This window comes from Lates calcarifer, linkage group LG6, assembly GCF_001640805.2.
Source record: "Lates calcarifer isolate ASB-BC8 linkage group LG6, TLL_Latcal_v3, whole genome shotgun sequence".
In the NCBI taxonomy this organism is placed as follows: domain Eukaryota; kingdom Metazoa; phylum Chordata; class Actinopteri; family Centropomidae; genus Lates; species Lates calcarifer.
Genome location: NC_066838.1, coordinates 4,834 through 68,577, shown reverse-complemented (window position 1 = coordinate 68,577; position 63,744 = coordinate 4,834). Strand labels below are relative to the sequence as shown.

The following is a 63,744-nucleotide window of genomic DNA, read 5'->3' as shown; positions in this document are numbered from 1 at the left end:
GACATAAACAGACTATATTGGAAGCAACGTAACCAAAAGGAAATTAGATGAGATGAAGAGAATAGACTATTAGAAACAATTTAATACATATAGTATTAATGGGGAAAAAAAGTAATTCAGTGATTGTGACAGTGTTTGGCCAACAGAGAAGGCCTTGCTAGCCCTGACAGCCCACCAATGGATATTCCTATGTGCAGGAGGGGTGCATTTGAAATCATGTAGTCTTTAAATTATTCATGGCCAATGATCCTACAGCAGCATCCACAGAATTACATCTGATAGACTGTACAGCTTCATTCAAATCAACAGTGTTGAATGTCTGCAATTAAGTTCTCAAAATGTGTTTTCACATAAGTCATATATCCACAACCCTAATCTTTTTTTAAAAATAATATTTAGTGCTGATTTAGCTTATAACCAGCTCAAAAAGCTTTTACATTTGTTGTTTGAAAAAATCTCTTAAGTCTTGAAGGTCAGAGTCTCAACGCTCTTTCATGAGGGAAGTCCTCTTGTGCAGAAGAAGTGATGCATTTTATATGTCTGGTTTGTTTTGGCAATTAAAAATAATTAGAGGCTTCGTTAAGTTAACATATAAGCAGCTTAGCAGAGTGGTGACACAATCAAACTGACAGAAAGGATGATAAAGTATCTAAAATGAAGAATGACTCTACACTGTCTGTAGTGAACTATTGTCAAGCAACAAAAATGAAAACACAAGGACTCAAATGATCGCCTCTTGGTATGTGAAATGGTAATGATGATGATTCTGTTCTATTCATGTGTCCCAGTAAGTCATGACAGTGAAATAGTGAGCCAGTATGTACAATACTGAAACTGAGGCAGCTAAAGGAAATCCATGCTTACTCATGCTTTTATGTACATTTCATTATGTTATATCAGCATGTGATAACTTCATATTATAAGTACACATTGTAACATTGTGACCCTGTTGCATCATGACCAATTTATATTAGGAAGGCCTATGAAGACCCGGATGTTAGAGGACATAACAAATGAAATATTGTTTATGCAAATGATGTTCTGCATTGCAATGGGACAGTAGTGAACAGGCAGCAATGTGGGGATGAAGTTTATCTATCATCTGCCTCCATCTAGTGTTGAACAGTAGAGTAGACAGTATAGTATAGGGGAACAACAACAACACATGAGGAGGAGAAGGCCTGTTTGCAGGTGCAAATATAATAAGGATCAAAACATTTGCTAGACTAGAAGTAATTTTATTTTGAGAGGCAATGTGGAACAGCAAACAGGAAGTAAACGCTTCAAATTATTCTAGCACAAAGACTGATGTTGAGTGACAGTGTGTGATAAAGTTGAGTGTTACCCAGCAGCTCTTACGCAATGAAGCTGTTTAGGCCATTTTTACATTTGACATGAATTCCACATTAAAATAGGGAATGTTTATTTTTTCTGTTTTGTTCACTTCAGGAATCTTTATATAAATGAATGTTAAATGTTGAATGTTGTAATATGAATGTTTGTTAAATTCTAATGTTTATTAACAATCGGGAGATATGGAAAATCTTTCAAACATTAAAAGATGTGAAAGAGTGTCATTTACATCCTTCTCTGACTCAAAAAGAATATGTGCACCCACAATGGTGATTTGCATGTAAGTGCATTATGTACGCCGGTCTGTGCATCTGTATGTACATTTATGTACATGGCATTTGTTGTCTTTGTGTGTGTGTGTGTGTGGTTGTGTAAAAGTAGTTACTCTGTGTTCCATTGTGAGCCTGAATAGAGACCATTTTATCTTCTTGTCCACTTTACTCTGTCTGACCCCTCCTCCTCTCCTGCTCTTTCATCCTACCCTTGGTTCCCTTTTCATTTCATCACACCATCATGGTTATTATGTAATGGTGGGAAGGGAAGTACACTGGTTGTCTGTCTGCTGTAGCCTACAACAGCAAATAATTATTGACGATTACATTTGTCTGTGAGCAGTCATGTGTAAATTTAAGTTTTAACGGAAAGGAAACATCTTGTTTTTCTTCATTAAGATCAACTCTCAAACAGTGGAAGCTATTTCATTCATCATATGCAAATCTAATTTGGTCTCTCACAAACACAAGGACAGAATGCCTGAGAGTGTTTTGGAGATGCTGTTGATGTAGACCATATGTCTAATTCTTTGGTATGCCTGTGTTACTCTTTAAGCAGGTAGGCAGCTTTATGAAACATAGCAATGACTGACAGGCTGCATTATTGATGAGAGAGATAATATACTCCAGCCTAGTTGATGTCTCATAAACTGTGCTTGACATGAACACCAGCTATCCTAAGGCCAAATAGCCGTGATGCTAAAGAAAGTAAAGTTTTCTGTCTTACAGTTAATGACTATGTAAGTTTTGTCAAGCGCATGCATTTTTCAAAAGTGCTACTTAATTAGAATTACTTGATTATTAATGATCAACCTCAGGAATTTTTGTTTTCAGAAATAAAAAACACAATTAAACATTAGTTCTTGATGTGTGCAGATGCCCTGAAAAGGACCTGATTAGGACATAAAGATGTGATCATCATCAACTGCTGACATGAAACATCCACAAAGCCAACCAGTGCAGAGACATAAATTCCAGGAATTCTCATCATTCTCACTTAATCTGTAGAGATAAATCTTAAAGAGATAATGAGAGCATGTCTGGAATATGACCATCAGGGTGTGGTGTTAAGAGGCCACCTATGTCACACAATCCATCAAACTTTATGTTGGCTCCACAAACGTGCAAGATCATCATTAAAACAGAATAGCTTCAAAATACTATTGAGGGCAAATAATAACTGAGCTAAGTAATGGTATGTTTTGAGTCAGGGCTTATATTAACATGTAAGCTTAATATAAATCTGTAGTTTTTGAATCAGTAATTAATAAAAATCTGGCAAAACAATTATGTAATCTAATATATAGGGGCTGCGATGGCAAAGCTGTATTGTATAATATTAGACAAGAAAACCAAAACATTTCAAACAAGAGTGTCATCGCATATTGGTTGATATCATATTGTCTTTACAACTGCTTCTCAACCTGTATTATTATTGGTCAAACATTCTGCGTTTGACACCTGATTGGCTGTGGACCATGTCTATCATTAATCTAATCACGCCCCCACTGCCAGCGACTTCCGCTTCTGTGTCAACCCAAGACTACACCGTAAATTCCTGCTCATCTCCCTGGACCTGTCAAAGCATTTACCCGTCGCACACCGCCGAGGTAAGACGATAGACATTTTGCTGCTCTGTTATGGTCCCCTGTTGTATTTTCACAGCCGCAAATTTAGCTCTGCCTGTTGTGTAAAGGGAAGGTTGCTAGCTATGCTAGTTAGCCACCTTTTTTTTTTTTTTTAACGCGCCTGCTAGTTTTCATGCTAGCTGTCAAAAGGCTCCCTGACATCCTCTCAGAGTTGGAACTGTCAGCTTGGTATGTGTTGTGAAGAATAAACAGTATTATTTGATTAGCTTGCTCTCATTTAAAGTTGTCGCCGAGGAAATTAAGTTTTGATTTGGCAAGCTATATCAACTGGTAGACTGTATGCGCTGATGTTAGTAAGCAAACAGTTCACGGTAGCATATTTGGGATGGGTTCTCCTTGGCACTTACCTTGCAGTTATGTAGTGAATTGTTGCCAGCAAGGATTTCATTAACAACACACAGCTCGACCTTTAGTGGTACATTAATTTTTAACTATTGTGTGCCCTTGGGCTATTTAAGCGCATTTAGCAAGCAATACTAGTGAATAATCTGGTATGACAATAGTACAGGTACCAGGTAGTGACTGTTAGTTCAAATCTGTCTAAGGTGGAATATTAAGGAGACACCTAAAGCTAAAAGCGGAACTTAGATATGCGGGTCAGAATCAGAGTACTGTGTGAAACCCGTCAGATTTGTACAGGAACACCTGGATCACCAGCTGCACCACTGAACCTCGGCAAGGTGCATCTCATATTGCGTTTGATTGCCTCAGCAAACATAAGGAATGTTCCTCTGCCTGTTTGGCTTCTCACTGCCTCCATCTACATCTGACTCTCAGGACAGACCACACAAAGCTTTGTCTTTTAATGCTGGTGTACTGGAGGTCATTGACACCAAGGTTTGGACTGACACAGCAGGCTATTAATCTGCTCTGACTGACATCCCTCAGAAGCAGACATTTTTACTGCTGCATCAACTGGCCTCAAATGATGGTGTTACCAGAAAAAAATGCTTACACTATGATTGTGACTGTGTAGACATATACCATTATGCCATTGTTTATGTAGTATTTAGAAATGTTTTGACTACCACTTGGGAACATTGCATTACAGATAGATAAATTATTGATTCGTGTCGAAGGAACTGATATGGAGATACTGAGAGAACCCTTATCCCCATAATACAGTAAATGCTTCAAGTATGTAAAGTACTGCATTTTACTGAAGTTAAACTTTAGACTTTATATTTTGTCACATTTATGAAAATTATTGTACCTAAACAAATTATTATGTAAGCACTTGATTAACTGAAACATTATTGTTGGCAATTTATGAAAGCAATTTAACACTAATACTTTTTTTTGTTTACTTTGTTTGTTGTTATTGTTATATCTTGCAAGCAAAACAGTTAACTGATTAATTGAATAAAAGTGAAAAATATGTTAGAAGCAGACCTAGATAGTGTACATGAAAATGTGTAGGATGCAGTATTCTACTTAAAAAATACTTATTACTTTCTGAAAACGATTTTATATACAATATTTAAAACACATAATTTCAACAAAATTTAAATAATGGATTTAGTTTTTTCCAGTCCTAAAGAAATTAGTTACAATTCACATTTTTCTCTTTAAATGATAATTTAATATTATTAGGCGTCCACAGGATCTTGAAGGAAGACACCTGCTCATTTTATCGCTGCATTACATGAGAAATCAGTCCATTCCCTCTAGTATTACAGCTCCAGAGAGAATGGATTGCTCCATGTCATTTTGTTATTTGTCTTCCTCCCCAAGGTGCTTTAATTACCCCCTCAGTTAGTTGTTATGGTGATGGTCTCCTTTTGAAAGGGAGGCATCACACTGTACTATCCGACTGCCTTCCTTCCAGTAGCGTAGCAGAGACAGCTGTGTGTTGATGAGAGATTTCTATGTTTGTTGATTTAGTGGTTGCCTAATTAATTCTTTGAACACCTTAAAAGATATTTCAGTTCTGCAACATATATTTTGAATTTTGTGGTTAAGTTTAAGGGAACAGGAAGGAGATTTTGCAAGGCATGTCCTAAAAGCCAGGTTTCAACACAGCTGAGAGGCATGTCGCAGTAATGGCAGAACCAACACACACCAGAATTTCCTAGGCAACCATCCAGACAGAGAAACATGTATGTAGAATTTCTAAGTAGGTAGGTAAGAGTAGGTAGCCAATCCAGGGCTCTTCAGTGTAGCATTGAATATTGATTTAAGCTGTGCTTCTAACTTTTGGGCTGGTTTTCCTAAAATTTTCAGTAAGGAGCACCAGTGCTGCTAGAGGAAAAGTTAGTTTGGAGCCCTGCAATCAGAAGCCTGTCTGATGCACAACCATTTTTTTGCTCTTTGTGCAGAGTAATTTCGGACCCCAAATTAGATGCTGTCCCTCTTTTGTTTTTGTACATAAAACTATTAAAGGTTCATAGCATAGCACAACAAATGTTGGGAGATGCTGTGAATTTGTTTTCACTTGTCAGAGATTTATTTCTTCTGTGGCAGCAGAACATGTTACAGCAGCTTCAGAAACTCCTCCAGTTTAAACTGAACTAACCAAACACTAAAGGCTGATTAAAATCACTATACAGGGACTGCCAAAATTTGCTAGCCTAGAAGCCACCCAGCCTAACACTTTGTAAGAGACCGTAGTTACACTAATACTTACTCCATTTAAACAGAACATCTGTTATAATGAAGGGAAACATATTTGTACAAGACAATCCCTAAACCTAAGTTTCAGGGGAAAAAATTGCCTTATATTAAGGCCTATATGGATCCTTCAGGGGTGGGGGAAAAATGTATTCTTAGATGCAACGTGATGTGGATGTGGACGATTCTGAATCGATTCATAAATGTCAAAAATTGATTTTGTAAGTGTTAATTGATAACATAATTAGGCATGGGACAATATATGTTTTTATTGGCTATCGCGATAAAAAAAAAACACAATAAGTTGATCGTTGTGAATTTCCATCATCGGAATAATCATCAATATCCTCACGAGTGACTTACATAAACTTGTCCACGTACAGTCCTGTATTGATTCATACTGAATTGCCACAATGGGGAGCCTCCAAAATACTATGCCCGTCAGCATGGCTGAAGGCTTGGTAAATGGTAAATGGACTGTACTTATATAGACCACTCAAAGTGCTTCACACTACAGATCACATTCACCCCATTCACACACACATTCATACAACACTTGTTCTATACATTAGTGCTTTCTAACACATACGCACACATTCACACACCGATGACACATCGGAGGCAATTTGGAATCGAACCACCGCCCTACTGATTGGTGGGCGCTACCTCCTGAGCCACAGCTGCCCCATTGTATCCCCCACACAACAATGTTAAATTGGATATGTGGAAATGCTATGAATTCCAAAACAAAGGACTCAAGGTTAAAATTAACTAACGTTACTGTCAGTTATTTAACATAACAAGTGTTACTTGCAGTTACTTGTTACTAGATAACGCTTATGTTTATCTAAATGCTTGTTACGTTGTGATGCTGTTTTGGTCACTGGTGAATTAAGCTAGTGTTAGCCAGGTAACGCTAGCTATGTAGTTAAACAGCAAATAGCTCTGGTGTCTCAGACTGGAGCAGAGTTGTGTTAAAAAAATGTGTCCTGTGTATCTGTGATGCAGTGATGTTGTGGTGATTTCAGTGTGTTTTGGAGCCATTTGAAGAGTTAAAAGCATATTTTCCTGATTATCATGATAATATTGTTTATCGCAGTTATTTTGGCCAGAATAATCATGACATGAATTTCATATCGTCCCGTGCTTAAATGTAATGTCTGAATCATAATCAAATTGAATCCTGAGGTGCCTAGAGATTCCCACCTCTAGTATCCTTTCTCTTGCACTGTGGTCTACAGAATAAGAGAATAGCTGCAAGAAAGATTTTATTTTTACATTTTTAACTGGAATTTATTATAATTATATATAATTATATTTATTTATAATTTTTTACAGTTTACACCAAGAACAAATAAAGCGAGCACTAGGTGACAGTGGCAAAGAAAACCTTCCTTTTAATAGGCAGAAACCTTGAGCAGAACCAGACTCAGGGTGGGTGGCCATCTACCTCGACCAGTTGAACTCTAAGATATTAGTTTGTTTTCATTCTTTCTTCAATAAATATTAGGGTTGTGAAATTCTGGGAATTTTCAAACTTGGAAACTTTCCATGGGAATTAACGGCAATATATGTGAATAAACTGGAAAAACAGCGAACTTAAATGTAGTTGGAAAAAAAAACATCTGGCAGCATAATCTTGGTTAAAAAAAATTTAGGTGAATTTCTACCCTGCATTTATAAAATCCTGCACACTATAGCAGGATATTTGAGCCCACTGACTACATCTAGTTAATTCAGTTTTGATTATATTACTGAGATAAATATATTTGATCTGTGGTATTAAGTTTAACTAGCAAAAATAAATCAAAATGTGTATATGCAGTCGCTAGCTAGCTGGTAAATCAGATATGCTAACTATAAGCTAGCTAACACCATGTTTATGTGTTTACTTTATTCAGCATTCATCTTTCTTTGTTGTTCAATGAAAGAATCAAAGTTCTACTCACAAATAAATCAGAGTTGATTTTCATAATTTGTATTTGCACGTCTGCTTATGGCAAAACAAACATTTTTATATTCATGTTTGTATGTAATACAGTTTGTATAAATTACTCCAAATTTCTAGTTTCTAATTAAATTCTAATTTATGATTCAGTATTTCCAAAATTCCCCAGCTTAATTTCCCATGGAAAGTTTCTGTAAATTTGCCAGAAATTTTCCATGTGATTGGTCAGCTTGGTTTGCTTCTTGTTTTGTCTTGTCAGTGTTTACTGATCGTAAAGACAGTGTCAGCAAACACTAGTCAGTCAGCAAGCTGAAGAGGTGCTCGGTATTCTCCTTTTCAGTAACACTTGACTATGTGTTGTCATCTGGCAAAGTTGTACTGCTGCACAAACTGACTGAAAGAATGTAAACACAGTTTGTTTTAATACATACCTTTTATAATTAAAGTGTCATGTCCCGATGATGTACAGTCATTGACAGAAGTCTTGTCGCATAAGGACATAGTAACTTAAATGGCATATAACTGGTTAAAATGGCATATAACTTTATTTCTAATCATTCAATTGTTAAAATAAATGGTTAATTTTAATGCCAGGGGCTTTAACATTAATAACTGGGTGCAAAATGAAACTGTCAAAAATTTTTCTGATGTTCACAGCTTGGTAATGCCCATAAGTTGTTTTTGCAAGGACAGTCTTGTCTTGTAGACACCAGACCTTTATGTGAAGTGCAACCTGATTCAACCACAGACCAAAGTGCTGATCATCAAAAGCCTGAAGACCAAGTCTGCTGCTGAGGTGGCAGACATCTTCAATGTATCCAAACATCAAGTGAAGAGGATAAGAAAAATATTTGAAGAAACTGGTGACATTCATGACAAGCCCAGGTCAGGCAGACCCCGTAAGATAACTGTTCAAGAGGACCGTTTGTTGCTTTGGCAGTTCAGGGCCAGCCCTTTTTCAACTGGTCACCAGAAACCCCTGTATCTACAAGAACAGTTTGTTGAATTCTTTCATGCAGTGGTCTCCATGGCCGAATTAGTGCTCACAAACCAGCATTAAACAGAAGACAACAAAAAAATCTTGTTGCATTTGCCAAGGCCCACAGCTTGCAGAAAGAATGGACATTGGAAAAGTGGGAGAAGGTTGATTTTTCTGATGAATCATCCATTGAACTGCATTCCAATCTCTGCAAATATTGCAGAAGACCTCTTGGAACCCGCATGGACCCAAGATTCACAGAGAAAACAGTCACGTTTGGTGGAGGAAAAATCATGGTTTAGGTTTACATCCAGTATGGGGATGTGCGTGAGATCTGCAGAGTGGATAGCAACATCAACAGCCTGAAGCATCAAGAAATTCTAGCTGCCCATTACATTCCAAACCACAAGAGTGGGCAAATTCTTCAGCAGGATGGTGCTCCTTCTCATACTTCAGCCTCCACATCAAAGTTCCTGAAAGCAAAGAAGGTCAAGGTGCTCCAGGATTGGGCAGCCCAGTCACCAGACATGAACATTATTGAGCATGTCTGGGGTAAGATGGAGGAGGAGGCTTGGAAGATGAAACCAAAGAATCTTGATGAACTCTGGGAGTCCAGCAAGACTGCTTTCTTTGCCCTTCCAGATGACTTCATCAATAAGTTATTTGAGTCATTGCAGAGACGTATGCATGCAGTCCTCCAAGCTCATGGGAGTCATACACGATATTAATTCTTTTTCCCAAGGCCATGACTTTATGTTCTGATGTTATTGTAGCATGTTTGTGTATTCAAAATAAAATATAATTTCTACCGTACATTATTTTTGTATGCGACAAGACTTTTGTCCAAACAAAATCTGACCTTTCTGTCCTAATTAAATGATAAAACTCAAAGAATGATACAAGACTTTATTTTGGTATAATAAGTATAATCTAGAGGCCTTTGCCTTTCATATAAGCCATTTCTGATTCCAACTGATCAACAACAAGTCAAGTTATTATTTGTTGTTCCTACAACTTGGATAAGCAACAAGACTTTTGTCAGGGACTGTACAACTTACTAATTTAGTGTCAGGTGTCAGGTAAGATCCCAAAATAAATTAAAGCTGCAAGCAACGTTGATTGGGCCCTCGCAAACTTGTGCCCATCGGGGATGCTGGCAGGACGCCGATCGTGGCAGCCGTGCACCCTTTTGCGACCACTGGACACTGCACATGCCCTGACCCAGATCTAAATTGTCAACCTTACCTTGCCTTTCCATGTCTGGGCATGTGGGGATGGTGTCTCAGGGGATGTCAAGATCTGGGTCAGGGCATCAGTTAGCTCCTGGGCAGTCTGTGGCGGTTCTGGTAGTGCTCCTCCTGCTCATCCTTGCATAAAAGAGCAGGTACTGCTCCTGCTGCTGGGTTGATGCCCTTCTATGGCCTTATCCAGCTCCCCTCATGTAATGGCCAGTCTCCTGGTATCTCCTCTATGTTCTTGAGACTGTGCTGGGAGACACAGCAAATCATTGTGTGGATGTGCCATCCTGACTACCTGGGCTACCTGTGTAACCTGATTGGGCTGCAGGTACCACCTCATGCTGCCAGTAGTGACAAGGACACTAGCAGAACACAAAACACAAAACAAAAAGAATCAGTCAGTCAGTAGGCTACAGTAAGCAGCCCTCTTTTTCTACAAGTATAATCACATATTTTATTACTTTTTGTTTTCAATGAAATTGGGGGGATGGGGATGGAAATGCATAGGCCTGTCACCAACTGCTCTAAATCACCCCTCATCTCAGAAAAAGATGTATTCATATAATATACTGTAGACTGAATGAATGAATAAATGAATGAACAAATAGATAAATAAAATAATGGAGTCACTGGTCAAAATGCAGTGTAGCATTTAAAAGTTCATTTTTATGAAATAACCTAAATAAAAGTGATGACTGCAGGGATTAAATGAGGGACATGAATAGTGTCACCCCGTCTTTGTGCCGTTTATGCGGCCATGTTACTAGATTTGCTGCAAATTAGTGTAAAGGCAGGTAGGTCGGGGTTCGGAATGGCCACTGTGTTGTGGGTAGACGTGGTGTGCTCCATATCCCTTTGGGTTGTCCGCCGTTGATGGGCTACATTCCATTTTGAATTGCCCCCGGTCTGCCGCAGTCCAAAAACTACTGTCTCTGTTAGAAAATGGCATTTGATAGCTGTGACCGTAACATGAGAAATGGCTAATCAGATGTATATTTTCAAGAGTTTGGTGGCATGCTATTAAATAAGCAGATGTGCTTCTCTGATAAAAAGCACAGAAACGTAAGATTGAGAACAGCAATAGAATCTACAAACATACACTTAAACTTAAAAGATAGTAAACATAAAAGAAAAACCGTTTCCGTGCCACAGAGTCTCGAGTGACAGAAAAAAATATGTGGCGAGGATACAAAAGTTATTTCCACTTGAAATACATTAGTCTGAAAGTTGTGCTGAGAGGGATGAAAAAAAATGGAAGATTTGTGTTCCTGGGCATGAGTTAGGAGCATGTTAAATCAACATTCAATGCAACATATTTATATTTTATATTTTGTTGATAAATGCTTTAGTAATAAACAATTTACAGGAAAACCGATGTGTTGTTTTATTTTAGTATTAGTAGTATAAGTATTATAAAAATCTACATGGCCCTTTAATGTGGGAGAAAATAATCCACATTTTTGACACAGACAAAATCACTGGTTAAACAAGGCTCACAGTGAAGTGATTTGAACAGTGATTTGCTCATCTCCCTAAAGTCAAGGTGAAACCACTAACCAGCTGTAGGGATGACTAACATTAGGATTTTATCTTTATCCTTCCAGACCCCTATCATTCCAGCTAAGACCGTTACTGATTCTTTTTCACTATTAAATAACTGGGTTTTTTAATTTATCATTTTGTAAAAGAAATTCAGGACATGAGAAGATTTGAGTCATATATTAAACCCACTAAATACAGTTTGTAGAACTACAACAGTAAAATCAGTGAACTCAATATGTCACTGGATAGAAATCTAAAATGTTGAGGGGCTTGTTTGTCTTAGAGAGTAAAATTTACAGGAGTTTCCCAAATTTTAAGATTAGCAGCAAGCTTTCAGACAGCTTTCATTTTAGCTTTTTAGTTACAATTCACTATTAGCTTAACCAGTGTGCTGCGGTTCCTGTTAAAAATGATGAGGGAGACTGTGGAAAACGCTGAAAATAGTACTTTAGCTACTTCAGTTCAGCTGGTTCATCTCAGCTGCTCTGTGTGTGTGTGGCGCACGCAGAGAGGGTGCAGCCCAGCCCTGGATGGAGAGGTCAGAGAAGCCGCATGAACATAAATGATAAATGGGTCACCACAAATAAAGCAATGTTTTACAATGGACCCAACCCTAGAATAGGATTGGGGGCATATTTGCAAGTCGCACTGGTGCTCACTGTCTCCAAAAATGGTTGCAAAATGCAACTAATTGGTCACCAGTCTAGAGCCCTGCTCTTTCCTCTTGTCCTCAGACTTGACAAGCATGCTCTTAGCTCCTTGTAACTTTGATTTGTGATTTCTGACCTCATGTGAAATGGATCTTGATGTATTCCTCAACTTAGTTGTATAATACATGTAATTTCCTGTTGCCAATAGGTGGTGCTATGAGTATGGCTGAATGTTGGGCGCCACTCCCTCACGGGCACACCGTTCAATGAAACCCCAAAAAGCTTCACAATTTAACACCACAAAGGTCTTTAGAAGTCACATGCCAAGTTTGAAGTCAATCGGATCAAATTTCTAGGAGGAGTATGTTAAAGTACAACGTCTGTAAATGGCTAAATTTGGTGCCAAAATTGCATACTAAATTCAAAATGGCCGACTTCCTGTTGGATTTAGGGTATGGCTCCAAGAGGCTTTTTGGTACGTCTTGGGGTGTTACATGTGCTTGCTAAATTTTGTACACCTGCGTAAAACGGTATGCAGGGGCTGCTTCATTGAAAATTTGTAGGGGGTGCCCTTGAGCCCAAGACCTACATCAAAAATTTTCTGTGACTTATGACATAAATGGCAAGTTTTGAAAGCATCTGAGCATGACTGCCACCTGAAAAGTGCTGAAAGTAATTAGGGGACACTGGAGAGCTGCTATAGCACGCCCGTGGCCAATTGTCCAGCAGCAGACGGTTATAGATTTTTTAAAAATAGTATTATTAATAATAACATGAACTAGAAAATGCATTTCCTGTGGAAAATGCGTGTGAATGCTGAGAGCTGAATGGATCGCTGAAGCAATGCTTAAAATGGCTGAAATTATGGTTGAAATGCAGAAGAAAAAGTTAAATTTTTAAAGGCAGAAGTAATTGTTGAAGTTTAAAATGGCTGAAATCAGCAGAGAGAAAGGTCAGATGCAGAAGGTGAAAGTTAAAACCAATAGCTTAATCATTTGTTTGAATAGCAAAAGTGCAGACAAAGTTGAACATTTTAAAAAGCATAAACAGTTGAAGAAAGTTGAATAAGCATAAATGTAAAAAGGTTTAAATCTTTTGATAGTTGAATGGTTTCTGTAGCAGAGAGGATGCAGGAGTAGTTACAACTCAAGCAGGTGTGGAAGCAGAAAGGAAAAACAGCTGAATGCAGAATCAAAAGTTGGAAGTTAAAATGTAAAAGAGGTAGAAACAGTTGAAAGGTAAAATCAGCTGCTGAGGGTTTGACTCAAACAGTTAAAATAGAGAGAAAGAGGTATGAAGTGTTTCTGGGTGTGTTTTCTATCACTAACTGAAATTAACTGCCAAGTTACTCCTGATTAAAACTGCTCTAAAACCTATTTGAAGTGAAAACTCTTGAACTGTGTGTGAATCCATGTCTTCTATGTGCTGTGGAAACAGTTTGTAGCAGGATTTTGACAGAAAAGTAAGTCAAGAGTTTGATAAACAGCACAGACATCAGAGATCAGCTGATCACAGTCACCTGTTTGAGTCCAACTGCACTCACAGGTTGCCATAGCAATATCAAGGTCTCAGCCTCTACTGTGTCAGATTTTGCTCTGCGCACCTCTTGAACTCCTCCTAATAATTCAAAAACCGTAAGTCCTATTGATAAAATCTGGTGACTACCAGCACCAGGAGACTTTACTTATTTGTGTAGATAAAGTGAAAAATGACTACAGTATGGCAGTTTAAAAACTGGCCTGGTTTGGGTCATGTCTTTAGAGAGCTATATGGAGATGAATGGGGCAGTTGAGGGCTCCTCTTGGTGATTAGAGGCTGCTACCTCAAAAACCGTAAATCGTATGGTTTAGAGAGTCACACTGTGTGACAGGGCACAAAATTATCTACAATTTGAGGTATAAATGAGTGAAAGGTGTGGGCAGGAGAAGAGTTGAAGCACAAAAATTTGAGAAAAAGTTGAAGGGCTGAAAGCCAGAGTGGGTGATGTCACGCAGTTGCAGGACAACCAGGACAGCACAACACAGAAGCAAAAATCCAGCTGAACCAGATTTTCCCAGCTAAACCACTCACAATGTTTATTACGTGTATGTGTTTTAAATGCACTTAGGCAGGACTGTCATTGTAAGGAAGAGCACACTGAATATGAGATGCTGTGCAGGCTCCCTATCTATAAACCTGTACTAGCAGGTATCGCTGGCTCCAGCCCACAATGGCCCTAGGGTAGAAACTGTTTTTCAACTTGATGGTATTTGACCCAATGGTCCTGAAATGCCTCCCCGAGGATAACAGTTCGTGTCCTGGATGGGATGAGTCCCTGAGGATGCTGTGGACTCTCCTGAGGCAGTGTGTAAATGTCCTCAAGGGAGAGAAGAGGGCATACAATAATTTTTGAGCAGTACCGATGACCCTCTGGAGTTCTTTCTTTCCTGTTGCAGAGCAGCCTGCAAACCACAGCAAAATGCCATGGCTCAGGACAGCTTCTATGGAGTGGTGACAGAAGGACACCAACTTTTTCTTTGCCAGGTTGTTCTTCCTGAGAATTAGGAGAATTAGGCACAACAGAGAATTGACGCTTACTTTTTTCCCAGGGAGCACATGTGCTCCTACGTTGAAAATTTTAGGAGCGCATAAAGAACTTCAGGGGCACAATGCAATGTATTAAATAATGTGTTTTCCTTAATAAAGGGATATGAAAATGATTTAATTCAATTAAATACAAAAAGTACACTAAGTTTTTAATTGTATTTATTTAATAATTATGCAATTATTTATACTTATGATATAACGGGTATATCATTGCGTGCTGGGGTGGACTAGAAGGCGCATAGTTTCCCAGCATGCTTTGCGGGTTGGTGTCCTGGGCTGTAAATTACTGTAGAAAATTAAGAAATGTGTTAGAAAGGTTGTGCATGGTTTGTTTAGTTAGACATCTGTGTTCTTTTTATTTTATGTTTAGTTTATTGTTCTATTGTCATGTACAGGTCACAATGAAATATCATTACCAGTAATGAAATTCTTGGACTCAGAGCCCCCTCAAAAATTGCACATTAAACGAACAAATATTGCACACAAGAAAAAAACTGTATTGCACACAAAATAACACTAGATAAAATCTTAAAGTAAAATTTGAATATAGAATTAAAAATTTAAATAAAAGCGAAGAGATAGAGAATATATATAATAAATACATAATTATCAAGAATGTTGAGAATAAAGTGCAGGAGGGTTGGATATACATATCCATGTACGTGTATAGAAGTACAAGAGTGGTGAGTTCAGCAGTTCATTAGCCTGTTGGCTTGCGGGTAGAAACTGTCCCTGAATCTGCTGGTGTGGGTCTGGATACTCCTGTACCGCCTGCCAGATGGCAAGAGCGTGAGTGTGAGCAAGAGTAAATGGCTGGGGTCAGAGAGGATGCGCTAGGCCTTCCTCCTACAGCGCTGACTGTAGGTCCTGAATGGCTGGCAGTTCAGACCTGGTCACATGTTGTGCAGATCGGACCACCCTCTGTAGAACTTTGCATTCCAGAGCGTTACAACTGCTGTACCAAGTCGTGATACAGCCAGACAGAATACTCTCAATGGTGCATCGGTAGAAGCTGGTGAGTATTCTAGAGTCCATGCCGAACCTCCTCAGCCGCCGTAGAAAAAAGAGCCACTGTCTCGCAGCTTTCGTGATCACATCTACATGATGTGACCAGCTCACATCCTTGCTGATGTTGACCCCCAGGAATCTGAAGCAGCTGACTCTCGCCCTCTACTCCTTCAATGTGAATGAGGTGTGCCCTGCACCCTGCAGTCTCCTGTAGTCCATGATGAGCTCCTTGGGTCTTGCTGACATTGAGCAGCAGGTTGTTGTCCCGGGCTCTCACCTCTGCTCTGTAGGCAGACTCGTCTCCATCTGATATGCAGCCGATGATGGTGGTGTCGACTGCAAATTTGATGATGGTGTTGGAGCTGTATGTGGCTGTACAGTCGTGGGTAAACAGGGAGTACAGCAAGGGGCTGAGCTCACATCCCTGGGGGCACCGGTGCTGAGCATCAGAGTGGTTGAGGTGACACTGCCGATCCGAACCACCTGTGGTCTGCCCGACAGGAAGTCCAGAATCCAGTTGGACAAGGAGGCACTGATGCGCAGATCCCGGAGCTTTATGACAAGCCTGGATGGAATTATGGTGTTGAAAGCAGAGCTGTAGTCGATAAACATCCGCATGTATGTGTTCTTCTGATCCAGGTGGGAGAGGGTGGAGTGCAGAGCAAGTGCTGTTGCATCGTCTGTGGATCTGTTTGGCCTGTAGGAAAACTGGAATGGGTCAAGTGTATGTTACCGGTGCCAAACCTAGGGGAAGTCTGAACCAGTAGCAAGGGTTACACAGGCTAGGTAACACTGTGTAACCTGTGGAAAATAAACAGCTGTGGATCAATGGAAGAGGACAAAAGTTAGTCTTTCTCCTGCTGGGGCTGGTTTATTGCTGAGCTGCCTGTAACACATCACACTCTATGAAACATTGCACTTCCAGTTAAGGAATACGTTAGACTCTTCAGTTAAAGTCCATATTCAAAACATGACACATTTTTGACCAAGTTTCATCGGTTCATCTTACTGACAATGAATGACATTAGACATTCTTCTCTCACTGAAATAAATGTAAATAAAACAAATGCATATGCATAAATGTACATGTTGCCCACTTGAAATGCACAGAAACAAGTAGCGATGCACAAGTGTATGCGCTGCTCCCACAAAATGCAAGCAAATGTACATAAAACAAAAGATAAAATGTAAATAAATGCGCATAAATAAAGAATTTCTATGCACAATTTAGCACAAGATCCAAAATAATGCACCCAATGTACAACATAAGGTTAGATGAACTCATTTTCTGCCTATCACGCCTGTTCACAGACATGCATGAACATATACACATACACTTGAACAGCGGTCACAAAATGGCGTGAGGTATATGTGAGGAGAAATGGAGGCTGAATAGTGCCTTTTACCAAGCCGTTCATAGACTACTGGCAAACTAAAACTCTTAGAAACCTTCTCAACACGTTAGTTCTGCCAAATACTGAAAGCTGATACAATTGTACAAGTGTACAAAATACACTTACAGAAACTTTAGAGTTACTAATTAGTGTAAGCAGAAACTGGCAAAATTACCGGGACTCACCAAGCTCATTAACCCGTATGCATGTCTTAAACACATCTTAAACACGTTTCAAAATCATCTTACACGCTTCACAACATTTTATCTTACACGTACATGCAATACTTGACCAAATAAGTAAATTTTGCATTACCCGTGGATCAATGGAAGAGGACAAAAGTTAGTCTTTCTCCTGCTGGCGCTGGTTTATTGCAGAGCTGCCTCCCCAATAGACCCACTGCTGCACCACAACACCATCTACTGGCGACATAGTGTAACTGCTTTAAGGCAAAGACACTGACATATGTCAAATCACTGTTAAAGTAGTTCAGTTATTTAACAAAAAATTAGAGAGGTGTCTGTTAAATGGACCTACTACATGTAGCAGGCATGTGAGCTTTAACTATACGCTCAAAGCACTTCATGACGATGGCGGTGAGTGTGACGATAGTCATTAAAGCAGCTCACATTAGGTTTCTTTGGCACAGGGATGATGGTGGTCCTCTGAAGCATGTGGGGACTACAGACATGAGCAGGGAAAGGTGGAAGATTTAAGATGGCAGTGCGCATAGATGCAGCGGCTCTTTCAAACTGTCTTACTGTGATAGAATGCACTTTTTGCAGTTTTTAAATTAAATTTTGCTATGTCACTTTCGAGATGCTGAACAGAATCTTCTTGTTATTGACGATGACAACAAAGAACTGAATTGAAATGAGGAAGTCTGCGAAGACATCTGCCAGTTCGTGTGCGCAAGCCTTGAGAGCACGACCTGGGATGTTGTCCAGTCCAGTCCTTCGTACTCAGTGTAGTCGTTCACGTTATTGTCGGTGGCAGTTCAGAAAACTTCCTAGTCACCATTGCGGAAGCAGTGACACTGAAGGTATCACTGGCTGCTCGCGCTTCAGCCTCTGCCTATAGGCTGGTAGCAGCAGGACTGAGGAGTGATCTGATTTCCCGAAGAATGGTTGGGGGGTGGGCTTTGTAGGGCCATGCGAATGGGGTGTAAACATGGTCCTGGGTGTTATGGCTACGTGTTGTAAAGTCTATGTGCTGGTGATACTTTGGCAGAGCTTTCTTCAAGTTGGCTTTGTTGGAAGTCACCAGCCACGATGAAAGCAGCCTCCAGGTGTAACGCTTCCTGCGGGGCGATAGCATCGTACAGTTCGTCCAGCGCCTGCGTGGTGTTGGCATGGAGGAGAGATATAAACAGCAGTACAGAACACAGCTGTAAACTCTCTGGGCAGATAAAAAGGTCTGCATTTGATCATGAGGTGTTCAAGATCAGGACAGCACCCCGACGAAACTGTTTGTGCATCCACACACCACCACTTGTTAGCCATTATGCACACACCACCTCCCCAGCGCTTCCCTTGACTCCTTTGTATTTATATGTATTATATATTTTGCACACATCAAAGTTTAGTGGCAAATGTGAGTGAAATACTCGCACTGTTGAGCCCTGCTACCATTGCCTTGGCAGGGCGGCCTGCCCCGTCAATGGGAGCCCTGCCCTCCCAAGAACGGCAAAGGAAAAAATGTAAGGATTAAGATTAAGATTGTTAGCTCTGATAACAGGTTGTAGTCAAGTAGCATATAGTGTGTTAAATGAATTATGTGCAGAAGACTCCAACCAGAAAAGCAGTGGAGCAGAATCGGTTGAATGTGGTAACTGTGATGTCCTCTGGTTGGGCGCTGTACTGCGTGACTTGTACTGCCATATTTCCGTACTGTATTCTTGTGGGATTTTCACTCCCGTCCCATCAAACATAATCCCGCCCCCTCCCAATTCCCACTCCAATTAGAAAAAAAAATCATGTCCCGTCCCAATTCCAGAAGAATCACTCCTTTCCCATCCCGTTCCCATGTTTTGTGTTTTGGGTACAGTCTCTCAGTTCTCTAAGGCCCTGAATCCTGAATCCCTGAATCCTCCAACCCTATTATTGCAGGGTTACCGACTTTGGGTACCTGGCTGGAGTGAGTTTTTGATGCCATGGGCTTAATCACACATAATGCACACTAAATCAATTCACCATCGTGTTTTAAAAAAGTATGCAGGCTAACACTTGTTGGGAGCAGGACTTTAGGTCTAATATTTAAGGATATAGCCTGACTATGCCACCCCGGGACTTCTGCCTAGGTAATTACTCACAATTTCACAATGTTAGACATACACTGACCCAATAAAGGACACAAAGTTCCATTCACACACTGTACGGTCTATGAGGAAGAGATATAGATATTTAATTAGCTAATTGAATACAAGTGTAGACATTGACTTAACATATTAAATACAAATCATAACAAATTACAAGCCCTCATTCTTATTCCTGCTTCCTTTGTCTCTGTGTTCCTCTGAAAATCTGATCGCTAATGCCAGGCCCTCGTCTCTCTCTCTTTTGCCTCCTTAAAGTATCTCAATAAACTCGTCATTTGGAATAGCAAAGTCTATTAAGTCATTCTTGAAAACATTCGTAGTCGCTAGAAAAACCAAATACCATTGCAGCACATTACTTTCATTCTTCTCTCTGCTGTGTACTTAACGTTAGCTAGCTAACCTAAGCTAGCAAGCTGTTTACATAGCTTAAGTAACTTTAAGCTTACTCTGTACCTTAAAGAGTATTTATTCATACAAATATCATAAAATGTTCAAATCGCGATTGCGCTTCAATTTCGATAAATTGTTCAGTCCTAGTTGTTAGGCTAGGTCATGTTTTGAAACACAAGCTACCAACTAACCCTTTAGAAGCAGGCAGTAGTTTGGGAAAGATGTCTTTGTATCCTCAGACTAGATTTTTATTTTTTACTTGAAAAATTGAATTGTCATTTCCTCCAGTCTGGATTTACAAATGCACTGCTTTGTCCTGTGGCTGGATATCCTTTGTCAATAAGCAGTAAAATCCCTTTTTAAATTAGTATAAGAGCTTGTGACATAGACATGCAGGGTTTTTATCTATATTTTATTTGTCTACAAAGCACTGAAAAAGACTGAAAAGAAACACAAAAAAATTTAAAGCTGAATATTGAATTAGGTGTTGGAACAATTTAATACCAGCTCGTCATCCATTCTGTGCACCTTATCAGTCATGGAAGCTGAGGACAAAGTTCATTTGTGTGCTAAAGGCGTTACCTACTGTATCTCTTGTAAAGGTAAAAACCCTACTGTGTAGGCAGAGGGAGAGGAAGGAAGAGTGAGCATTGCTTCCCCTCAGATTCAGCAATTCACTTTCAGAAATGAGTAGCTGTATAAAATTAGTTGTGTCTTTTTGGATTTAATCACCCTACAGGTATGTAAAGATATGTACCGCTTATCACCATAGAAAATAGTTTATTATCACTCAGTATTTTCCCAGGACTGCACTGCTCTATTACTGTGTGTTGCTCACAAAGCAGCAGCCTTTTGTTAAGGACTAAAACCATTTTCAGTAGACGAGCAGATGATGATCAACAATGTTGTTTAATGAGCAGTTAGTCCACGTTGCTTTTCCTTGGAAAATGGTAAATGGACTGCACTTATATAGCACTTTTCTAGTCACTTTGTGAATACAGAGAGAATCTTCTGATGATTGGTTTTGACTAGTGGTAGAAAAACATAAGGTGCCAGAAGACAATAAAACTGTTGAAGAAGGAATATAGACTCTAAAGATGGTCAGTAACACTTTTTACCTGACATCTGTTGCTATCTTAGATTTGCAAAAATATGCAAAAATGTAACTATGTAAAGCATTTTACTGCCTAGAATAAAAACAGCAGAAGCTATGATGAAGAGAGACTATTGAAAATTAATCTCTAATTTTGCATTGAGGTGGTAATTAAAAGTGTAATTAGACAGAAAAAGATCTATATAGGCTAAACTGACTGCTCAATGCATCAGCTATAAAGAAAGCAAATTTCCAAAATAAAATATTGTGTTCTACAGCTGGATATAATAGTCTGAAAATAAGTTTAAAACCCTGAGAATTGACTTCATTTGAATCATTTTTTAAAATGCCAAACATTGACAACTTTCTTTGATAGACATTTAAGACATGGTCAATAACAACATCAATAGAAATGTTGGATACAAGTAGGAGTTATTGGCTATCAAAAATTACTAAAAATGTTAAAATTAAAAATAGAAATAATAAGTAACTAATTATTGCATAAATTGATAGGATTTATTTATTTACATTAAATCCACCTCGGGGCACCAGATAGCCAAATAGTTAAATTAGTCTCATAAAATATACTAATTATCAATTTGGAACCTTAATTAATAATGAATTGTAGTAATTAAGCTACAATCAAATTACCATATCAATACTTAGTAGAAGTTGAAGGATTTGGAGTTCTGCAGTGAGAGGTTGGCAATACTCACTTTTGTACACCATTAAAAAAGACCAGCAAAATATTCAGTGTTCAAAAGTATTTGAACAAATACCAAATGAAATGACAAAACACAAACTCTAACCTAATCTACCAACACTATGTACGTGTGTGAAACAATGCCAAGATGGCTGACTTAAGATACTTTAGTTCCTTGGTCTTAAGCCACATGGCTTAAAATAAAGAAACTAACAAAGATAGCGGAATCAAAGATGGTCTCCAGGACCGACCGCATGTCATGTGGGGGAGGTTAACAATGAAGCATTCCTTTATCTGAGGCAAAGTCAGAAGGTGTCTGATAAAGGGGGAGGTTAGCAAGTTGCATGCAAGTCAGTGAAATGTACCTACATGCGTGAACATGGTAATAACCACTTATCTGACTATAAACACACAGAACAACAGCACTCAAATGATACGTTTAATTTAATCTGATTAAATTAAACGCTTAGCCAAGCTGCAAGATGCAAGGTAATGTAAACTACGCCCAATTACATTACCAAGTCCAAGGGAAAAAAAAGAAGATGGCTTTGGTGTTCTGCTCATAAAGTCCTGTTGTTGTTATTAAGTTCCAGTAAATAGCAGTTGTCAGGGCTATGTAGTTTCAGTGTCGTTGAAGAGATCAGTTCCTTTGTTCTCCTTGCAGAGTTAGCTGGTTGATGCTAACTCTGTGCTATGGTTCCTTTTGTTGGTGAACCCAGCTGGCAGACCTTGTGTCATACCTGCTGGTGCTTGATCTTAAATACTTTGGTAGGCTCTCGTGTCGCTACCAAAGTTCAGTCCAGTGCAGGCCTGTGCTTCAGGAAGGCCTTATGGAGGTCAGATAACTGAACTGAGAAAAGCTGAGCTCAACTCCTTGAGTGAGGAGTTGGCTGAGAAGAGAAGACTGCTTTCTTTGGGAGTTCTGAGAAGACTGAATACTGAGACTGAAGACTCTCTCTCTCTGAGTGAGAGAGAGAGAGAGAGTAAGAGAGCTTGAGGTCAAGAGAAGTGTGCTTCTTTTGTATGGCCAGGTGACATTGCAGATTTTGGTCATGCAGTGACTAGTTGCAGCTGGAGTTGGAGATTTCACACTTAGGTGTGAAAAGGTGAGGTACGCTGGGAGACTGAGTTCAATGGCTCTCCTTTGTCAGAAAAACAGTAGCCAGTTGGTCTTGTCCTTCATTTTGAATGGGCTGAGCCCCAACATGAGTAATTCCTCCTATGTTGAAAAGCCAATGATAATGAGAACAGTGCCGCACCGACCTAATAATGTGGCTGGAACAGAGTAAGAAGCTCATCAGGTTAGGTTGACACACACAGCACAGAGTGCAGGAGTAGCACAGGTGTAGCACAGACTGCGGCTGACTGCTCCTGACTTGATGGTCAAACGTGAACTGCCGTTGACTGCTGAGAAACGACTGCAGTCAAGTCAGACACACTTCCCGCAGCATGACTGAGAGACAGCGTTGGACTTTTAGCAATTCATCAAATATATCAATGTCATTGAGGAAAACCTGCACAGCTGTTCTGTTATGTAGAAATATGACTGTTCCCCTCAATGTGTCAGACAAAAATATGATTTATAAGAGCTTTACTTCTCCAATAACAAACTCCTAAACTAAACTGATGAACAGCTTCTATCTGGAAATTATAACTATAGTGTTGATGAACAGATGTAAAACACAAGCTGTCAGGAAGAGGAGATCAAGTGACTGAAATCAACTTTGGAAGAGATAACCACAGCAGATAACTGATCTGAAGTGCTTAGAATAAAAACATACTACACGTCATGATGTCAGTGAAGGTTTGAGCCAATCAGGACAAAGTGCTGTCGTCACAGAGGTGACTCCAAGTCGGTGCAGCCGGAGAAAAGCAACTGCTGAAAATGAGCAAAAAACTGCAGGCACCTTACTCCAGTGAGGTTTTAAATACATGTGACATGGTGACGTTGTACAGTGCCGGCATAAGACAAAATTTCTAACAAGCATGCATTGTTTTAAACCCAGCATGCATCACGTCAAGTCAGCGCTGCGTATTGCTGCATGAAGTTTGGTATTTGTCCCAGTAGAATACAAATACAAATCTGACCTGAATGTTAGCTAGTTCACCCTACCATTTGCTCTCTTTGTCTCCTTTCTTTCTTTCTCTCCCTTTTGGCCCAACTGGGTATTTTGCAAATTTAAAATGTTGCAGCAGCGTCTATAACTGTCCCACGGTGGGCTGCTATAAAATATGCAGTACTGTGCAAAAGTTTTGGGTAGCAAAGGTAAGGTGAAGTCAAAAATAATTCCACGATTGATTTTTATTTATCTTGTAACCTCATGCAAAGTGCAATAAACAGAAAAAACCTAAATCTGATCAATATTTCCTATGACCCCCTTCCACTACCCCCTTTGCCTTTAAAACAGCTCCAGTTCTCCTCATGGAGTGGATTTGTTCCACCATCTTTGAGAAGTTGTCTCAGTTCTTCTGTGGATTCAGGCTGTTTCAGTGCCAAGACCATCTTAAGTAAACATTTGGCACAGTACTGTGTTTGTGTTTCGCTTTAGCTGGGTCCATTCTCATGACTAGCATACAGCTCTCACCTGACACCAAAGTGGAGAGAATTGGAGTGATTCACACTGCCTGCCTCACGCTGTGGCTCTGCCCTCTGTTTTCATCAAGTATCTAACTCCACAGTTAGTTTTGTGGTTTGGTCATTTTAAGACAAGATCTGGTTGTAAAGTTTACAGACTGTTGCTCTGTTGCTACTGCAGTGCTCTATATGTGAACTGTGAGGCAACTGAAAGAACTTTGACAATTCGTCCATTGACTTTCTGTGAGTTGAATCAGGGTCTTCCTGACTGATGCGTTAAATAGTCGACATTTAGGGGGCTACCCTAAAATTGACCTTATATATCTCACTTAGGAGTAAAAAAGGAACATTTAAATTTGACAGAAATAGTGATTTGATTTGTATCGTGATATATATCAATATTGAGTAATATGAAAAACTTGTTGCACACAAGAGCTGAGCCCATGTGTAACTTAAGATAAAGTACTGTGTTGTTAAGGAGCAAACCCCAGCTAGTACTAAACTTTTGCTCAAATGATAACTCCGTATGCAAGTCAAGATTTGTTGTATTTGCCATGTGGGCCGTGTCTGTGATAAAATGTTTCAAGCCCATTTGGGTTCCTTGTAATGTCAGGCATGCTGGTGACAATGGGGAGAGAAACAAATGGATAAATTATATGTCATCATAGAAATTATGGTTTAAGTTTTTAAAGCTAATTAAACCACTTGCACTTGCTCATTTGCTGTAACACAACACATTTTTCAAGTGTTTGTTGCCCAATAGTAATTTGGTTGAGATTCAGACTGATGGTTCATTATGGTGATTGGTTTTGTAAAGAAATAGATATAACTATGTTGAATTTTAACTTGTTACTTTGGGATTTGAAGAATCAGAAGTGAATCGGGGTCATGAGTTTAAAAGTATGAAGAGCCAATGTACTAAACAGAAGACCCAGAATGCCTTTGACAGTGATGTCCCGATTATGTAACTACTGGACTAGAAAACTCTCTGTTTGCATTCAGTGGGCCATGATAGACAAGCTTGTTGCTCAGTCAGACTAAGTAGTTTTTTTTAGCTGGTAGCCTAGATGGCTTGGAAAGAGCACTACTGCCTATGGAGGGCCAGTATCAAGAGCACTGCAGTAGTTTAGGTGTCTGTTATGAAGACATACACAGCATGTTGTTTTCTTATAAGGGATTCTCACTTCAGCAGTGTTGCACGTTAAACTATAGAATGTTTTTGTCAACAAATTAAAATTAGTTGAGAATTTATGATCAGAATGTAAAATAACACTCAGGCTTATGACTAGAAGTTGTAGCTAAGTCCAAGTCTAATTTCTTTTTAGCTCAGATATACAGTATCATTGCTCAAATGTGAATTAATGAATAATAGAATGTTTTTCCATTATGTAACTTCCGCAGACTTCATTCTCAAAAGGAGAAGACTTTCTGACGTTGTGTGAAAAATAACAGTGTGGGTGGTCTTAAGTGCTGAAGTTGAAGGCAACTGGACTTCTTTTAGGTTTCTTGAAGACGTTTCACCTCTCATCCGAAAGGCTTCTTCAGTTCTGAAAAATCTTATTGAATATCGTAACCGCGAATTACCTCAAAATATTTTAAGGCTATATGTCCACCCTTACACCCAGACGAGACTGATGTTTTCTGCAGGTCTTAGTCTAGAGTTAGATTTATTTTTAATCCCGACTTTGCCTGTTATAAACACTTTGGTGAAAACATCATTCTTCATTAATTTTCTTTAAGGTAGAGGAAATTACAACTCATGATGTACATGCTTTATTTTTTCTACAGGTCACTAATTTACTTCACTCAACAAAGCCAGTCAGCTCTCTATTAACTAGGCAGCTGAGTTGCCCTGACTGATATTCCCCTGGTGCCATTCTTCTGCGGTCACACTGTCCAACATAACCAGCATCAGATTGTGTGGGACATTCCCTGGACATTGACCAAATCTTGTGCTGCTGCCATCTTGACACTCCAGAGGGACTTTGATCAACAGGTCTCCTCTCCATAGGAACTGTGAGGGGCCGCCATTAAAAGGAACATGTGCTAGAAGTTGAACATCTTTCCTTAAACGTCTGGTTGGCTTTGACTGTAGAAGATGAGCAATGAGGATGAGTTCTTCGATGCCGTCACAGGTGGGTGCTCAGTGGGAGAGTGTGTGTGTTTGTGTTCTGGAAATTGCAGTTTTGTTAATTTTTATGACAGATTTTTCTATGCAATTCATGTCAGAGATGATTATTTTCACTATGTGTTATTCCTGTCAGTAATTTGGACTATAAAACTAGAAAACAGTGCAACATGTCCATGACAGCCAAGCCCAACCAAACCTAAGAGCTTTAAAATGAATGTCAGCAGATTCTGTTTTATCTGAGTGTATCCGGTCCAAAATATAAAAGATATTAAAAATTACTGTAAAGCAGCAGAAGCTGGAATGAAGAAACCTTAATCAGAATAGTTTACAATTCAACTCATTATTGCCATTCTAAAATCAGCAATGCTGTTTGTAGACGAAATAGCCCACATGATGCCAGGTACCCAGTTCTTGGAGTTCTCTGGATTTTAATACAACTGTTGATGTTGGTGTCTACCTAAATATTTATTTTATAGCTTCTGTCCATAAGGAGAATTCTTGACAGATTTGTGAAATGTAATTTTATTGGGTATTAGGGCTGTCACCTTTTAATCCAAAATTTGAGCATTTGTTCCAATTTGGGTGAAAAGTTCTGATTTGAACTGCAACAAACTGTTAGAAGTAGTTGGAATAAAATTGCAGGTTATTTCAAATTTGTTCAGTCTTGATTTTTTTGAAAAAGTGACAGCCCTATTGAATGGTGATGTTTATGAGGATCTTATTCTCTCATCAGGAGTGCGTGGCACTGTTCCAAATCAGATGGCCTGTTTTGCCATCATATTGAGAGAGTGGAATGGGAGTTAAACGAATTCCCCCCGTCTTTTGCTTTATTTATGATTTTATTTTATGTGGTATCAGATTTCTGGAGGGATTAGATAAATAGTCTTCCATGTCAACACCTGTGTGGTGTCATGCAGCTAATATTACAGTTGAGAAATAAGAGCATATAAAGAAGTTAGTTTGGTGATGTGATGAACATTTTACTGTAACAGAAACCCTGCAGTTACCAGCCTCAGTCCATTTAAAAGGTTGTGTATACAGGGCACAGCAAAGCAGGGTGGGGCTGTCACAACAATAATTAGCAACATTATTGTTGTTCCTTTACAGTCAGTTGTGTCCTTGTGTGATATTGATGCTGATATGCAGTCATTGTTGTGTTACTATAATTATGTCTTTTGCTGGCTGTTGTGTCCATGTAAATATGAATAAATGAGTCAAAGTGTGTGTGTGTGTGTGTGTGTGTATGTCCTTGTGTGTCTGTCCACCTATCTCTGTGTTATTGTTATGAACGTCTTACTAATCAGATACAGACCATGACAAATGTTATATTCATTAGTAGACGTGCACAGGGTTAGCTGTGATCATCATCAAGTGGCATCCAACTTGCCTGAGCAACCTTTCTCATCACTATCAGTTTGACAGTTTCACTAATAACAATCGCCAATCCTCCAAAACAGTTAGGTGGGATGAAGTAAAATCAAATCAAATGTTATACTAGTAAGCTATACTTGTAGCAATAGATATTGATGAGTGTAACAGAAATATCTTTTATGACTCACCCGATATGGTAAGAACACATACCTGGTACCCTTTGACGTCATACTGACAGCTGAGAATGTGTTTGCTGAATGATAATGAGCCATTTAGTCTATTTTAAGCTGCTGTTAAGGCCCCACCTTGAGTTCACCAAAGCCCCACCCTGCAGCACTAAGTGCTCACTTGCCACTTTCTCACTACCACCCATTTGTAGGTATACAGTGTATTTTATTTTTTATATTAACCGCATTTTATTCCAGCTGTTGCAAATATTTAAACGAGATACCATGGTTTATTTGGTTGCACCATGATCATTTTCATGCATTTTACCATTATTCAACCCAGAATCATAACCATAAATTTAAAAGTTAATTGAGTTTTTAAAGACACCTGCTGCTGTGTCAGTGAAGAGGTTGGTTAGTGTATACAGTTTCAGGCAATCAATAAAATTTGCTAGTCAAACCCAGGCAAGAAGATCCTGATGCAAAATGGTATGCAAATTTATAACATTGTCTATGACTGTCACATGTCACAAACAGAACACTAATATTTGACCCAAAAACAACCGCCAGCAAAATCATAGAGCCCCTTATATCTCTTTCATTAGAGTACTAGTTTTTAACATTACTCCCTTCATCTCTTAGCTGTTCAACACACTGACAAATAAACAGGTATTACTGCACAGATCATTGGCTGTTGTGAGATCTAATGGAACTATAACCTGATATCACATTTTGTTTCCCATAGGCCTCGATTCAGACGAGTCGTATGAAGGGGTGTCAGAGGCCAGTTTCAAAGATGCACTGGTGTTTGACAGCAGCAGTCAAAAGAACAATGGATCAGTGCCTCAGGAGAATGGCATCAAGAAACACAGGTACTTCTGCATTCCTGCTCCACATTCCATTTGCAGTGTGTGTACTTCTATGTTTGTAACTGCATTATGTCTTGTGGGCAGGGCCACAACTTTTACTGGCAAGGATTCAATGCCATTTCATTAATAGCTCTGTATTTGATCTTGTTTTTAGAAAGTCACATAACTGAAATGCACGCTGCCATTTTACCATGAAAAATAACATGGTTGCAAGCCCACCCTGGCACACTATGCAAAAATGGTTGGGTTCTCAGAGAGTAGGAGTGAATTTCAGCAAGAAATATTAGGATATTAATTCACAAGCTTTAAGACTGGTGTGACTTGCTCTAGATGTGAAATATTAACATCTCTTTTTAAAAGTGTGTGTGAGAGAGTAAAAAGTAGGAGCCTTTTTCATGACTGACAATGAGGGACTCTTGCCTGGCTAACAGACCAGATAGACCACATGCTCAGTTTATCTGCAACCTTGGTTTTCCCTCTAGCCAGTTTGTTAGATGAGATACTGCTTATACTCATCCACATGACTGAGCTGACAGCAGGCATGAGAGAACAGAATGGCCTTCTTCTCTCTCTGTGTCTGTGTTTCTATATCACTCTCATCTGTGGAAATATGTTTGGATGCCAAAGACTTAAGGTCTTTTATTAAGTAAGTAAAGTTTATTTGTATAGCACTTTTCAAGACAGAGCAGTCACAAAGTACTTTACAGTAGAAACATTTAAAAACCACACCATAAAAACATAAAAGGAGACATAAATAGGCAAACATAACAAACATACACACAAGGCACTACTCAAATTCAACAAATATATTTTTAGCTGCCTTTTAAAAGATGCCACCAAGTCAACAGTACGAGGTGTGGGTGGCAGGTTGTTCCACAGCTTAGGAGCTAAAATTTGGAAGGCATGTAATTCTGCGCCTCACCCCATAAGGCCATAAAAGTGAAAACCAAAATTTTAAAATGAAATCTAAACTTGACAGGAAGCCACTGCAAACGCTTTAAAGGTGGGGTGATGTTGGATGATTTGTGGTCGCGAGTTAGAAGCCTCACAGCAGTGTTTTGTACAGGTTGGAGGCGATTAATTGACTTTTTGTTCAGACAAGAAAACACTGCATTACAATAAACCAAATGTGGATTTGAGATGAAGGCATGGGCGAGCATCTCTTACTTTTTGAGACAACAGTCCTGAGTTTAGCAGTATTTCGTAAATTGAAGAAACAAGATCGGGTCAGGGACTTGACATGAGAATCAGACATCATGGATTGGTCCAGACACATGTTGAGTAAAGTTGAAGGATTCTATCAGATTAAGAAAGTCAAAGGCAACAGTGCATGAATCATCATCGATGTGAAGTTTGAAATCTCCATGCAGTAAAATTCTTTCCAGCTTAATAGTTGATGATAGTCACAAAAGTCAAATAAAAAATTGCCTGCTGATCCTGGTGGTTTGTAAATTAAAATAGAGAAGATTGATCCGACCAGTCTTCATCATCTGCACTTCAAAAGAGTTAAAAGAGTTAAAAGTGAAAGCCTGCTTTCCCACCCTCTGCCCTTTGATGACAGACATTATTAATACTTCACTCCAAACTGGGACAGTACCAGCCATTCTCAAAACCGCCTTAGTCACTCCTATCTTTAAGAAGCCTGGTCTGACAATATCAGCAACTACCAGCTGATCTCCAACCTCCCTTTCCTGAGCAAAATCCTGGAAAGAGCAGTTTCCACTCAACTACAACAATAAATGTCTGACCATGAGTTCTATGAGCCCCTTCAATCTGGCTTTAGGGCCCATCACAACACAGAGACTGCCTTAGTGAAGATCACAAATGATCTTCTTTTCACTGCTGATTCTGGCCACATCAGCATCCTAGTACTCTTGGACCTTTCTGCTGCATTTGACACAGTTTCCCACACCATCCTCCTCAATCGCTTCTCCACACACCTTGGCCTCACTGGTACAGCTCTCCTGGTTTCAGTCCTACCTATCCAGCCGGCAACAGTTTATCACCATTGATGGCTCTGTCCTTGGTCCCCTTCTCTTCACTTTCTATATGCTCCCCCTTGGTAAAATCATCCGCTGCCACGGTCTGCAGTTCCACTGCTATGCAGACGACAACCAGTTGTACCCCAGTACATCACCATCCACTCAGCTCCCTCCACAGTCCCTCGTCAGCTGCATCCTCGAAATAAAAACCTGGATGACCACTAACCTTCTCAAACAGCAATAAAACTGAGCTCATGGTCATGGCTCCCACAGTGCTGCTCCAGAGGGTTGGAGATTTTCTCCTCCATGTGGACAGCTGCTCCATTTCTCCTTCCTCAGAGGCTTGTAGCGTCATCCTTGACTCCACCCTGTCTTTTGAGTCACACATTAAATCCTGTAAATAAATTAAATACTGTAATGGAGTCCTGTTTGGGGTCCTCAAGAAAGCCCTCAACAGACTCCAGTACATGCAAAACTCTGCTGCCAGGGTACTAACCTGCACTAAGCTTTGGCAGCACATCACCCCCACCTTCACTCACCACTCACACTCACACTGACTTCCGGTTTAGTACTGCATCATTTACAAACTCATCCTGCTTGTCTATAAATCACTCCACAACCTCGGTCCACAGTACCTTTTGGACCTCCTCCGCCAGTATATCCCTTTACAGAACCAGCGGTGCTCTGACTCAGGCCTTCTATCTATTCCCTGCACCAAAACATGGTCCTTTGGTGATAGAGCCCTCAGTGTGGCAGCCTTCACCCTTTGGAACTCTCTCCCAATGGAGATTTGCCATGCTATATTGTTGGTCACTTTTAAGTCTGCTCTAAAAAGTCACTTATTCAACCAGGCCCTTGGCACTTAGTCTTATTTTGTTTGGACATCGCCTTTGTAAAGTGTCCTTGGGTCTTGTGAAAGGCGCTATATAAATTATGATAAGAATTATTATTATTATTATTGTTATTGTTATTATTAAAAGAAGAGGCATTCACCAACTTACAAGGTAAGGGTATACTTAAAAATGACAGCAAGTCCACCTCCACGTCCTGACATCCGTGGAATGGTCAAAAAAGCACAGTCTGGAAGGCATAGTTCAATGAAATTAGAGAAATCCATATTTCACTGCCATGTTTCGGTTAAGAACATAAAATCCAATTTTCCCCTGAGGAATAGATCATTAAGAACAAAAGCCTTATTTGATTTGATCTGTCATGCTGATCGGCAAGGGCACAACAGCGCCAGGTAATGTAGGAGGGACACGGCCTAGATGAGCAGTACACACTCCACGGGATTTCCAAATGTCACTCACCCTAAACTGGGGGACGATACTGTAATCTCTCACATTCTCACGAAACACAGACCTTAGATGAGAAGCCCTAATGTGGCCAGCGAAGGGAACACGCAAGTCCGACATGGAAGAGTCCAACTCAGGACACGCCAGGAGGAGGAGACGAGGAGTTAACTTAACACAACTTAGACCTTTTGAAGCTTTTAGTGCTTAAACAAACATTAAAGATGGTGAAAAACTGGGTGGCCAGTGAAAACAACTAAGCTGTTGAGTTTTGTAGCTGAGAATTACTTTTAGGCAGTCAGTTCATCTTGAGATGTCAAATCTGATCCTTAAAGAAAATACTAAGTACGAAGTGTCAGAAATTGGGGAAGCTGTTTTTGTGCATGCCCTTCATTCATGCCCAGTGATTCTTTCTTAATTTCATTTCAGGACATCATTACCTGCAGCCATGTTTTCCAGAAATGCTGTCAGTGTGTGGAGTATCCTGAAAAAATGCATCGGACTGGTAAAGACCCACAGATTAATTGTTACTTTTCTTTACACAGTGTGTAGGTGACAGAATATATTAGACCACAACCAGGCTAGAGAATGCTAGTGAGGCCCGCCACACATATCTAAAACAAAATGAAATTTTTTATACCTGGTACATGTCAAAAGTTTATTGATGCAGTAACAGGCCAGCAGTTGTTTCAACTTTGTATATATTATTACATTATCTTGCTTTAGACTCCAGTAGTCTTTTTTATTTTGCATTGACCAGATTCAGTAGAACAAAAACAGAGAGCATTTAAGAAATTCAGCTGATTTTAAACAAAATATTCTGATAGTTGAGCTTGAAATCTTAAATCCATACTTCATGTTTTGTGCTTTTCATAGGAGCTGTCCAAGATCACGATGCCTATTGTCTTCAACGAGCCTCTAAGCTTCCTTCAGAGAATCACAGAATACATGGAACACACTTACCTCATCAACAGAGCCTGCTCGCTGTCTGACTCCATCGAGCGCATGCAGGTCAGAGCACAACTGACACACACACACACACACACACACACACAAAAAAAAGAAAAATAAGACAGAAAAATCATGTTCACTGTATAGTGCATTAAGTAATGTAAGCATATTGAGTCTCATGAATAAATCCTAAAGTGTAATAATAACTTACTAATAATAATAATAAAGTGTCAGGTGAGGAAGGTTAAACCAGTACTTGGTATGCAAATCTGACACAGTCACACGCACTCATGGACTCAGACAACCTCCAGAAAATTAATGTGAGAAGATGCAGCATGGAAATAAAAACACACACATAAAAACATTGTAATGTCACAAATACACACACATACACACACTAACATGTTCTGTTTAAAGAGTACGGACTAGATCTGTTCTATATCTACAGTGCCTCAAGATAACGTCTGTCGTGAATTGGCGCTATATAGATAAAATTGACTCGACTGTGATTGCTTGTCTTCAGGCAGTAGCTGCTTTTGCTGTGTCAGCAGTTGCATCTCAATGGGATAGAACTGGAAAACCCTTCAACCCTCTGCTGGGGGAGACCTATGAACTCACCAGGTGCACACACACTGACCAACACATGCACACACACCTACATATACACAGAGAGAGAGAGAGAGAGAGAGAGAGAGAGAGAGAGAGAGAGAGAGAGAGAGACCTCTTTTTAAGGTCACCTATTGAAATAGTGCATTTATCCTTTTTTTCACTGCTTCTTCATACAGAGAGGAGCAGGGTTTCCGGCTGGTATCAGAGCAGGTATCCCATCATCCCCCAGTCAGTGCCTTCCATGCAGAGAGCCTGGCCGGGGACTTCATCTTCCACGGCTCCATCTACCCCAAACTCAAGTTCTGGGGCAAGAGTGTTGAGGCTGAACCTAAAGGGACCATCACATTAGAACTACTCAAGTGAGTCTGAAAAGGAGGGTGGTGAAAATGAGAGTGTTGAATGAGAGTGACACACTACTTTAAAATATACTATATTGTACATATGTACATATGTGTATATATATATATATATATATTCACATTTCTCCGCCTATATATATATATAATTAATAAAATGAAATGTGCAATGGATCTTAGCAGCAGAGGAATGTACTAAACATATGCTTTCTCTTTTGTTTTCCTCTCTTTGTTTGGTCTTATTCTACTTTATTCTGTTATCCTGCTTTCTGCATTATCCTGTCATTCCTTAATGCTGTTTTATTTTCCTCTCCTCTTCCCTGTCCTTCATTCCCTTTGCTTCTTCCATTCCTGCTCCTCTTCCCCAGGCACAACGAGGCATACACTTGGACTAACCCTTACTGCTGTGTACACAACATCATCCTAGGCAAACTGTGGATAGAACAGTATGGCACAGTGGAAATAGTGAACCACAGGTATGTAAATGACACTTGAATGATGTCTGCAAGTTGTATTTCTAATAATGAGCACATAGAATAATTTAACACACTATGGGAGCTGAGTGCATTATAATTACATAATTTGTAGGCTGTAGCGACATCGGCATTAGCCTGATGTCATCTTGGCACCTATTATCAAACTATCACACTTCACTTAATAGAAAAAGACATGAACTGAACTGCACCAAGGTTAAAGTACGGTCACTGAGAATTATTCAGTTCAATTCAATATATTTATATAGCGCCGAATCACAACAAAAGTCATCTCAAGGCACTTTTCATGTAGAGCAGGTCCATACTTAAAATAGGTATTTACAGAGAGAGACCCAACAAATCCCACCATGAGCAGTACTAGGCGACAGTGGCAAGGAAAAACTTCCTTTTAAGAGACAGAAACCGAACTTAGGGTGGGCAGCCATCTGCCTCGACTGGTTTGGGGGGGTCATATAAAACGTAAGGTGATGCCAATATTACAGCAGTAGTAATGATAATAGTGATAATTAAAGTATTGACTGCTAACATAGCAATACTAATAAGTTTAAGTAATTTCTAATTATAGCCGCAGGTGTTGAGTGGAGAGAGAAGCTCAGCGCATCATGGGAGATCTCCCGGCAGTCTAGGCCTATAGCAGCACAACTAAGGGATGGTTCAAGCCTGAGCCAACCCTAACTATAAGCTTTATCAAAGAGGAGAGTTTTCAGACGACTCTTAAAGGTACAGAGGGTGTGTGCCTCCCGAACCGAAACTGGGAGAAGGTTCCACAGTAGAGGAGCCTGATAACTGATGGCTCTTCCTCCTATTCAACTCTTGGAAACTCCGGGAACCACCACTAAACCAGCATTCTGGGAGCGCATAGTCCTAGTGGGATTGTAGGGGACTATGAGATCTTTAAGGTAAGATGGAGCCTGACCATTAAGGGCTTTTTATGTGAGGAGGAGGATTTTGAATTCAATTCTGGATTTGACTGGGAGCCAGTGTAGAGAAGCTAACACAGGAGAAATATGGTTTCTTTTCCTAGTTCCTGTCAGTAATCGTGCTGCAGCATTTTGAATCAGCTGCAGAGTCTTTAGTGACTTGTTGGGGCAGCCTGATAATAATGAATTACAGTAGTCCAGCCTAGAAGTAACAAATGCATGGACTAGTTTTTCTGCATCCTTTTGAGACAGAAAATGTCTCATTTTGGTGATATTACGCAGGTGAAAGAAGGCAGTCCTAGAAGTTTGTCTTATGTGTGAGTTAAAGGACATCCTGATCAAAGATGACTCCCAGATTCTTTACAGTGGAGCTGGGAGCCAGGACAATGCCGTCTAGTGGAACTACATTATTAGAAAATGTATTTCTGATGTGTTCAGGACCAAGTACAATGACTTCAGTTTTATCTGAGTTCAGTAATAAAAAATTGCTTGTCATCCAGGTTTTAATGTCCCGAAGACAATCCTGGAGTTTGGCTAGATGATTGGTTTCATTAGGCTCCATTGACAGATAAAGCTGTGTATCATCTGCATAACAATGGAAATTTATGGAGTGTTTCCTGATAATATTGCCCAAGGGGAGCATATACAAAGTGAAGAGGATTGGTCCAAGCACTGACCCTTGTGGAACTCCATGTCTAACTTTTGTGTACCTGGAGGTGTAGTTGTTAACATGTACAAACTAAAGCCTATCAGATAGATAGGACTTAAACCAGTTTAGTGCAGTTCCTTTAATACCAATAAAGTGCTCCAGTCTCTGTAAAAGGATGTGATGGTCAATCATATCAAAAGCAGCACTGAGATCTAACAAGACAAGTACAGAAACAAGTCCGTTGTCTGATGCGATCAGGAGGTCATTTGTAACTTTTACAAGTGCTGTCTCTGTGCTGTGAGATTTTATCATTAAAAAAGTTCATAAAATCATTGCTGCTGAGGGTTAAAGGGATGTGTGGATCTATAGAGCTGTGACTCTCTGTCAGCCTGGCTACAGTGCTGAAAAGAAGCCTGGGGTTGTTCTTATTATCCTCTATTAATGATGAGTAATAGGCGTCTCTTGCATTACAGAGGGCCTTTTTATATCTTTTGACACTATCTTGCCAGGCTAAGTGGGATTCTTCCAGTTTGGTGGAACGCCACACTCTTTCAAGCCTACGTGCTGTTTGTTTCAGTGTACAGGTTTGGGAGTTGAACCATGGAGCTTGCCTCTTTCTCTTTATTGTTTTCATTTTTAGGGGGGTGAAGGAATCTAGAGTTGTACGTAGTGAGTCTGCAACGCTGTCTACAAGATGATAAAGCTGGGAGGGAGTAGCTTCTGCTAAATTAAGATGAGGCACTGGACCTAAGTTAGTGGGAATAATTTCCTAGAATTTAACTACTGCATGATCTGAAATATTTCTAGTCAGGATGTTTATTGCTGATAATACAGCAATATAAATTCGAAAGTGATTAAAAAGTGGTCTGATAGAACGGGATTCTGTGGGAAGACTGTTACATGTTCAATGTCAATAGCATAAGCTAAAACAAGAGAGTGTGACTCAAACAGTGACTGGGTTTATTTACTGAAGAAAAAGCAGAGCTAAGGCTGTCATTATTGACATCAACATGAATATTGAAGTTGCCTACGATAATTAACTTTATCTGTTTTAAGTACCAAACTCGACAGAAACTCTGAAAATTCAGATAAGAAATCAGAGTATGGACCAGGAGGACGGTACACTACAACAAATAGAATTGGCTTTAATGTTTTCTACCATGGGTGGGACAGACTAAGAACAAGACTTTCAAATAAATTATAATTTAGGTTTAGCACTAATTAGTAAGCTGGAACCGAAAATGGCTGCGACTCCACCTCCACAGCAGGTGTCTCGGGGAACGTGAGTATTAAAATGACTGGGGGGGTGGGTTCATTCAGGCTAACATACTCATCCTGACACAGCCAGGTTTCAGTCAGACAAAATAGATCAAGATGGTAATCTGATCTATGAGAGAGAGAGATGAGAGAGATCTGATATTGAGTAATCCACATTTAATTATTTTATTTTGCTGTACATTTGAATTGGCTGTGTTGATTTTTATGACATTATTGTGACTAACTCCTCTTTTGTTAACCTTTGATTTAGTTAATTTAAATGGTTGGGGGGCAGACACAGTCTCTATGGAGTAATGGGGGGGGTGACTGCTCTAAAGGAGGCACAGAGAAGTGTGTAAGACTGCAGCTCTGTCTCCTGGCCTGAACTCTGGATTGTCAGGGCTTTGGCTTCCTAATAAACTCAGATGTCAGATTTCTAGATATGAGAGATGCTCCATCAAAAGTGGGATGAATGCCATCTCTCCTAACCAGACCAGGTCTCCCCTTTGATAGACTGAGCCACAGCCACCACACAGGAAGGAGGAAGAATAGTTTCTGGGATGGTGATGGGTGCTGGGGGTTCTGACTGACAGGACAGAGCATCGGGTTTCACATTCTTCGAGCCAGGCCTGTAGGACAGAGTGAAGTTAAACTGGGTCAGGAGTAAGACCCATTGGGCTTGACGGGGACCGAGCCTCCGGGCTGACTGGAGGTATGCTAGGTTCTTATGATCAATCCAAACCAGGAATGACACTTCAGTCCTCTCCAGCCAATGCCTCCACTCTTCCAAAGCCAGCACCACAGCGAGGAGTTCCCGGTTTCCTATGTCATAGTTGCACTCTGTGGGAGAAAGACAATAGGAAAAGAAGGCACAAGGGTGAAGTTTGTGTATCTAAAGTGGAATGCTGGACAGAACCACCCCCACGCCAGAGTCCAAAGCGTCCACCTCCACAGTAAACTGTCTGGATGAATGAGGATTGGGGCTGAGGTAAACAGTGACTTGAGAGTGTTGAAGGCCCCATCGGCCTCAGAGGACCAGGAAAATAGAGTTGAAACTGAGGTGAGTGTGGTGAGTGGAATTACTATCTTGCTGAAGTTAGGGATGAACCTGCGGTAGAAATTAGCAAAGCCCAGAAATCTCTGAAGTTGTTTCCGAGTATCAGGCTGGGGCCACTCCACCACTGCCTTCACCTTCACAGGGTTTGGTTTCACCTGTCCACACTCCACCAAAAATCCCAGAAAACTCACAGAGGACACATATAATTCACATTTCTCCGCCTTCACAAACAATTTATTCTCCAGCAGCCTCTTGAGCACTGACCTGACATGATGTTGATGTTCAGCAGGAATCTGGGAGAAGATGAGGATGTCATCCAGGTACACTATGACAAAACGGTTTATCATGTCCCGCAGGATGTCATTAATGAGAGCTTTGAAGACAGTGGGGACAGCAGGGGCATTCGTGAGACCAAATGGCATCACCTGATACTCAAAATGGCCCAGGGGAGTGTTGAACACCGTCTTCTACTCATCCCCTTCCCTGATTCGCACCAGGTGGTAAGCGTTCCTGAGGTCAAGCTTAGTGACAACCGTAGCCTGATGTAGGGGTGTGAAAGATGAGTCCATGAGAGGAAGTGAGTATTTTCCCTTTATTGTTATGTTGTTGAGACCACGGTAATCAATGCAGGGTCGAAGGGAACCATCTTTCTTCTTAACAAAGAAAACCCCGCCTCCCAAATGGGAAGAGGATGGACGGATTAAACCAGCGGCCAGGGACTCGTGAATGTACCTCTCCATGCACTCACATTCGGGGCAGGAGAGATGGAACAACTGGATAGTGGGGAGTGGCACCTGGAAGCAGCTCAATAGCACAGTCATATGGTTTGTGAGGAGGAAGAGAGACAGCTCGGGACTTACTAAAAACCTCCCCTAAGTCATAATACGCAGGAGGAACCAGGAAGAGATCTAGGGGTTCGGAATCTGAGTAAGCAGAGAAATCATGATGGGTGACAGCAGAATGTAAGCAGGTGGTCTGGCACTTAGAGCTCCAGCTGAGGATGGTGCCGCTTACCCAGTCGATATGGGGATTATGGGTCTTAAGCCAGGGCTGACCAAGGATCAAAACTGCTTGAGGTGAGGGGATCAACAAAAACTGAATTCTCTCCTAATGATTACCAGAAGTGAGTAGAATAATGGGGATGATCTGGTGAGTCACTTGGGCAAGTAGTCTGCCATCCAAGGCATTTACCTCCTTTGGCATAGGGAGATTCAGGACAGGTGATACCCAGGTGAGTGGCAGTGGAAGAGTCAAGAAAATTTTTGTCAGCCCCAAAATCGATCAGAGTGGTCTCCCACAGAAGAACAGCCTGCACCTGAGTACGGGAGAAGGAGTTACGTAGGGAGGGTGCAGAGACATCCACAGGAGTGGACAAAGGCATTGGCGGAAGACTGGGACAAACAGAGACAGAGTCACTAAACAGCTTACTCAAATAGAGACTCAGAAATGGTCAGAATTTACTGCAAGGGTTCAACTGAGAGGCCAGAAGTTACCACTAAGGCAGATGGAACAAACTGGCGTTGAGTGACGAGCAGACTAGGGTGATGAACGGGTGAGGATGAGTTAATAAGTTTCAGCTGTGCCAGTGCCACGCCACGCCCCTGTGGAATAAGCGCACACACACCTACACACAGAGGGAGAGGGCGGGAAAGAGACAAAACCAGGGCAGAAACTGAGGAAGAGGAGGGTGACCGTAACACTTCACTGACAAATATAGCTGTGTATCATCTGCATAACAATGGAAGTTTATGGAGTGATTCCTGATAATGTTGCCTAAAGGAAGCATATACAAGGTGAATAGAATTGGTCCAAGCACAGACCCTTGAGGAGCTCCATGTCTAACTTTTGTGTATATGGAGGAGTTGTCATTAACATGTACAAACTGAAGCCTATCAGATAGATAGGCCTTAGACTGCTTTAGTGCAATTCCTTTAATGCAAATAAATTGTAATAAGTATGAAATAGGATGGTCAATCAAGATCTAACAAGAAAAGTACAGAGGCAGTTCCATTGTCTGGTGTGATGACAGGGTCATTTGTAACTTTCACAAGTGCAGTCTCTGTGCAATCATGCAATCTAAATCCTGACTAAAAATCCTCAAATAAACTATAGTTGTGTAGAAAGTCACATAAGTGTTTTGCGACTGTTTTTTCCAGGATCCAGAGAGGGGAGATATAAGTCGGTAGTTAGCTAATGTGCCTGGATCGAGAGTAGGCTTTTTTTAGAAGAGGTTTGATTACAGCTACTTCATAAGAGTGTGCCACAGCCTGTTAGTAGAATATAGACAGATTGATCATATCCAGTAGAGAATTGCTAATTAAGAGTAAAACTTCCTTAAGCAACCTATTGGGATGGGGTATAGGAAGTTGATGGCTTAGATGAAGAAATTGTTGAAGTTAGTTCAGTAAGTGCCTTGCATAGAAAGCATGGCAACTTGTCATCACAACACCATACCTCTCAGGAGGGTTTATATTTATGGTTTTATTGCCCAGTTTTTTTTTTTGTTTTTTTTTATTAAAACCAACATACAAAATCCAATAAGCCAGCATTGATTTTTTTTAATTTCAGATTTTATGTTTAAAGCTCAGGTTGTGAAGAGATGTTAACTGGTTCTTCTCTTTTCTCCTGTAGCACTGGAGACAAGTGTGTGTTGAATTTCAAGCCCTGTGGGATGTTTGGCAAAGAGCTGCACAAAGTGGAGGGATACATCCAGGACAAGAGGTCAGAGTTTACTGATACATTAACTTCAGCATGAATATTGTAACATTTGTTATACTAATATAGTTCTTCCTTGTTCTCCACTCACATTTACTCTCCTTTTCTTGCTCTGCCCACTTGTCCTTTTCTAATATTTTTATTCCCTTTATCTTTTATATATATTGTATACCTTTGTCTTCTTCACTTTTTGTCTTCTCCTGCTTTTCACCTCTGTTGTTTCCTCATCTTGTCCTTCTTCTATGCTTTCTCTACTACTTCTTCCTCTCATCCACCTCCTCTGTCCTGTCTTTCTTTGTGTCCAGTAAAAAGAAGCGCTGTGTCATCTATGGGAAGTGGACGGAGTGCATGTGGAGTGTCGACCCTCAGACTTTCGAGAGCCACAAGAAGTCAGAGAAGAAAGGAGACAACAAGAAGCACAAACATGTGAGAACAAGTTAGAAAATATTTGTTATTGTTGCTGTTATGAGACTGGAATTTTTGTCTGCTGTTTTTCAAGGAAGCTCCCATTTTTAATGTGTATATAAAATATTTAAAAAACAGTATTGTGTTGCCTTCATTTCACCCAGATTGTGAATAACATTGGGTTGTTTCTATTCTGTAATTGCTGTCTTATGATTTTGGGGTTAGTCCTATTTATTTGTTGTCTTTTTATCTTGAGTTCTTGTTGGTGTCCACAGCGTTCTGTGTGCTCTTATCCAGGTAAACCAACAGGCTTGTGTAGGCTTGTGATGATGCTGTCAGCGATTCAGCTTTAGTATTATAGCTGCAAAATGTGTGTACGTAGCTTTCGATTTAAACCAATGTCTTTCACAAAGTTATGTGACCTTTGTGGTTGCATTTTTTAATATTTCAATAGTTAGAGTGAAGTGTTTTATTTCCAGGAGGAGTCCGAGGGAGCAGAGAACGATGACGCAGATGACATGCCCGAAGTCCAAGAAACGGTGTCTGTTGTACCAGGAAGCACTCTACTGTGGAGGATAGATTCCAGACCAGCTCACTCTGCTATGGTATAAAAATAAAAACGTGTGCACAGACAGACTGAAACACACAGAGGTACAAATCACACACCCCTGAGTCTCAGTGGCAAGAAATTTGAGTTAACATTTTGTTTCAAAGGAGGCTCCTGCACACATCAGGAGTGAATCAGTTGACAGTCAGTTGATTAAATGCTTTTCAGATACAAAAAATGCAGTGAATGGGTTGTTGCAGTCAATGGTTTATCTTAAATGTGAATGCTGATACTTGATTTTGATTGGTGATCAAACAGATTTGAATGTATATAGGACAAATGATTAATGACTTAGAGTTAGACAGACTTTATTGATCCCTTTGGGATGACTCCCTCAGGGATATTAAGTTTCCAGCAGCTTATACAGATAGACACAGCACACAGGACAGTTGCAAACGACAGTTTGCAAACAACAGACAGAAGCAGCACACAGGACAGTTTGCAAACAACACAAAATATAAATAGAGTAGAATAAGAATGAATTAAGATAAATATACTGAGTATATTGGACTGTATATGGCATTAAGGTAAATATAAATATACTGAACTGTATATGGCTGGCGGTGGATGAAGTTATTGAGTGTCCAGGTGGGTTATTGCACATTAAGTGGCTACCACTCTCTTCTGTCCTCCTCCTCCCCCCAAGTGAGGAGTCAGAGAGCGTGAGGGCATGTGTGTTGTCCAGTCCAGTTTGTTATCCATCCACAGCCTGAGGTATTTGTAAGAGTCCACAGCCTCCACCTCAGCTCCCTCTAACAGGACTGGTCGCGGTCTTGGTCTGGACCTCCCAAAGTCAATGACTAGCTCCTTCATCTTAGAGGTGTTGAGCTGTAGGTGGTTAGTGTGGCGCCATGCAGCAAAATCCCCCACCAGTCTCTGATACTCCTCCTCTCTGTCATCTCTGATGCACCCAATGATGGCTGTGTCATCGGCATACTTCTGTATGTGACACAGCTCAGAGTTGTAACAGAAGTCTGAAGTGTACAGGGTGAAGAGAAGAGGGGCCAGCACTGTGGCCTAGGGGGGCTCCAGTGCTGCTGACCACAGTGTCAGACGTGAGTAATGGAATACACATCCACATTTACATACACACACACTCAAAATCCTGCTCATCCTTCCCCCAGATGTACAACTTCACAAACTTTGCGATGTCTCTCAATGAACTGGAGCCTGGAATGGAGGCCATCTTGGCCCCTACTGACTGTCGCTTCAGGCCTGACATCAGAGCCATGGAGAATGGCAACATGGGTAATGTAATTTAAGAGTCTTCTCAGTGAAAAATGCATTTCTGGTTGCCTGAACAAACTAATTTGTTTGCCAGCTGTGCCCTACAGAAACCTTATATTCTTTTAAATAAATAAATTAAAAGCATGATGAGAAGTTACAGCTGACGTTCAGATTATTCTTTCAAGACTTTTCAGTAATGCTACATTTTGTTGCTGAATAATAAATGTAAAAGAATGGTGTATTAAAATTACTCCCAGTGAGACAAAAAGATTATTAATAATAAGACTGTTCTAAGAGTATACAACCTTATTAACTTGAAGTGAAAATGTATTGAAAAACTAGTCACTTTTACTTGATCCACAAGCCAAATGGTCTCAGGCAGAAACCACAGAGGCTGTGACTTGTTTTTGTGCAGATGAGGCGAGTAAGGAGAAGGAGAGACTGGAGGAGAAGCAGAGAGCTGCCAGAAAGGAGAGAGCCAAGAATGAAGAGGAGTGGTCTACTAGGTAGGAAACATGCACCTACACATACAGCTTCCAGTGCTCTCCAGTGTTCATTTAAATTAAATTAACCATCAGATGGTACAAACACAACATACCAATAATGTTGTTTATCAAGTACATCATGTTGCAGAAACAGCAAAAACCAGTTGAATGTCTGGACTAGACTTATAGTTCCACATGTGCTTTGACACCAATGCTGTGTTAAAGAAATGTTATACGCAAAATTGGGAAATTATGCTTTTTCTCTTTTCTTTTGAGAGATGGGTGAGAAGGTTAATAATATGCTCATGTTGGTTCATTCAATATGTATCCACAACCAGCTGCCAGTTAGCTTGGTTCAGCATAAAGAGTGGAAACATGAGGCTATAGCTAAACTGTCTGTCTTCAAAGGTAACAAAATTTACCTACCAGCACCTAAAGCTAAAGATAATAAACTAGCTCCAGGCTTAGTTAAAGCAGTCAGGGACAGTAAGATGATAATTATTAAGAATGTTCCTGAACAGGGGAGCAAGTGTTTTCTTTTAGGTCATTTTATTGGCTCTTTTCTAAATCAGACACTGAATTTCAATGTAAAGAATAAAAAGCAAATATTCCCACAAACACAAAGTCCACTGACTTTATGTGACATTCTGCAAGCCCAGATTTTTTTTTAGCATTGAAATCTTTAAATGAGGGGTGACATGGTGGTGCAGTGGTTAGCACTGTTGCCTCACAGCAGGAAGGTCCTGAATTCGAGCCCTGGTTTGCCTGTGGGATTTTCTGTGTTTTTCTGTGACTTTTCTGTGTGTTCTCTCTGTGCCTGTGTGGGTTCTCTCCAGGTACTCTGGCTTCCTCCCACAGTCCAAAGATGTGTGTTAGGTTAATTGGTGACTCTAAATTTCCTGTAGGTGTGAATGTGAGTGTGAGTGTGGTTGTTTGTCTTTATGCGGTATGTTGGCCCTGCTATGGATTGGCGATCCGTACAGGGTGTACCCCACCTCTCCCCCAATGTCAGCTGGGATTGGCTCCAGCACCCACACGATCCTTAAATTACATTAGAACAAATAATGGTAGCACCAACAGTTCAATCAGGAGAGACTTAGAGAAAAACATGCACAAATCTGGATTAGAATAGAATTTTATTGTGCACAGGAGAAAGAGTTTTGGCGCTTAGACCCCAGCATGGGGAAGCATTCAGATTTTAAAGTGGTGCTTCCGATATAGGAAACTACCCCCCAAAAATTAAGGTAAACCATACCTGGCGCATAATGCTAAATGGGAGAAAGAGCAAAAATGTTTTGATCCGCACATAAAAGCAGCTACCATGGAATGGTAAAGAGGAAAGAGTGGTAGCTATGCAGGGAAGAAAGGCGAGCTATTAGGGATTAAGGGACTGGCGAAAATAAAGAGGTCAAAAGTTATTAGAGTGGGAAATGCTATGTGATGCATGAAGAGATGCTCTAGGTGATTGTGAAAGGTGGTGATTGAATGAATATAGCAGAGAATAGGGGAAACTTAGCAGAGCTGGGAAACGTTCATAAAATTCAGATGATGTGCGCGGGGATAGCTTTCCTGACTGAAGTATCATTTCAATCAGGACAGTGTAGTAGGAGAACAAAAGAGTGTGAGAAAGAAGAGAAATGAAGAGGGATAAATTGCGTGAACATGGAATGATAGACTTGAGCACAGAAGAAGATTGCAACAGAGAGTAGTAAGGTGTGGCCTGCACCCTTTACCCTCTACACAGAAGAACCTCCCCCCAAAAGTAAGGTGTACTGTACCTGATGAGCAACCTAAATCAGAGGAAAGGAAGCAAGCAAGGGGGAGTACCATGAAGCAGGGGAATGCAGTGGTGATGCACAGGAAAAGCAGTTGCTGGGAGATGGCCATAATGCGGGAATGCAACAGGGATGCAGGAGATGCAGGAATGCAGCAGAGATGCAGGAGAAATGCAGGGATGGCTATAAAGCCGGGAATACGGGAATGATGCTGGAGGCCATTATGCCAGGAATGCGGGGAATGCGGGAATCATGCTGGAGGCCATTATGCCGGGATGATGCGGGAGTGATGCGGGAGGAATGCAGGGAATGCGGGAATGATGCTGGAGGCCATTATGCCGGGAATGCAGGAGTGATGCGGGAGGAATGCAGTAGTGACACACACTGTGTGTGAGCACTGTGCATGCACAGCTTTCACTGCTGATTGGCTGTTGCCATGCTCTGTGTGTAACCAATCAGATGGTGCTGTGGGTGGGACAATGCTGGAGACAGCATAGGGACTGCAGACAAAGAGGCGTCAAAATGCTGAATATAGGCGCCGATAATCGGCCCAGCCGATAACCGGTCGATCCCTAGAATGCAGGGATGCCATTATGCAGGGACTGCGGGGAATGAAACAGAAGAAATGCAGGGATGGCTATAAGGCGGGGAATGCGGGAGTGATGCGGGAGAAATGCAGGGATGGCCATTATGCAGGGAATGTGGAACTGATGCTGGAGAAGTGCATGGAATGGTAAATGGACTGTACTTATAAAGCGCTTTTCTAGTCAGGACCACTCACAGCGCTTCACGCTACATGTCGCATTCACCCCAACACATGCACATTCGCGGGGAACTTATTATGAATATGGTGCTCTTCTTAACACGCACATGCCCCGATGCATACAGACATTGGGGCAATTTTGGGGTTCTGTATCTTGCCCAAGGATACTTCGGCATGGACTGGAGGAGCCGGGGAACGACCAACCACCTCAGTAGGTGGGCGACCGCTCTACCTCCTGTGCCAACGCTGCCCCATTATGCCATTATGCGGGAAATGCAGGAGTGATGTGGGAGGAATGCTGGGGAAAGGCCATGCTGTGGGGAATGCAAGAAGAATGCGGGAAAATGCAATAATGTGGGAAAGGCCATAATGGGAAATGCAACTGGAATGCAGGAATGCCATGATGCAGGAAATGCAAGGTGAAACGGGGAGCATGCAAAGGGCCACAGAGAATGTTTGTAACATCACCACCACCACCAGTATATGCAAGACAAACATGTAATCGGACTACGAAGCTAGCTGAGCAGCCGAAGCTGAGGCAGAATCTAGACTGCAATGAGGAGTAGGTGCAGGAGGAGCAGAGGCCTATTGTCGAAGACAGGCAGGGGAATTCCTTGCATTGGAACTGAGGTGACAGTACCTATTCTAAATGAATAACCAGAATATGCTGAGGAGATAGATTACACTTGTGAAGAACCTTATGAGTGATGATTAAACCATGCTTAACATGGGGTGATTGCCTGATGTTAAAACATGACCCTCTCTAAGCAGGACGGAAGCAGAACTTGGAAGGTGATAGGGCATCTGTTACCTGGAGCAGAGGGAAACACTAGCAGTTAAAACAGGGGAAATGCCAGTGATGACGCTGAGAAAATTAGAACATGAGCAGAAATCATGACCAGTATATGCATAACTTACAAGTTCAGAGAACACTGAGCAGCTGAGGCAAATATCTGGAAACCATAGCTGAAAGGACCAGCAGCCCTGTAACTGGAGAGAGGCTGGAATATTCTTTGGATTGTGGCTGACTTTGCAGCACCTATTAAAATACACTGTGAGTGAAATGAATGGGGAAAACAGATCCTCTCTGGGACAGATGTCATATTATGCAGGAACAGTGTGTGGATGGGCACCTATAGGTGCTGAAAGGGAACATAATTTTAATAATGCTGAAATTGGATTGGAAGGCTAGGAAAGGGGATCAATGCCTTAGCATAAATTGAATCCTGGCGAGCATGCACGACCAGTGAGTCTGAAATGGCAGACATAATGCGGTAATTAAGAGGAAGTATCTGGACAGGTTTTGCAGGGGAAATATATATTTATATATATATAAATATATATTAATTAATTAATTGATTTATTTAATTAAAAAAAATAATATATATGTATTATATATACACTATATTTACGTGCTTTCCAAGGTTGAAACTAAATGTTCATGCAAATTTGGGACTTAGAGACTAGATGATATCTAGTATATAAAAAAAATCTGCTTGAGGATTCCCCTTAGCAGCCTGCTGTGGAAGACTAGAGGGGTAAATAAACAGAAGACCGATCTCTATTTATTTATTTATTTATTATTTTAATTTAGCTCATATTTATTTATTATTAAACCGTAGGCATGGTAGAAGAGATTTTTTTTTTTTTAATTAAACCCCGTCCGCTGAGGTGCTGGTGATGCAGAGGGATCAGATCTACACTACCGTGGATTAAAGAAAGACTACTACTACTGCTTGGAAGCCCAGCAAACGTGAATTGGCTGAGAACAGTAACGACGCACTGAAACTTTAACTGCTTCTGGGGCTTTGTACGTATACAAGGTGAAATGTTTGCTGCTGTGATGTGAGGCCTATCTAAAGGCGCAGGACTGGGATGGCAGAAGCCGGAGAGTGGGGACAGCCTCTGGTGCGCTTACAGTGGCTGGAAAACAAAACACGGCTGAGATGTATGGGTTTGCGCTACGAACACTGAAGCTAAGGCAGCTTAAGCCTGAAGACTGAGTCGAAGCTTGAAGTGATCTCACCGGCATGTGTAGGAGGACGGCGTGGCTGGAACGGTATGACGGCATGGTCGCGGCTGGAGCAGCTGGAGGAGCAGCGGTCCGGCGGGAGAAGAAGAACGCCGACTGAAAAGATTGCTTTGCAGCGTGCTTTCCGGCTCGTGAACTGAGAGAGCAAGAGTTTGAGGCTGGAGAATGTCCTAACTGATAATCTGGTACAATTATCCTGACACAGATCATAGGGCATACAGTGCCATAACAATGCACCGCCATTCAGAAAATACAGCAGTACGCATTGTGAAGCTAAAAAATGTAAGAAACATGCATTTAGGCAAGCTTAAAGATTACATCTTAGTAAAGGATAAATAAGTTTTGTGAGTTTTGGCGCTTGTTTAGGCTCCCTAAAAGGCCATTCAAGTGGCACCGGAAGAAGAAGAAAAAAAAAATACTTAAACCAAACGAAAACAATAGGATCCTTGCAACTTCGTTGCATGGCCCCATTGGGACCCTGCAACTCGTTGCTCGGGCTCTAACAAGGAAATGGCTGAGCAAATCAAAAAGAAGAAATCTTGAGAAGACGTAACAATAACAGTAAAAGGAAAATTTAAAAAGAATGAAAAAAATAAAAGTCATGGAGAATCCCTACATATATTTAATCTGTGTTTCTTCTGTGTATCTCTCAGGTGGTTCCTCATGGGAACCAACCCCTACACTGGCAACCAGGACTGGATCTACACTGGTGGCTACTTCAGTAGGAACTACCAAGACCTGCCTGACATCTACTGATACCTGCGAGCCTTCCACCTCTTCCTCTGTAACCTGCAATGAGAGAAATGTTAAGAATCCACATATTAACCTTTATTCCCATCTTCATCTTACTACCTTCATCATCGTCTTCCCTCTTTTAAACTCACTGACATGACCAGCACAGAATGGAAAGATGTGCAAGGAGTCACTTCTCTCAGACTCTGGCCAGGTGTTGTTTTCATCATCTTGTGTAATCACTTAATGAGCAGCAAACGTTTCCCATCTCTCTGCCGCGACAATGAGCACAATAACCCTTTTATTCCTGACCAATCCCAGTGGCAGAGAGTTGGTGCATGCAAATCAAACAACAGCCCAGTGAATTCACAGGTCCCAATCTGAATGTTACATCTTTACAATCAGTCTCGCTCCTCTGAGAAACCACTGGCCAAGCCTCTGGACAGTGAGATTTAAAAAACAGTCAAGTGTCAATTATGTGTAGAAGAAACATGAAGTAAGAAGAGATGGACAAGGATGGACATCCAGTCAATGGGGAAATCAGGGATGTGAATGCTCTTTTGACTGAAGATGGATTTTGAGGATGTTTTTTTGGAAACTTTTAAAGACTCAAACACTCAAATAAATATATATAGATGACATAGTAATGACATAGTACTCTTAAGGGGAAAAAAAATAAAATGAATTAGTCAAGACCTGGGATCATGGGATCTGATGTTTTCCTACATCCAAACAGATGAATTCATAGAGCACAGGTTGTGTGGAACACTTAAGCCCACCAAAATGTAACACATTTGTCTTAATACTTGGCTTGTAGCTTGTGTTTGACTTTAACAGTAGTTGTTGATTTTACTACCAGGAGAAATGTACAGTATGTCTAACAATCCAAAGTACTCCTAACATCAATACACTCTGCTTGCATTTATAAAAGAAAAAGTAGAGTTTAAGAAAAAATGAGCTGAATGTGTCTGGCTGCTGTGTCATAGGCTGGTAGTCCTTTCTCAGCTGCTGAGGTTTACTGATCTGAACACAGACTTCACACAAGTGCAGAAAAATCAGATTTTTCATCATCTAGTCCACACATCTTTTCATTACTAAGGAAATCTCAGCAAATGTGAAGGTACACGCCCCTCTCCGCTGACAGGTCAAAGGTCAGGATTTCGCAGCACATATAGGTTCAGTCTCCTCCTCAAGGACAGTTGAATGGAATGTGTGATCTTTAAAGTGAGTGATAAGATATAAGTAGTAGTCATCTGTACTTACTTCACCACCCTGCTGACAGAAAAAGAAATTTGAAAAAACAGAAATATTTTTTTTACTCCATTGAACAACTATAAGAACAAAGTAATACTTGTGGCCTCTGCCTGCATGTACATGTAAATCTGACCCTCGAGGACTAAATTCACTCTCACAGAGTTACACCTCATTGTACAATATGGGAGTACAGTGATTTTGATGTAATATTCATTTGTGTTCAACTGAGTGATTGTGAAGAAATTGAAAATAAAGAGTAAACGTAATGGTAAATGTACATGCACATGTGCACATACATCTGAGTAAAAATATGTAGACACTTGAAGCCATATTAACTACAGCAAAGAATGGATTTGCTGTGTGATAGGAATTGTGGACATTGTAACATTAAATACTCTTTCTCATTGGATCAGGCCCAGCGGCCAGAGAGGTCGGGAGGGCCCTGAATGTTACCTGAAAAATGTCACTGAAAGAAACACACACTACTGCAAATGGATCAGCACAAGAATCTCATTCCAAAATAGAATTTAATAAAATGAAAAACTACTCCAGTGGCACAAAAAATGAACCCATGAAAAGGACTTTTGACAGCTCAGCTGTCAGGCTGATGGAATAAAACACAACTGTACAGACTGGATATATAGTATTATGGAGCTTTATTTACAGAAAGAGACATCCTTTCTACTTTTCGAATCATGTTAAACTGCTACAACATCATGACCATGACCATGTTGCTCCCAGCAAATATTTGGGTGTAAACCACTCTGTAGCTTTATCTTAATGTTCCAAACACATAATATTTTAGATAGTTGACTGCTGAAGTTTTCAAACATTCCTCTCAGTGGGACTCTCAGAGCTACAGCTATGATTGAAGCGGACAGCTGTATTTAATGCGAACAGGTTACAACCTCCAACTCTCCAGGTTGTCGTTGGCACATCATAATATACACATTACCTGCACAGACCTCTTTGTACTGGTTTGTAATGAGATTAGTTTAAATTCTCTCTACTACTTGTCCTGCATTAGTGGACCAACCAAGATGCCCTATGAGATTTTCAGAAATACTTATTTTGAATGTTATTATTTTCATGCATTTTGTTCCCTGTAGTTTAACTACCTGATGTTTAAAAATCACATTTCATCAGTGCATTTAGGAGCTATAATGTATTCCACAACTCTATGCAACTTTTGCAGTTCAAAGTGAACAGTATGTCTGATCTGTGTTTGTACAGTGGTTTTACATTCCCCAACTCACACACACCCTCAGCCTCTATGCTACTCAGCTTGATTAATAACAACTTTGCCTTCTTAGTTCATGTTAATATATTCCAGATAATTAAAAATGATTACAACTTGTTGAATGACTTGAACTTGTCAGCATCTTGGATCAGTGTAACTTAACATTTCCATGTCATGCTTAGGCCTAGATTATTATTATTTTTTGTTTCGCTTTTTACATTCCCTTGTTTACTTTTTTTTTAAATTCATGTGTAATATTTATTATGTTTGAGGTTTTATGAAAGACTTGTGTTGACAAACCTTTTTTCTCCCTGTGCTAATGTTGCTTATCCAAACAGCTCTGAAATTTTCTTAGGACTCTGAACAGTTTTATAGAGGAGCAATGTCTAATCAGGGCTTGAAGTGAACATCATTCACCAGTTTATGGCTTGTACATTTCACTGTGCCTGTTACATCTGTCAGATTTACTAGCCAGTGCAGTATGAACATTATCAGACTGTATTTAATCACTCTGTCCCATTGGAAATTCCTTCGGCTGTTTAACCTCACAGTTTAAAATCCTGAATTTAGTTATATTTATGTGTATTTTTTCCTTTTCATTAAAATAAAGTCATTAAAAATCAATTATACAAACACTACTGAAGTTGCACTGTCACATAAATGTGAGATCAACACTGGTCAGATGCAACAGTTCAAATCAATCTAAATAGGAAACAACAGCCTTTGTTTAAAAAAAGTACTGTGAATAATTAGTATAGTAATTGCACTTGGTGTAATGGTCTAAGTAGCCAGTGAACATATGGAATGGTTATATTCACCAGTACTGATTCTGACCCTACCAGTTACTAGGCTAATGCTCTGTCATTAAACGAGATCTAGGTTTTATGTTGCTTCAGGTGTTGGTTCTTTCTATGTCTTCAGTTGAATTTTACCCTCCTTCTCTTGGACTGTATGTATGTGGTTGTCAATGCTATATGTATACACGTGTTGCACAGAGGTAATCACAAGCAAAATGACATATTATTTTGTGCAATTGATTTATTTTTATAGTATTTAAGCAGTTTTTGGTGAGAACATTGTACCAGATATTTTATTTTGAGGTAGGGGACTGTAAGGGGGTTGTATCCATGCTGTGGATAGCTTGGTATATTAATGAACGGGGGAAATGTCCACAAATAAAATCCTAATTTCAGTTTTTGACCATGATTCATTATTTGTACATGACTTAAATATAAAAATGTGTTGTCACAACAGTTTAAACCTAGTCATTTATCCATCTGTCCTCCTTTAGCCATTATATTGAATTAATGGACAAGGAATTAGAGATGTGTAGTTACAGACAAGTGTGCTGAGTACTCTGTGTGAATTAGGACTTTTCAGAAAAGTTGACCATACTGTGTTTGGTGTCTGCTTAGGGTGAGGGTGAGGGTGAGACATGGTGCCTTCCACAAGTGGCGGGTGATCATTTGTACAGAAAAAAAATCTAAATTTTAGTTCAAAGTCATTTCAGGGGGATGGTTGTTGCCATTTGGAGTGGACTGGGACTCCACCATGTTGGATATGTGCCACAGTTTAAAATGAAAGATTTCAGGCCTGAGCCAGTGCACAACTGGGATTTTCTTAAAATCATGAGCTGTAGTCCCCTAACCTAACCCAGATAATGGGTGGCTAGGTCAAGGTCCCATCACTCTATCACATTCACATTAAAAGTTATTGCTTGTCAGCTTGTCACAACCCAGATTTTTAACACTTTTGGTCGCAAACATAAGGTAAGAACCAGCAAATGCTGTGTCCTGGGAGAAGGGGAAGAACAAGTGCAATCCAAAGGACATAAGGACAACTGTCATCCTCCTGGCTCAGCTCTGTCGGACGTCGTGCAACCCCCTGGTGGACGGAAAGTGGCCACGCATATAGAAAAGTAAGCAATTTAGCTTAGACCTTCCTAAACTCCGTCTAATCCAATAGCGCTGGTAAGTCCGAAGATTCTGATTCTGATTGGCTCCTAAGAGCGGAGAGGGAGAGGGTCAGTGTGAATGTGATTTGTGTGAGTTGTGTTCTCAAGTGGGGCCCATTGCATGCGTAAACATACAGAGAGAGAGAAAAAATGCACTCACAGATGTAGAGAAAAAGTGCTCAAGAGAGAGAGAAGCGCATACTTAACCGTAAATGTAGAAAAAAGAAAAGTGCTTGAGTGAGAGGTAGAGCGTATTTAACCACATATAGATTCAGAGAGAAAAAATACACTGCTCAGCCATAATATTATGACCACTGACAGGTGAAGAGAATAATATTGATTATTTCGTTAAAATACAATGTTCTCCTGAGAAACCTTGAGTTGCGGTATTCATCTCGATGTTACTTTGACACGTACCACCGCAGAGGCGGTCCTGGCTAGATTTACGCCTCGGGCGAACCATCCCTTCCCCCGGCCCCACAAAAAAGGACTTACCCCCAAACCCCACCACCAACACAACAATATATTGTATTATTTGTATTATTTTATTACATATCATCTTAAATATAACCTACTGTCACTCACATCACTCATAGAAATCTGCATACCTTTTTCTTTTGGCCGTTTCTCCTCTTCTTCTTTTCTTCTTTTTCTAAACTGGGCACCTGATGGCTTTACATTTTTCACATAACCAAATCAATTACGTGTAGGCATATGGGTCTATGTTAATTATGAAATACAATTTTTTTGGAAGCAGTTTGTGTTGTGTGAGCTGGCATCAGTCTATCCTTCGCCCCCCTCCCCCTTGCCAACCTCTGCAGTCGCAAGTTGATCCTCCTCCCCCCTCCCCCTTGCCTCTTCGGACACACACAACCTGTATGACTCTCAGCAGCAAGTTGACGTGACAATGACTCCACTAACTTGACATGGAAATGAGCGGTAGTCTAGAAAACTGGCGAGTTTTGTTTTTTTGTTTTTTTTTAGGGCGCCCTCGTGCGCAATCACATAGATTGCGCCCTGGGCGGTCGCCCACATTACCCATAGCACAAACCGGCCCTGCCTCTTTCTGTCGCTGATAAAGCTCAAAATTAACATATGCTGTCTCCAGCGAAAGGAGAGGAGAAAATGACAAATCAGCCACTTTAATATGAATGTTTGTGAAATTCGAATGGTTGTGAATGATCTGGGTGTATGAAAACGGTCAGCGGCCGACCGGGATATTTTCCCTTCTGTGGACTCACAGTGAGTCCCGCGTTTGAAAATCATCCTGTCTCGGCTTCTGCTCACTCAATAAGCTCAGAATGAAAAACTGCTGTCTAGTGAAAGGAGAGGAGAAAGTAAAATCTCATTCACGTTTATATGAATATTGGTCAAATTCTATTGTTCATGTACAGTCGGGATGTATAGAAACTGTGAGCCTCCGACGGAGATCTTTTTCCCTTCTGTCGACTCAAAGTGGGTCCAGCGTTTGAAAGTCCTCCTGTCTCGGCTTCTGCTCACAGTGAGTCCCGCGTCTGAAAGTCCGCCTGTCTCGGCTTCTGCTCGCTCATTAAGCTCAGAATTATCAAATGCTGTCTCCAGTGAACGGAGAAGAAAAGATGATATTTCAGCCATTTTAATATGAATATTTGCCCAATTCTAATTTTAATGAACTGTATAGATGTATGAAAAAAGTCCGTGACCAAGGGGGAACATTTTCCCTTCTGTGGACTCACAGTGAGTCCCGCGTCTGAAAGTCCTCCTGTACTGGCTTCTGCTCACAGCGAGTCCTACGTCTGAAAATCATCCTGTCTCGGCTTCTGCTCACAGTGAGTCCCGCGTCTGAAAGTCCTCCTGTCCCCGCTTCTGCTCACAGCGAGTCCCGCGTCTGAAAGTCCGCCTGTCTCGGCTTCTGCTCGCTCATTAAGCTCAGAATTCTCAAATGCTGTCTCCATTGACCGGAGAAGAAAAGATGATATTTCAGCCACTTTAATATGAATATTGGCCCAATTCTAATTTTAATGAACTGTATAGATGTATGGAAGAAGTCCGTGACCAAGGGGGAACATTTTCCCTTCTGTGGACTCACAGTGAGTCCCGCGTCTGAAAGTCCTCCTGTCCCGGCTTCTGCTCACAGCGAGTCCCGCGTCTGAAAGTCCGCCTGTCTCGGCTTCAGCTCGCTCAGTAACCTCAGAATGAAAAACTGCTGTCCAGTGAAAGGAGAGAAGATAGTAAAATCTCATTCACGTCTATATGAATATTGGTCCAATTCTATTGTTCATGTACAGTCGGGATGTATGGAAACTGTCAGCCCCCGAGGTGGATCTTTTTCCCCTCTGTCGACTCACAGTGGGTCCCGCGTTTGAAAATCATCCTGTCTCGGCTTCTGCTCACAGCGAGTCCCGCGTTTGAAACTCCTGCTGTCTCGGCTTCTGCTCATAGTTAGTCCCGCGTCTGAAAGTCCGCCTGTCTCGGCTTCTGCTCGCTCACTAAGTTCAGAATGAAAAACTGCTGTCTAGTGAAAGGAGAAGAGAAAGTCAAATCTCATTGACGTGTATATGCATATTTGTCAAATTCTAGTGTTCATGTACAGTCGGGATGTATGGAAACTGTGAGCCGTCGAGGGGGATCTTTTTCCCTTCTGTCGACTCACATTGAGTCCCGCGTCTGAAAGTCCTCCTGTCTCGGCTTCTGCTCACAGTGATTCCCGCGTCTGAAAGTCCTCCTGTCCCGGCTTCTGCTCACAGCGAGTCCCGCGTTTGAAAGTCCTCCTGTGTCGGCTTCTGCTCGCTCACTAAGCTCAGAATGAAAAACTGCTGTCTAGTGAAAGGAGAGGAGAAAGTAAAATCTCAGCCAATTTAATAAAAGTGTTTGTCAAATTCTAATGTTCATCAACAATCTGGGTGTATGAAAGTGCCCGAGGGAGATCTTTTTCCCTTCTATAGACTCACAGTGAGTATGGTATCTGAAATTCTTCGTGTATCCGCTTCTGCTCTCTCATTAAGCTCACAATTAACGACTGCTGTCTCATGTGAAAGGAGAGACCTTCTTTAGAGGCTGCATTTCAGACCAGTGTGTGGAAAAAGCCCGAAAATCCACGTATCGCTGCTCAATATCTAATGTTTATCAACTTTCATTTCATGAATAAACAAAATAGACGGCAGTCTGAGGCCAGTGAGTCAACATCTGCGTTTTACTTCTTTGTGTCGCTGATAAAGCTCACAATTAACAAATGCTGTCTCAAGCGAAAGGAGAGGAGAAAATGACAAATCAGCCACTTCAATATGAATGTTTGTTAAATTCGAATGGTTGTGAATAATCTGGGTGTATGGAAACTGTCAGCGGCCGACCGGGATATTTTCCCTTCTGTGGACTCACAGTGAGTCCCGCGTCTGAAAGTCGTCTTGTCCCGGCTTCAGCTTGCTCAGTAACATCAGAATGAAAAACTGCTGTCTAGTGAAAGGAGAGGAGAAAGTAAAATCTCATTCACTTCTATATGAATATTGGTCCAATTCTATTGATCATGTACAGTCGGGATATATGGAAACTGTGAGCCGCCGAGGGGGATCTTTTTCCCTTCTGTCGACTCACAGTGAGTCCCGCGTCTGAAATTCCTCCTGTCTCGGCTTCTGCTCACAGCGAGTCCCGCGTGTGAAAGTCCTCCTGTCCCGGCTTCTGCTCGCTCACTAAGCTCAATCTGGGTGTATGAAATTAAGCTCACAATTAACAAATGCTGTCACCCAGATTGTTGATGAACATTAGAATTTGACAAACACTTTTATTAAATTGGCTGAGATTTTACTTTCTCCTCTCCTTTCACTAGACAGCACTTTTTCATTCTGAGCTTAATGAGCGAGCAGAAGCCGAGACAGGAAGGACCTTCAGAACCGGGACTCGCTGTGAGCAGAAGCCGAGACAGGCGGACTGTCAGACGCGGGAATCACTGTGAGCAGAATCCGAGACAGGAGGACCTTCAGAAGCGGGACTCGCTGTGAGTAGACAGAAGGGAAAAAGATCCCCCTCGGCGGCTCACAGTTTCCATACATCCCGACTGTACATGATCAATAGAATTGGACCAATATTCATATAAAAGTGAATGAGATTTTACTTTCTCCTCTCCTTTCACTAGACAGCAGTTTTTCATTCTTAGCTTAATGAGCGAGCAGAAGCCGAGACAGGAAGGACCTTCAGAACAGGGACTCGCTGTGAGCAGAAGCCGAGACAGGAGGACTTTCAGACGCCCGTATCCCGGTCGGCCTCTGACCGTTTCCATACACCCAGATTATTCACAACCATTCGAATTTCACAAACATTCATATTAAAGTGGCTGAATTGTCATTTTCTCCTCTCCTTTCGCTTGAGACAGCATTTGTTAATTGTGAGCTTTATCAGCGACACAAAGAAGTAAAACGCAGATGTTGACTCACTGGCCTCAGACTGCTGTCTATTTTGTTTATTCATGAAATGAAAGTTGATAAACATTAGATACTGAGCAGCGATACTGGATTTTCGGGCTTTTTCACACACTGGTCTGAAATGCAGCCTCTAAAGAAGGTCTCTCCTTTCACATGAGACAGCAGTCGTTAATTGTGAGCTTAATGAGAGAGCAGAAGCGGATACACGAAGACTTTCAGATACTATACTCAGTGTGAATCCACAGAAGGGAAAAAAATCTCCCTCGGCCACTTTCATACACCCAGATTGTTGATGAACATTAGAATTTGACAAACACTTTTATTAAATTGGCTGAGATTTTACTTTCTCCTCTCCTTTCACTAGACAGCACTTTTTCATTCTGAGCTTAATGAGCGAGCAGAAGCCGAGACAGGAAGGACCTTCAGAACCGGGACTCGCTGTGAGCAGAAGCCGAGACAGGCGCACTGTCAGACGCGGGAATCACTGTGAGCAGAATCCGAGACAGGAGGACCTTCAGACGCGGGACTCACTGTGAGTCCACAGACGGGAAAATGTTTCCCCTCGGCCACAGACTGTTTCCATACATCCCGACATTACATGATCAATAGAATTGGACCAATATTCATATAAAAGTGAATGAGATTTTACTTTCTCCTCTCCTTTCACTAGACAGCACTTTTTCATTCTGAGCTTAATGAGCGAGCGGAATCCGAGACAGGAAGGACCTTCAGAACCGGGACTCGCTGTGAGCAGAAGCCGAGACAGGCGCACTGTCAGACGCGGGAATCACTGTGAGCAGAAGCCGAGACAGCAAGACTTTCAGACGCGGGACTCACTGTGAGTCCACAGACGGGAAAATGTTTCCCCTCGGTCACAGACTGTTTCCATACATCCCGACTGTACATGATCAATAGAATTGGACCAATATTCATATAAAAGTGAATGAGATTTTACTTTCTCCTCTCCTTTCACTAGACAGCACTTTTTCATTCTGAGCTTAATGAGCGAGCAGAAGCCGAGACAGGAAGGACCTTCAGAACCGGGACTCGCTGTGAGCAGAAGCCGAGACAGGCGCACTGTCAGACGCGGGACTCACTGTGAGTCCACAGACGGGAAAATGTTTCCCCTCGGTCACAGACTGTTTCCATACATCCCGACTGTACATGATCAATAGAATTGGACCAATATTCATATAAAAGTGAATGAGATTTTACTTTCTCCTCTCCTTTCACTAGACAGCAGTTTTTCATTCTGAGCTTAGTGAGCGAGCAGAAGCCGAGACAGCAGGACCTTCAGACGCGGGAATCACTGTGAGCAGAATCCGAGACAGGAGGACCTTCAGACGCGGGACTCACTGTGAGTCCACAGACGGGAAAATGTTTCCCCTCGGTCACAGACTGTTTCCATACATCCCGACATTACATGATCAATAGAATTGGACCAATATTCATATAAAAGTGAATGAGATTTTACTTTCTCCTCTCCTTTCACTAGACAGCACTTTTTCATTCTGAGCTTAATGAGCGAGCGGAATCCGAGACAGGAAGGACCTTCAGAACCGGGACTCGCTGTGAGCAGAAGCCGAGACAGGCGCACTGTCAGACGCGGGAATCACTGTGAGCAGAAGCCGAGACAGCAAGACTTTCAGACGCGGGACTCACTGTGAGTCCACAGACGGGAAAATGTTTCCCCTCGGTCACAGACTGTTTCCATACATCCCGACTGTACATGATCAATAGAATTGGACCAATATTCATATAAAAGTGAATGAGATTTTACTTTCTCCTCTCCTTTCACTAGACAGCAGTTTTTCATTCTGAGCTTAATGAGCGAGCAGAAGCCGAGACAGGAAGGACCTTCAGAACAGGGACTCGCTGTGAGCAGAAGCCGAGACAGGAGGACTTTCAGACGCCCGTATCCCGGTCGGCCTCTGACCGTTTCCATACACCCAGATTATTCACAACCATTCGAATTTCACAAACATTCATATTAAAGTGGCTGATTTGTCATTTTCTCCTCTCCTTTCGCTTGAGACAGCATTTGTTAATTGTGATTTTTATCAGCGACACAAAGAAGTAAAACGCAGATGTTGACTCACTGGCCTCAGACTGCTGTCTATTTTGTTTATTCATGAAATGAAAGTTGATAAACATTAGATACTGAGCAGCGATACTGGATTTTCGGGCTTTTTCACACACTGGTCTGAAATGCAGCCTCTAAAGAAGGTCTCTCCTTTCACATGAGACAGCAGTCGTTAATTGTGAGCTTAATGAGAGAGCAGAAGCGGATACACGAAGACTTTCAGATACTATACTCAGTGTGAATCCACAGAAGGGAAAAAAATCTCCCTCGGCCACTTTCATACACCCAGATTGTTGATGAACATTAGAATTTGACAAACACTTTTATTAAATTGGCTGAGATTTTACTTTCTCCTCTCCTTTCACTAGACAGCACTTTTTCATTCTGAGCTTAATGAGCGAGCAGAAGCCGAGACAGGAAGGACCTTCAGAACCGGGACTCGCTGTGAGCAGAAGCCGAGACAGGCGCACTGTCAGACGCGGGAATCACTGTGAGCAGAATCCGAGACAGGAGGACCTTCAGAAGCGGGACTCACTGTGAGTGGACAGAAGGGAAAAAGATCCCCCTCGGTGGCTCACAGTTTCCATACATCCCGACATTACATGATCAATAGAATTGGACCAATATTCATATAAACGTGAATGAGATTTTACTTTCTCCTCTCCTTTCACTAGACAGCAGTTTTTTCATTCTGAGCTTAGTGAGCGAGCAGAAGCCGAGACAGCAGGACTTTCAGACGCGGGACTCACTGTGAGTCCACAGACGGGAAAATGTTTCCCCTCGGTCACAGACTGTTTCCATACATCCCGACATTACATGATCAATAGAATTGGACCAATATTCATATAAAAGTGAATGAGATTTTACTTTCTCCTCTCCTTTCACTAGACAGCACTTTTTCATTCTGAGCTTAATGAGCGAGCGGAAGCCGAGACAGGAAGGACCTTCAGAACCGGGACTCGCTGTGAGCAGAAGCCGAGACAGGCGCACTGTCAGACGCGGGAATCACTGTGAGCAGAAGCCGAGACAGCAAGACTTTCAGACGCGGGACTCACTGTGAGTCCACAGACGGGAAAATGTTTCCCCTCGGTCACAGACTGTTTCCATACATCCCGACTGTACATGATCAATAGAATTGGACCAATATTCATATAAAAGTGAATGAGATTTTACTTTCTCCTCTCCTTTCACTAGACAGCAGTTTTTCATTCTTAGCTTAATGAGCGAGCAGAAGCCGAGACAGGAAGGACCTTCAGAACCGGGACTCGCTGTGAGCAGAAGCCGAGACAGGCGCACTGTCAGACGCGGGACTCACTGTGAGTCCACAGACGGGAAAATGTTTCCCCTCGGTCACAGACTGTTTCCATACATCCCGACTGTACATGATCAATAGAATTGGACCAATATTCATATAAAAGTGAATGAGATTTTACTTTCTCCTCTCCTTTCACTAGACAGCAGTTTTTCATTCTGAGCTTAATGAGCGAGCAGAAGCCGAGACAGGAAGGACCTTCAGAACCGGGACTCGCTGTGAGCAGAAGCCGAGACAGGAGGACTTTCAGACGCCCGTATCCCGGTCGGCCTCTGACCGTTTCCATACACCCAGATTATTCACAACCATTCGAATTTCACAAACATTCATATTAAAGTGGCTGATTTGTCATTTTCTCCTCTCCTTTCGCTTGAGACAGCATTTGTTAATTGTGATTTTTATCAGCGACACAAAGAAGTAAAACGCAGATGTTGACTCACTGGCCTCAGACTGCTGTCTATTTTGTTTATTCATGAAATGAAAGTTGATAAACATTAGATACTGAGCACCGATACGTGGATTTTCGGGCTTTTTCACACACTGGTCTGAAATGCAGCCTCTAAAGAAGGTCTCTCCTTTCACATGAGACAGCAGTCGTTAATTGTGAGCTTAATGACAGAGCAGAAGCAGATACACGAAGACTTTCAGATACCATACTCAGTGTGAATCCACAGAAGGGGAAAAAATCTCCCTCGGCAACTTTCATACACCCAGATTGTTGATGAACATTAGAATTTGACAAACACTTTTATTAAATTGGCTGAGATTTTACTTTCTCCTCTCCTTTCACTAGACAGCACTTTTTCATTCTGAGCTTAATGAGCGAGCAGAAGCCGAGACAGGAAGGACCTTCAGAACCGGGACTCGCTGTGAGCAGAAGCCGAGACAGGCGCACTGTCAGACGCGGGAATCACTGTGAGCAGAATCCGAGACAGGAGGACCTTCAGAAGCGGGACTCACTGTGAGTGGACAGAAGGGAAAAAGATCCCCCTCGGTGGCTCACAGTTTCCATACATCCCGACATTACATGATCAATAGAATTGGACCAATATTCATATAAACGTGAATGAGATTTTACTTTCTCCTCTCCTTTCACTAGACAGCAGTTTTTCATTCTGAGCTTAGTGAGCGAGCAGAAGCCGAGACAGCAGGACCTTCAGACGCGGGAATCACTGTGAGCAGAATCCGAGACAGGAGGACCTTCAGACGCGGGACTCACTGTGAGTCCACAGACGGGAAAATGTTTCCCCTCGGTCACAGACTGTTTCCATACATCCCGACATTACATGATCAATAGAATTGGACCAATATTCATATAAAAGTGAATGAGATTTTACTTTCTCCTCTCCTTTCACTAGACAGCACTTTTTCATTCTGAGCTTAATGAGCGAGCGGAAGCCTAGACAGGAAGGACCTTCAGAACCGGGACTCGCTGTGAGCAGAAGCCGAGACAGGCGCACTGTCAGACGCGGGAATCACTGTGAGCAGAAGCCGAGACAGCAAGACTTTCAGACGCGGGACTCACTGTGAGTCCACAGACGGGAAAATGTTTCCCCTCGGTCACAGACTGTTTCCATACATCCCGACTGTACATGATCAATAGAATTGGACCAATATTCATATAAAAGTGAATGAGATTTTACTTTCTCCTCTCCTTTCACTAGACAGCATTTTTCATTCTTAGCTTAATGAGCGAGCAGAAGCCGAGACAGGAAGGACCTTCAGAACCGGGACTCGCTGTGAGCAGAAGCCGAGACAGGCGCACTGTCAGACGCGGGACTCACTGTGAGTCCACAGACGGGAAAATGTTTCCCCTCGGTCACAGACTGTTTCCATACATCCCGACTGTACATGATCAATAGAATTGGACCAATATTCATATAAAAGTGAATGAGATTTTACTTTCTCCTCTCCTTTCACTAGACAGCAGTTTTTCATTCTTAGCTTAATGAGCGAGCAGAAGCCGAGACAGGAAGGACCTTCAGAACCGGGACTCGCTGTGAGCAGAAGCCGAGACAGGCGCACTGTCAGACGCGGGAATCACTGTGAGTCCACAGACGGGAAAATGTTTCCCTCGGTCACAGACTGTTTCCATACATACCGACTGTACATGATCAATAGAATTGGACCAATATTCATATAAAAGTGAATGAGATTTTACTTTCTCCTCTCCTTTCACTAGACAGCAGTTTTTCATTCTGAGCTTAATGAGCGAGCAGAAGCCGAGACAGGAAGGACCTTCAGAACAGGGACTCGCTGTGAGCAGAAGCCGAGACAGGAGGACTTTCAGACGCCCGTATCCCGGTCGGCCTCTGACCGTTTCCATACACCCAGATTATTCACAACCATTCGAA

At 41.2% G+C, this 63,744-nt stretch overlaps 1 protein-coding gene across 3 annotated transcripts; it reads left to right on the top strand.

Moving 5' to 3' along the window:
- The first annotated feature begins 3,131 nt into the window (after positions 1-3,131).
- Positions 3,132-52,839, top strand: LOC108900464 (oxysterol-binding protein-related protein 2). 3 transcript variants are annotated; one of them, XM_018701515.2, is made up of 14 exons: positions 3,132-3,235; positions 26,319-26,442; positions 28,722-28,848; positions 32,549-32,624; positions 32,996-33,130; positions 33,594-33,691; positions 33,856-34,038; positions 34,404-34,511; positions 41,044-41,133; positions 41,433-41,553; positions 42,012-42,137; positions 43,264-43,387; positions 43,782-43,872; positions 49,075-52,839. In XM_018701515.2, the coding sequence occupies exons 2-14, from the start codon at positions 26,406-26,408 to the stop codon at positions 49,175-49,177; spliced, it is 1,419 nt and encodes a 472-aa protein (XP_018557031.1). In that variant the 5' UTR covers positions 3,132-3,235; positions 26,319-26,405; the 3' UTR covers positions 49,178-52,839. The 3 variants fall into 3 exon arrangements, with proteins under 3 accessions (XP_018557031.1, XP_018557032.1, XP_018557030.1); XM_018701516.2 differs by having other exon boundaries at positions 26,096-26,442; positions 42,015-42,137; XM_018701514.2 differs by having other exon boundaries at positions 26,096-26,442.
- Positions 52,840-63,744: the final 10,905 nt, after the last annotated feature.

Excerpts from the sequence above, each read along its gene's own strand:
- LOC108900464 (XM_018701515.2), top strand. The coding sequence starts at position 26,406 with ATGAGCAATGAGGATGAGTTCTTCGATGCCGTCACAG. Across the intron at positions 26,443-28,721 it reads GTTCTTCGATGCCGTCACAG|GCCTCGATTCAGACGAGTCG; the intron begins GTGGGTGCTCAG and ends TGTTTCCCATAG. Across the intron at positions 34,512-41,043 it reads GTGGAAATAGTGAACCACAG|CACTGGAGACAAGTGTGTGT; the intron begins GTATGTAAATGA and ends TTTCTCCTGTAG.